Below are 72,089 nucleotides of genomic sequence, written 5' to 3' on the forward strand. Positions count from 1 at the left end.
ATTTACAACAAACAAGGCAATCTGGCCATACGGTTTTATAAACAAAGGTACGCAGAGAGTTATATCACTGTTTAACAGAAGAAATGTCTTCCAAAGAAAATAGTCCCGCTATCGGTTCCTTTCTTTGGGTTGTCATGCTAAGCATGATCATTAAACCTCAGCTCTAATGTAAGAGCAAAATATTGAGGATTTAGTTTGGGAGGCCAGTTAATAGCCCCCGGTAGTGTTTCGGCGACAGTCGGGGTCAAGCCGTAAACACTTCGGCCAATGTTATGAACGGCCCATCATTTAACATAGTCATCGGATCGCTGACCAGTTTACGCTTATTGTGAAAGTCAGTTTTCGGCTTTCTCCACTGAGGTGCTTAACCATGTGAGCTGGAAGCACAATCGCAGTGGTTCTCCCTTTGCACGCCTAGCCGAACAAAACGGAACGTAGGAAGCAAGTGCAGGAGCCGGGCAACCCAACTATTGACCGAAGACACAATTCGAAACCGATGCATATATAGCAATATCTGAGAATGTTTTTGCCGAATCCCTAAAGGTGTCCGGCGTTGCACTGCGAGACTAATGCTGGAGAAGCACAAATAGTTTAAAAGTGCCAAAAAGCTTGGAAAACCAAGAAACGTCAGTAAAAACATGACGTCCGAACAATATCAAGTGTTCGGTGCCAATCCGAAAGTTGGTCTTGAGAAAAAAGAAGTGCTTCTGTCGTGCTTTAACATGATACATCCTATCTCAAGACTTCGAGCGGGTCAGCCTACGGCTTCAACCTCCTATCCCGAGGGCGGAGTACTTCTCATCAGGCCAGTTTAGCAAACTAAACTCTAGCGGCTTTGAGAGAGAAATTAGGCTCCCCGGCTAGTGACCGCACACTCGTGTCGAAAAAAGGAGTGATAAATAATAATAAAACTTTGCAACGACTAAGAAGAAGAACACTTATTATAAAACGGCTCAAATAAACTTAAGAGCCCCCAAGTGACTTGGGTAGAAGAATGATTGCATGTACCGAAGTACTTATATCATATCTATGTTCAACCGAACTTTAAACGCGTCTTAACCGACCGTCAGCTTCTCCCTCTTCGGTCAAGGACCGAAAAGTGTTATGTACTCCATCGGTCGAGAATATCGACGGTGTTTCCAATAACCAGGCAATCAGGCCATAAGGCTGTAACAGACAAAGCGCGCTCAGGGAACTTATGCTATATTACCGTGAAGTGTAAGAAGCATCTTCGAAGAAAATAGTACCCCCACCGATACCTTTCTTCGGTGCTCATTGTTATTATGAGACTTGTGCAATAGATTTTTTGTACTCATGAGTTCCGTTGTGTGCCGACCATCATTGAAAACTATAAGAGCGCTAGCTTTCGGCTTCACCCAGTCTGAGGTCCGGCTCGGTTGACCCGATCGTGACAATCGCAGAGGTGCTCCCTTTACTCCCTAGCCGAACAATCGGGAACGTAGGGGTAAACACAGGAGCGAGGCAACCCAGCTTGCAAATCGCTTAAGTCAATATGGTGCATATTGTGGCATAATACACGAACAAGGAACGAAGCCGTACAAGTATAATCATATGCAAGAGGAAAAGCTTCATAAATGAAGCCCCCAAGTGAATTGGGTCCTTGAATTTGTGTGTCACAAACAAAGTTTGGACAAGGAAATTTTTTACAAGCAACTTTTTTCCAAAAAAGTATAATGCTTGGTCGAACCGAACGCAAGTTAGAAATTAAAGCTTTGAGCATGAAAGCGACTTAGCTGGTTAATGTGTTCGGTATTGATGACGCGGTCCGAGCTTGATGCGGGGCAAGGTTCCATCCCCCAAGCTGGTCCTGAGGTGGCGGAGCGGATAGCTCGACACGCCGAAGTGGTGACATAGCACGATCAATGCAGACCGGTAGAGTGACGCCGAAGTCCCCGGATCATTTTCCTGTGCACAAAAAATTGTGCAAACCGGAGATAATAGTAATAATGATAATTAAAAAATGTGTTGCATAATAAATAATTTATGCAAAGTGAGGAATAGAAGAAATATGGCCTGGCGCCAAAGTCAATGTCGATGTAGGGCATCGGCGTGATGTAGTAAAGGCGTGGCAAAGCCTGAATTCACAGGTCGGTCCGAGCTTCGGATGCGGCGTTTGCCGGACTATGTACGGAAACTGATCGAACCACCACGCGACCGTCAGTAATGCGGTCACCATTTGATAGACCTGTGTACATATTATGGACAAATAATTCCTTGGGAAAAATGAACCCAAACAAGCAAAAAATACTGGGATTAATAGCACCTGGTTTTTTTGTTGTAGCAATCCGAAGGAAGGTGATTCCCAAAATTGGGACTCGCTCCGCACACCCATTGCCTGATGGGCGATAAAACGACGGCATGGCAATGCTGGTAAAGGTTGACTCGCCGAGGCAAAGTCCTCAGCCCAGCTAACGTCACGGAGCTGGTCGGCTAGTGACGCCGAAGTGTCCGGAGTAGGTTGATGAAGAGATGGTGAAGCCCCCGGTCCAGCCAAGATGTAGAAGCCTCGACGTCAGCCGATGAGTCGAAGCAGGTCGGCGTGATGAACACCAGCTTGAAGAAGCAATAGTGCGGCCCTGTCGATGCAGGTCGTGACGTGGTCGATGCCGGCTTGATGAAGCGACCGTGCGGCGATGCCGGTATGCCCGCTCCGTGTAATCCGTGGGGCGGCGATGTTGATGATGATTTATCCTTCACGATGCCGGACTCTTGTTCGGCTTGCCGAGATGATGATCCGAAGAAGTTGAGCTCGGCTAAAGTGACGATGTGTCTAGGCAGGTCGGCAGCCGTGGAGTAATATTGCCGGACTGATTTGACACCAGCATGATGTTGAAGATCATGTTCAAAAGATCTTAAAGTTAGTGGGATGTGTTCGGAAACGAAATAGAATACCCCATACAAAACTTCCTTCAAAAGGGATGTCCGAAATCCTGTTCATAAAAAAGACGAACTCGGGTCGGATACATTTTTGCGCAGAAAACAGATCCAAAAAGTGATGCACTAATCAGAAGGTTCCCGGAGTTTGGACGGTCGGATCGAGCTGAAAGTTTGAGAGGTGGCAGATATAGGAATTCTGCAGCCGATCAACGGTTGGATCTTTCAAAGGACATCCGAGCTAGAAGCTGGACACCACGCCCTAAACTCATCCAGATTCCCGTCCAGATTTGACAGGGCTCCGGTATATCATAGATTGCCAGAGATTCCTCCATCGGAACTTGACGAAATTTTCCAGGGTTGTTGTAGACTCGATTCCGCACAATTCCACTGAAGCGATTGTTAAAGCGATGCTCGAGCAGGCGGTGGCGGCGGATACGCATTCGCTGTTTGGAAAAACAGCACGGTCGCTTGAGGGCAGTGTTGACGTTGAGCCCCTGACCTCCGTAGATGATTCCTTCGTGATCTTGATAGAGATCGGAGTTGATGTTTGATGAAGGCCCTTGTCCGAACATGGTGATCCGAACACGGGGCGCAATTCTTGGTCGAACCAAGGTGATCGGTCGAGCTGGTGACGAAGATGCCGAAGTCACAGTTGATCTGCAGGCGAGCCATCGATCCTTTTGTCAATCACACAGCGGAACTCTCAATGAAAGCACCAATGTCGGTGTCAAAACCGGCGGATCTCGGGTAGGGGGTCCCGAACTGTGCGTCTAAAGTGGATGGTAACAGGAGGCAGGGGACACGATGTTTACCCAGGTTCGGGCCCTCTTGATGGAGATAAAACCCTACGTCCTGCTTGATTAATATTGATGATATGGGTAGTACAAGAGTACATCTACCACGAGATCAAGGAGGCTAAACCCTAGAAGCTAGCCTATGGTATGATTGTTGTATATAATCTATCGACTAGCCTGACCTCGGTTTATATAATGCACCAGAGGCCTAGGATAACAAGAGTCCTAGCCGAATACGCCGGTGAGGAGGAGTCCTTGTCTTGATCGCCAAGTCTTGTGGAATATTCCTTGTATGCGGCAGCTGTCCTAACTGGCCCATGAGTATACGGCCATGGGGGTCCTCGGCCCAATCTAATAGATCGGGAGATGACGTGGTGAGTACCCCCTAGTCCAGGACACCGTCAGTCCTCCTGCCCGATCACCTTTGATCGAAGGGACCACCCCACTAGCATTCATCATGGCGGCTTCGCCGCATTGGTTCTAGACCCAACCATTGATGGATTTCATCTCACAAGAGTCCTAATGGACGGCAGCAGCAGCTTGAACCTGCTTAACGAGGATACAGTGCGAAAGATGGGCATAGATCCCTCGAGGATCAAGCCCACCAAAACGACCTTTAAAGGCGTCATACCTGGTGTAGAAGCCAACTGTACAGGCTCAGTTACACTGGAAGTGGTCTTCGGATCTCCGGATAACTTCCGAAGCGAGGAGTTAATCTTTGACATAGTCCCGTTCCGTAGTGGCTATCACGAACTGCTCGGGCGAACCGCATTCGCAAAATTCAACGCGGTACTGCACTATGCATACCTCAAGCTCAAGATGCCAGACCCTAGAGGAGTAATCACGGTCAATGGGAACACTGAGCGCTCCCTCCGAACGGAAGAGCACACAGCAGCGCTCGCAGCAGAAGTACAAAGCAGCCTCTCTAGGCAGCTCGCCAGTTCGGCCTTCAAAAAGCCGGACACTGTCAAGCGCGCCCGGAGTACCCTACAACAAGACCACCTGGCACGTTCCGAGCTAGCGTAGCAATGCGGCCCCAACCCTAGCCCTCGCGATATAGCGAAACCAGCGCTTCACGTACATAACTACGCTCTTGAAATACCATGGGCACAGGGGAAGGGGCACTATCACGGCACGCCCGAAATACGGCTTAAACCGCACCATGGGCTGCCGGATTCCTTCTTTTTTTCTCTTACTCTCAGGACTCCATACTTCGGGCGACCCGTTCGGCAATTCAACTGCCGCACAAACGATGCAAGATCCAGGGAAGCAGACAAGCCATGCCGCATCTTGGAACTCCCAGGTGGTCTCTATTGCGAGCAGTATACCTGTTTTTTAATACAATTCCGCGGCCTGCCCCTGGCCAGGACATGTTAAATAGTCCAATTTATTTTGCTTATCACACTATTGGTATCGGTCCGCTTTCATAGCAGCCTTTCTATAAATAATGCATAGCTTTTTGTCTATTTTTTGCATTACCCTCTTTTCATATATATGTTTATTAATAACATGCTGCATCTGTACACTGTGGTACGGCAAAATACTCCCTCAAAAAAAAGGTACGACAAAATACGCCAGGGGCTTCAGTACCCATCAATATGGCATGAGAAGTCCGTCCACTTTCACAAGTGCGGCACCCCAAACTTATAGCACTATATGCATCGGCTCCGAATCATGATTTGGGTCAATAGTTGGGTTTGCCCGGCTCCTATGTTTTGGTGCCTTACGTTCCGCTATATCGGCTAAGGTAGCACTAGGAGAACCACTGCGATTGTGCCCCAGTTGAGCTGGGCCGAGCACCTCAGTGGAGAAAGCTAAAACTGACTGTCATGATGAGGCGAGAGACCGGTCGCTGTTCGAGAGGTTTTTCGAGTCCTTAAAGGCTTATGCCTCTTCGAGCGAGGAATTGGCTTTGTCCGGCCAAGGCGTGGATAGCGCCGCGAACTCGGTCTTCCGAATACTAGGGGCTTCGCCGAAATTTAAAATTATAGAGTTCTATGGCTAAGTGAGAGTGTTCAAGCATTATAGTCCGATTGCCTTGTTCGTTGTGCTGACCGCCTCCCTCGACGGACCCAATCATGGGAAAAAGAGCGCTCAGATTTATCCCAAACACCCCAGCACTAGTGGCATGGGGGCAGAAGCCGACGACTGGCCATCTCTCAATTTTTTGATAAACGGCTGCACAGAAAGTAATATTTTAAATTCAAGCATTGCTTAGCGCATATGAACTAGTTTTCAGCGCACAGGATAACACGAGCGAGTTCATTCAAAAATTACATCCTTGGTACATTCATCCGCCACAAGGCGGGCACTAGCAAGAACATCCTTGTAATAGTTCTCGGGCTTGCGATGCTCCTTCCCCGGCGGCGGCCCGTCCTTCACAAGCTTCTCACCGTCCAGCTTACCCCAGTGCACCTTTGCACGGGCAAGGGCCCTACGTGCACCTTCGATGCAGATGGAGCGCTTGATGACCTCGAGCCTTGGACAAGCCTCCACCAGTCGCTGCACCAGTCCGAAGTAGCTCCCAGGCAGGGCCTCTCCAGGACACAACCGAACTATGAAGCCCTTCAGGGCCTGTTCGGCCGCCTTGTGGAGCTCGACCAGCTGCTTCAGCTGGTCGCTCAAGGGCACAGCGTGTCCGGCCTCAGCGTAGAGACCAGAACACCTTCTCCGTCGAGCTGCCTTCCTCGGCTCGGTAGAATGCGGCGGCATCGGATACACTGCAGGGAAGATCTGCGAATGCCCCTGGAGAGCTCCGGATTCGGGTAAGTAACAAGTAGTTTACTTTTATATGTCTGCTTTGCATATAGAATGCCTTACCCACCGCTATCTTCTTCACCGCATCCAATTCCTAGAGGGCCTTCTGGGCTTCGGCCTTGGCAGATTTGGCAGTTTTAAGGGCCGCAGCAAGCTCGGACGCTAGCGTCTTCGAGCCGAGCTCCAAACTCTCATGTTTTTGCATGAGAACCTGAAGCTCTTGCCGCACCTCGCCGACCTGCACCTCAAAATTCTCCCGCTCGGCGCGCTCCGTGGCCGCTTTCTTCTCGGCCTCGGACAGCGCCTGCTTGAGGGTCGCCACCTCAGTTGTGGCCCCTACAATAAGCAGTATACTCCTATCATTTTTTGCAATTGCGCCTTCCTATAGGCATTTTTTCTATAAGGTATCTCTTACCTTCTTTCTCTTCGATCTGCTGTTTGGCAAGGCCGAGCTCTTGCTCGGTCCGCTCGAGGCCCTGCTTCAGGGCACCCACCTCCGCAGTTAGTGCGGCGGTCGCCAGCAGCGAAGCCTGCATACGTATATTGACTCCTTTTTAGTTAGACTCCTGCAATATTTAATAGATCCTCTATTCGGCTTTTCTTTCCGAATGCCAAACAGAGCATCAGGGGCTACTGTCTATACGGTAATATTTTTACTTACCTCGAAGCCTGTTAGAAGGCTAGCACAAGCTTCAGTCAGTCCGCTTTTGGCGGACCGAACCTTCTGGACCACCGTACTCATGATGGCACGGTGCTCCTCGTCGATGGAGGCGCCCTTAAGCTCCTCCAGCAGATTGTCCGGCGCCTCCGGTTGGACAGAGGACGCTGGCTCAGTAGGCTTGCTCCTCTTGGCAGGAGTTCGGCTACCGCGGTCCGGAACCGTTGATGATTCCGGCATAGTGTCCGGCTTAAAGCCGGACTTGGAGCCCAGGGGGGTCTTGTCCCCTTCACTCCTGGAGTCCGGGAGGTCGCCTCGCGGCTCCTCCTGGACCACCTCCTCTCGCCCCGGAGCTTGTCGCGACGCCACTTTGGCGTCATCCGTAGCACAGGGGGAAGCAGCGGCCGGAATTGAATTCACGTCCGATGAATCGAGGGAGCCGCTCGACGACTCGTCGAGCCCGTCCTTGGGCGGACTGCATGATTATATCTGACATTAGGGAAAGCTGTGCAACAAAAGGAATATCACGAGTTACTCTGGTATCTGAACACTTACGGTCTTGCCGGACGCTTGGCCCTGTCCGGCCACCCCTCTTCGTCCTCGTTGGCGTCGGGGGCGTAGTCCGGCGGAGGGGTTTTCCTCTTCTTGGATCCCTCGGCCTCCCCTACTGGGGCGGCCTCCCTCTTCTTTCCTCCCCCCGCTGGAGGGGGAGAGGTTTCTTCTTCCTCCTCCTCACCTTCACGGGAGGAATGCGTCTTGGACTCGTTGGACGATGAGTCGGACACCACCATATGCCGGGAACTCTTTCGAGTCCCCGTGGCCTTCTTCTTCTTGGCCTTCTTCTCCGGCACCACATAAGGTGCCAGAACTAGCAGCTTCTCTAGGAGAGCAGGGGCTAGGTCTTTGGGCAAGGGAGCCGGACAGTTAATCTGTCCGGACTTCTCCCGCCAATCCTGTCAAAGGTGAGGGAGTTTAGATCCCGCATAGAGTCAAACTATGAAAAAACTTAACATCCTGTAAAAGGTGGAAATATCTTACCTCGCTAGCAGGACGCTACGAGCTGAATCCGCGGTATTCGGAGGCGGATGTGGGAGCCTCAGCGCCTTTGGTTAGCCCCCTCCAGACATCTTCGTACGTCGTGTCGAAGAGCCTGCTCAGAGTGCAGTGCTGCGCCGGGTTGAACTCCCACAAATTGAAGTCCCGTTCTTGACACGGAAGGATCCGGCGGACGAGCATGACCTGGATTACGTTGACAAGCTTGAGCTGCTTGTTCACCAGGGACTGGATGCATTTTTGCAGTCCGGTCAACTCTTCTTCGTCGCCCCACGACAAGATCGTCTCCTTCCAGGACGTGAGCCGCGTAGGGGGTCCAGATCGGAATTCAGGGGCTGCGATCCACTTCGGATCGCGTGGCTCGGTGATGTAAAACCACCCTGACTGCCACCCCTTCAAGGTCTCCACAAAGGAGCCCTCAAGCCATAGGATGTTGGCAATTTTTCCCGCCATGGCACCTCCGCACTCCGCCTGGTTGCCGCGCACCACCTTTGGCTTGACGTTGAAGGTCTTGAGCCAGAGGCCGAAATGGGGGCGAATGCAGAGGAAAGCCTCGCACACGATTATAAATGCCGAGATATTGAGGACGAAGTTCGGGGCCAGATCATGGAAATCTAGGCCATAGTAGAACATGAGCCCGCGGACAAATGGGTGGAGAGGAAAACCCAGTCCACGGAGGAAGTGGGGAAGAAATACTACCCTCTCATGGGGCCTTGGGGTGGGGAGAAGCTGCCCCTCCTCGGGAAGCCGGTGCGCGATGTCTTTGGACAAGTATCCGGCCTTCCTTAACCTTTTGACATGGCCCTCCGTGACAGAGGAGACCATCCACTTGCCTCCCGCTCCGGACATTGTTGGAGTGGATTCAGGTAGGAGGTGCGGGCTTGGGCGCTGGAGCTCGGGTGCGCAGAAGATGGATAGGCAAAGGAGGAAGAAGGCTTAGGTAAAAAGGTGGATCCTTATCCCCTTATATGGGCGGATGCGACTATGCGTCCCCACCAGCCTAGTAAAACTCGCTTTCCTCCCAAGCGCCATGATAAGTGGCGCGGTTGGGTTACCCACGTCCGTATTAACGAGAATCCCATAAACAAAGGGGACACGATCTCTGCTTTGACAAGACATGCCAAGGAAACCGCCTCGCAAAACACGCTGAGGTGGAGAAGTGAAAATGATTCGAATAAAGGCTTGGCCGTAGTGTGATGTCACGCTTCGGAATACGTCAGCAGATTAGATTGGTGTTAATATTATTCTCTCTATGGCAATACGAGGAAGCTTATTTTGCAGAGCCGGACACTACTCTTGGTGTTTACAAAACTTTAATGAAGAATTTGGAGGAGGAACCCGCCTTGCAATGTCGAAGACAATCTGCGCGCCGGACTCGTCGTCATTGAAGCCTGGTTCAGGGGCTACTGAGGGAGTCCTGGATTAGGGGGTGTTCGGGTAGCTGGACTATACCTTCAGCCGAACTCCAGGACTATGAAGATACAAGATTGAAGACTCCATCCCGTGTCCGGATGGGACTTTCCTTGGCGTGGAAGGCAAGCTTGGCGATGCGGATATTCAAGATCTCCTACCATTGTAACCAACTTTGTGTAACCCTAACCCTCTCCGGTGTCTATATAAACCGGAGGGTTTTAGTCCGTAGGACAACTTCATCATACGACAATCATACCTTAGGCTAGCTTTTAGGGTTTAGCCTCCTTGATCTCGTGGTAGATCTACTCTTGTACTACCCATATCATCAATATTAATCAAGCAGGACGTAGGGTTTTACCTCCATCAAGAGGGCACAAACCTGGGTAAAACATTGTGTCCCTTGTCTCCTGTTACCATCCGGCCTAGACGCACAGTTCGGGACACCCTACCTGAGATCCGCCGGTTTTGACACCGACACCTCCCTTCTTAGGGACACAATGAACAGGACTTACCCACTGACTATCAGCAACGGGATAAATTATACCTGCCTCCAGAAGCTTTAGTATTTCTTTTCTTACCACTTCTTTCATTTTAGGATTCAGACGCCGTTGAGGATCGCAAACTAGTTTGGCATCTGCTTCCAAATTTATTTTATGTTGACATAGAGTGGGACTAAGGCCCTTAAGATCATCAAGAGTATATCCAATAGCAGCATGGTACTTCTTCAGAGTTTTCAATAATCTTTCTTCCTCTTGCTCTGAAAGGTTAGCACTAATAATAACAGGACACTACTAGGGAAAACCCTAGCAGTAGCGCTGGTTTTGTGCTCACTAGTAGCGCGGGTAGACACGCTACTAATAAGGCGCTACAGCTATTGCTTAGCAGTAACGCGTGCCCGCACGTGCTACTGCTAGGACAAATAGCTGCAGTGTTTGTTCACTCCCACGCTACTTCTAATGTAACTACTGGCAGCGTGTTTTCTCTTCATCGCTACTAGTATTCTTTTTTATTTTTTAATTTTTAGTGTATTTATGCGCCATCATACAAATATTGGTACAATACCAGTTATGAGGTTTACATCATTATGTCCATAACAGTGTGTCAAATGAAGGTGGATTAGGTTCAAGTGGAGGCAATATGTGGTGCATGTCAAAAGTATACTACTAATCCAAACTTGATCTAGTTTGGACTAGTAGTACTTTCGATGTGCACCACATGTTGCCTCCACTTGAATCTAATCCGCCAGCACAAGCTATTTAATCATCATCATAGTCATTACCACCAACAGTATTTATTTAATCACCACTAACACTAGATAATAATAATCATCATAGTCATTATCACCAACACTAGCTATTTTATCATCATAGTAATAGTGTAGCACATCATCATCCTCAAACTCATTTCTAGCTAGCTAATCACTCCTGCTGCTCTCTCTTAGGTAAAATAACATAAAACATGTGTAGCTCTCCTCCTTGATCAAGTTGGAGCATGCAGATGAACCTGTCTCCTAATCGTGGGTAGCACATCTATTTGCTGCCCCCCTAGTACTTCTCTGCGCTTCTCCATCACACATTTGGTCCAGTCTTGCACTATTAAGCATCCATCGCTAATCTTGAATGCACAAGTAATATGTAGGATATCTTGGCCGTAAGCTAATAATAGTCTTGGTACCTTTAGTCTTGATCCCATAAGGCACAACATTCATCGGGAGTCCCTGTTGAAGAACATCGTATGGTAACATACTTAGCAATGAAGTTTAGCTTCAAAAATAATGTATGGAAAAGATGCACTGAGGACAAATAGTAAAAATCTTACCATCCTTCCTAAATAGATGTGACAGTAGTTCATTGCGAACACTATTGGTCGCACATTTTCATTACTAACATTTCTAAGTGCAGGAAGAAAATTTGTCCTGACAGTATCAAGATCCTCAAGCCATGAAACATAATGACTTAGCTCCTCACAGTTTAGTTCAGCCTCGGGACAGTAGTAGCTCCTGTCAACCAACCGCTAGACATGTTTGCTTGCACGAAATAAGCTGGCAATACAAATTAGTTGTCAACTATTTTTGAATAAACAATATCAAAGACATAAATATGGTTGAGAAACTTACATAATGGTATAACTGGAGGCGTCTGCACCTCGACCCAGATGTCGGTATTACCTTCAATATCATCTTCCGGACGAATATCAAAGGTGATAACCATATCAGGCTTAAATGCATAAGTTTTGCATAGTACTCGCCTTGCTTTCCATCCAAAATAGGTGTAGTCGTCTGAATTGTATAATTTTGCGTGAAATATAACCATGCTCGGTCTTCAAGTAAACTTTCTTTTCCTCCATAGTACGACTGAAACCTATCTTATCCAATAAAAAAAACTCTTGCATGGCAGGGGATACGCTAGTAGAATAGTAAAAAAAGACTTGTCATGCTTAATGTCATGCTTAAATTATAAGTTGAAGCAAATGTCATGCTTAATTACGAAAAAAGACTTGTTGTTGTGACTTACTATATCCACTTCGAAGTTCTCATACAGCTTGATGCTGAAGCGCTTATCATCATCTAGGAAGATTCCGTCGCACAGGCCGCGCTCATCTTCGCAGTATTTGCAAATACTAAAATCATTTTCGTCGTCAGACATTTCCTATGTTCATAGTTAAAAAATTAATTGAAAATCGATCGAAGACAACTACCAGGATACTCAACGCACAAATCCGGGGCACTCGATATTTCCTACATATTCTAGCACAAGTCATGCCAAAATTCACGGAAAAATATGGCATGACCTTTGCTAAAATAGGACATATCGAGCGCCTGAAATTTGCCGGAACGGAAATGAATCAACACTCCGGCAAAACATAGGCCACTCGGAGGTGTAACCTGCAAACATGAGTGGCCACTTGGGCAAGCACATATCCTATTTGAGCAACACAAGATATACATTTCAAAATATCATATAGGACTCAAATTAGCATGCATTCAATAAGCAAAAGTAAATCATCTCATGCGTCCGTACATCGTCGAATATTATCACTAATACATCCCGAATAGTGTCATACATATAACATCACTAATACAACTAAAACCCTAGCACACGATGGGTATCGGCGCGGGCGGTGGACACCCACAGAGAAGGAACCATCACGCGATCATAGCTCTAGTGAGATCCCTGGAGAACCTGTCAGGTATTGGAGAACCTGTGCTCCAATGCAAACAAGTAGCGAAAGGAAGTAGAAAAACATGAGTAACTTGTTACACATAAATATATTTTTTGACAGAGAGATACTCCCTCTGTAAAGAAATATACAAATCTTTTATATCACAGGCTCACCTTGCCGAGAAATATACTCCCTCTGCAACGCATGGACATTATGGGGGTTCAGCTGAGAATATAATACTCAGATTTTTTTGAGGGATAAAAGCTGCTTTATTGAAGATTAACAGTCATAGGTATACAAATAATTTCGGGGGTTCCTGTGAGCCAAAGATGGCGTCCATAGGGAAAAGAAGTAGCAGCTTGTGCGAGCACATGCGCTTCAACATTACACTCGTGTTTTTCATGTATGATCTCCATGGTTTGGAACAAATTATTCTTCATCTTGATCTCGTCCATAATAACTTTGTTGGGCCCCAAGTATGCCTCTCCGATATGCTTGACTGTTGCTGAACAATTGGTGCTAATCTGAACTTGTTGCAGGTTTAAGTCAAGAGCCAGAGATAGCCCCTCGGAACATGCCATTGCCTCTAGGATCTCTGGATCAGTAACACTTTCGCACACCAGTGCCGATGCTCCAAGGAAGAAGCCTGTATGATCCCGGCTCACAACTGCCAGGGCTTCCCTTTCACCATTGCGAGATAACGCAGCATCATCATTCATCTTCGCCCAACCCACAGCAGGAGGAGGATGCCACTTCTCCACTGAGCTAGTGCTTCTCGAAACCAGGTTCTGGACTTTGGGCCACAGGCCGACCCTGCATGTTTTGGGGCCCATGTGTTCTACCTCAGCGCTTTTCATATTGCAAGCGATCGGTACGGCGCTGGTTTTAGATGCTGTCGCAAGGTGAATACACAAAATTGAATAAAGCACGACAGCTGTTGGAATGAAATCGAACGACAGTTCCTAACCAGCAATCAGAGTTGCAATTCTATCAACGATATACCATGTGACAAATAATACTATCATACTACTTATACACACAGGACACTTGTTTCACCATGCCAGATTATTACATCAAAATCTCTCGGAGGATAGATCAGTTATGCAGTTGTGTGCTGCTACTGAAGAATTTCAAAGTTGGTGTGGATCAGCTCTCCTTGCCGAGAAAGTTCGATTTTGACATCATCCCCTACCGCAAGATATGATTTAGATTTGAACCTTAACCATCCTTTAGCATCAATCATCATGCGACCATCATTTGTACTTACGATATATTGAGCAGGTTCATTCACACCAAGGTTGCGCATGGTAAGAGAAACTTGGCCGCGGTCGCCCGGATTGTTGAACGACTCCCTCGTTGCTCTAGGAATTTTCTGTTTGCAAACAAGAAGACATACCCAAACAGTTAGATCAACACAGTGAATCATGTGAAACAACATGGAAAGAAAAAAGAACGAAGCACTTGGGCGGCAAATGCTTACCAAGAAGGTGGACATGTCGGTTTTTGTAAGGACTTTGGTATATGAAGTGCGAACTGCAGCCCAGTCTATTTCCGGTGCAACTGCATGGGCCGGAGCAGATGCAAGTGCAAGTGTTGGTGCAGGTGCCGAAGCCGCCGCTGCTGCCGGAGATGGTGCTCCTTGTAGAGCTGGTGCCGGTGTCAGAGCAAGTGCCGGTGTCGATGCCCGATCCTCCGGTAGATCAGACTGATCCGCTGACGCGGTCGGTGCCCAATCCTCAGCTGGATCAGACTGAGCTACTGCCGCTGTCAGTGCTAGAGCAACTGTGGGTGCTCGATCTGTGCGAGACAGCGGTGATCATGTCTGGTCTGCTATGATCAGCTTTCTCACTTGACTAGGATCCGTGATCGTGATCCAGTTTTTTTCTTCATTTCTTTTAAACGCGAGAAGGACTTATTGTGGCGTTTTTGTTAAACCAAACTGCAGTTCATCATAGGGATTCAGCTTGTACTCAGACAACAGACTGATCCAATTTTTTCCAGTAATATAAGTGATGGACAGTGCCTTCGTTACTGACACGACATAAGAGGTGAAACCTGCAAAAATAGCCATTGTAGAGCAAACCAAACGGTTTATTCTATGATGAATGTCAGATGGCAAAACCTGCATCGTAAAATTGCAGGAAAAGAAAGAAAACATGACATTAAATCAATAAGATTTAGACAGTAAATCAATAAGATTTACTTGATGTGACATGAGTGAATCCTTACCTGGAAATCACTATGTTGAAGTACTAAACAGAAGATTGATCGTCCAACTACGCATGCCATGCAGGGGCCCCGCCTACTCCCACAAGCAGGACAGTCCAAAGGTCGTGGCAAATCGTATGGACCGAACATCCATGGGGCTGGAAATCCTGTTGGGTGCGATAAACCCTGCAATGCATATAGATATTGGAGTGTAACCTTAATTGATAGACCATCCTCACAAAAAATATGATATGGATACTTCAAAATATACAGACTGAATTGAGTGGACAGACATTAACATAGACCATTCTCAGGGCTGACCACACACCAAAAGCGGCAGTACTAATAAACAATACAGGGTTCTCAAACACAAATCAAGTACTGAACAATAGTACTTACTACAGACAAGCAAAGTTGCACTAACCAAACTCTGCAGACTATTTTTTGCCACTGACCTACAGGATGAACCCCGCATAACTGACTTGGCCATGGACTTCGTGTGAGATGTCTACATGCACCATCACCATCTTGTCAACCTTGGAGAACCTAATAGAGTGGTCTTTCCACTCATAAAGATGATGATGAAGACAGGCCGCATCAGATTTGTTGGGAAGCTTTACAAGAACCACACCCTTCGTAATCGAAGGCACAGCCAGGAAATTGTTGTGGTCAAGTACAGCCTCGAGAACACGCATGACAACAATGCTACAGGAAAACACTAGTTCAGGACACGTGGCGACAAGGACACAGCAGCTGGATAGTTCAACAGTAGAACTCATCATCAGGTCTTCCAGTTCACACGACATGACTTTGAGAACTTCATCTCCACCGCGGACCTAGTTCTAATTCAAACAGAAACCATATTTTATTACTACCTCCGTTCATAAATATAAGATGATTTTCGATATTATACTCCATATATGACTACATATACGCACAGAAATGAGTGAACAAAGACACTAGAACATGTCTTCAAAGGCATGAGAGCAGAGGGGTTACATGCAATATCCATAACACAAGTTACTGAGGCAAATATACCCTCTTAAAAGGTAGCATTGATGTTCATAAAGTACTCCCTCCGTCCCAAAATTCTTGTCTTAGATTTGTCTAGATACGGATGTATCAAGTCACATTTGAGTATTAGATACATCCGTATCTAGACAAATCCAAGACAAGACAGAGGGAGTAGTTGAAAGTAATCTATAAGAAATCAGTGTCAACCTCTCGCATGTTTTGGTCAAAAGAGGAATTTAGAACCGTCATTTGGCACACAAAAATCACATGCAAGATCACCCAAAAAGTTGTACTACTAGTACTAGTACTATGTGTTAGATGAAAAAACACGATCAAGATCGAGAAAAAGATCGTCAAGAAGAGATATTACCTGGACTTGCGTAATGAGGGATCCCAGAGAGGGGGGCTTGGACAGGGCGATGGCTTTGAGCTTGTCTGCGGTAGTCTCGGCGGGGTGCTTGCGCTTCTTCATACCATGAGCCTCGACGGTTTTGGCCGGAGCCATAGACATCACTTCGGCCGGTGCTCCAGCGTCCATCAAGAAACTGTCAAATAGAAATAAAAGAAAAGAAAACATAATCACAAACCCAAAAGAAGAAAAGAGAGGGAGTTATAGGATCAGTCTCGGGGTTACAAGACCGGGCCTTGGCTAGAATCAACACCATTGATGCGCTCACCTTTCCTTCTTTGGGAGAGAAGAAAAATGGCAGAAGCAGGTCGGGGTTTTCTTGAAGAAATGAGGAACAAGATGAGGCAGAAGCGAGGGTTGGGTAGAAAGGAAGCTGAGAGAGAAGAGTGAAATGATGGTTGCTTCGTCCGTCCAACTTACCGCTGGAAAGGAGGGGGTTTTGTGATTTGACGGCTCATTGGGCATTACTGCGGCGCTTCGATCGAGGTAGTCTACTGTCACTCTACTACGGATTAATTTAGTGCATGGCTGGTGGACCCCGATGCTGGCTGTCCCACACGTCGGCGAAAGTTAGTAATTTAGTGCATGGCTGGAGGAGGATCCGCACAGTAGAGCTTGTCCACTGTTTTTCAAAAGAAAAAATGATTACAGCAATCGTTTCCACTCTTATGACGGAGGAGTGTGAAACACGGCAGCCACTTGAACATACACAGTGCTCCTACTACTAGGCATGTGCAGTGGTTCATACGTCAGTACTACACAATCTTGTTGCTAGTGTAGTAAGATATGATGATAACAAATGATGTTGTGCGCATGTCAACTACTCCTATATGTAACATAGTACCGCTTTTTCGACTGTCCGGTCGATAATGGACGGTGAGATCAATGTTAACGGAACTAGGTCCACAGCGCACGAAGAGTACGGTGCTACAGTACTCCACGAAACATGAACGATATGAAGCATGAATAGTGTTAGGCAGGGTGTATGAAGGGTGCACGGGATGGGAGCAAAAGTTCCCTTCTCGGCCCACTTTTGGGTGTTTGGCAGATTGCATGAAGGGTGTATGAGTCCACACTAGTAGGTTGACAAAAATACACGAAGAGGAAACAACTATATTGAGATGAGAATGCAACCAAACACACCCACACGCTTTGTGCTACAGTGACTGGTCTGCACCGTCTGAGTTTGATCCAACGGTCATGTTGCGCCGAGACATGGACATGCCCATGCAGAGGGCGCCTAAACACCACCGAAGTCCCTCTGCTTCTCGAGACGCACGATGTTGGTGATGCAGGGTGCAACCACCCACAGAGCCCGCTCCTGGTCGACGGGAGACAGCTCGTCAAAGACGGCGTCCAATGGCATGAATGGATTCCGGTGACGGAGCCCTGAAAGGATTCACCCGGCAACGGCGACGGCAGCCCGCAACCCCTCTTTGTCCAGCTCAGCCCCCACCATCGCGCGGAGACGGCTCAGCTCCTCGGAGATATAGGTGAAGAAGGAGACCAGGTCAGGAAGCCGCAGCTCATTGAAGTCGACCGGGTGGTCGAATGGGTTTAGCCCGACGGCCGGCATCATCGCGCTGGCACGATAGTAGGCATCGCGCAGCCGCAACACGTGCATGGCAACTTGGTTCACCAAGTGGCTAAGGCGATCCTGGACCTCGTCACGATCGGCCCGCTCGCGCTCCAGCCGGCTCCCCTGATGGCCTATCGTATCTCCCGCTTTCTGCAGCAACGCCGCCGACGCCTCGAGCATCTTTGTAGTGGACGCCTGCCACTTTTAAAGCTCCGTGAACTCCCGCACATAACGGAGGAACATGGCACTCCTCTCCTCCTTGAGCTCACGGAGCTCCACGTCCTTGGCCCTGAGCTCCGCATCCTTGGCATGGAGCTCCTGTGTCAGGAGCCTCACCTCGGACTCCGTGATCTGCTACGCCGCCCTGGCACCAGGTAGAAGCAATGGGGAGAGGAAGCAAAGGGGGCGAAACGGCTGAAAGGCAATGCAATCTACGGGAAGGCGGAGGGAGCGGGGAATCTTTTGGTTTTCACCACGGTAAAACACCAGTCGACAACTTCTCACATCAGGGAGCAGTGGGTACAGGCGGAGTCATCGTGACTAATTGCTGCCGCGCCTGCTCCCGTTAATCAAGAAATTAAAAATCCTGCCGCGCCTGCTCCCGTCAATCAAAAAATTAAAAATCCTGCTGCACCCAAACACCAGAGCAACGCCGCGGTGGACATTTAAATTTACCTGCCGGCAAGTAGATAAAAAAAGGGTGAAAAAAAAATGTGGCGGCGGCCTAGCTAATCGGTCGAACTAGCCCAACTAGCTAGCCACTGTGCTTCACTAATGTACTCGGTGGGAAAGGTGGTCTTTCGTGATTTGACGACTCATTTACTTGCTTCGGCGCTACGACCGAGGAGGACCCAAAAAACACGCGGTAGGGCGTCCCACGTCAGGAAGAATATATGTTTACACCACCCGGGAGGACCCCGAAACCGCGCGGTAGGGTGTGCCACGTCTCGGCATGGAGGAAAAATGTGCATGTAAAAATATACTGTATCAGACATAGTACCTATGGTTGGACCTCAGGACCCAGCCAATCGGTTGAAATCAGCCCACTAGCCACACAGCTTCATCATGCAAACGTGGCATGGAAGATAGATGTGGCTAGCTCCGTCTCAACCAGCCACAACGTCTCTTGTTCTAGGCGATTCTTCTATTTTCCAAGTTTTTTTAGTTGTAATAACACCATGGCAAGCTAGCGCCACTCTTCGTGTGTGCCCGTGCAAAGGTTAGACGATGGAGAGAAGAGAGATTGAGATCGCAGACCTGGGACCCACCAGTAAGTGAGATAACGGTCATGCACGTGTTGACGAGGCACTCCCTCTACTCTACTCAACGCAAGTACTGTATAAAATCAAGTTATGGGACAAAGCCAACAACCGTTCGTTTTTAGGCTATCGACTTATGCTTTGTAGTCCAGGTTGCCAGTTCGAATCTCGTCTTTCAGATTTGTTAGTTTTAGGTCCAAATTTGATTAATGACAAGTGGGACCCCCGTGTGTTGTTCCGATATTTTAGTGTAGGATGGTTTTTTTGAACAAACACTTTGCACGGTTAGACAAGTAACGGCACGAGTTACACATTTTTTTGCAAGTTTACGAACAAAAATGACAGCGGCATAGAATATCACATCCACCTCGCAACTTAGATACTATGGTGATACGAGTTTTTACACCGTTGGAAGTGAGATCCAATGGCTTGGGAGTAGTATTTGTAATTATGCGCAATTTCCAAACTCTCCAAAGGTTTTTTGCAAATAAAACATTCAGGCCTCGTGTGTGCCGCTACATCTTTGATCCAACGGCTCCCCGGTGCTCATATTAGGTGCTCCCTGTAGCTTAATTACCCGCTACGGTGGTTGGAGTAGTTGTGGGCCGAATGCTACAAAAATATAATCTAACCCGACCGGAATAAATGCCTACACAAATTAATCCAAGGTTGGAGTGCCCCTCGCAATGTAAATAGCTCCGGCTTTGCGAGGGATGGAGAGGTAGTAGCTTCAACACGTGGAAGATACGGTGTGAGAAAGCGAGGTCAATCGAGAGACATATAGATAGAGAGACAAAGTGAGTGTGGTCCGACATTCATTGAACAAATATATATGCTTTTGAGACATATTGTCCAATTGAGCTTTTTGGCAAGGGTGAGGGCTGTAAGATAGAGCTTGAGAGATGATCCAGTCACAGACATGTAGATATATTTTGTGCGTGGGAGGAAGCAAGGTCAACCGATCACATAGGTTCGCCGTGCGATCGAAAGAGTGAGACGGGTTGGAGAGAGTAACCTATATAGACGATGTGCGCGAGAGAGTATACAATGTGAGTAGGTCGAATTGGGCTCAAACATGGTGATATATCATTTTTGTCCGAGAAAGAGCGAGGTCAATCGAGACATACAGAGAGAGAGAGAGAGAGAGAGAGAGATTGAGTGAGCGTGGCCCACCATGAGGTCGAAAGAGTGGTGGCGGCTTGGATGGACTGACCTAGATAGACAATCTGCGTGAGAGAGTATAGAGTGTGTCGATCGAGGCCCGAACAGGGAGATATATCATTTGTGTGTGAAAGAAAACAAGGTTAAACGAGCCTCAGATAAAGAAAGCGAGATTGAGCGAGTGTGGCCCGCCGTGTGGAAGAAAGAGTGTGACAGTCTCGAGGGAGTGACCTAGATATACAATGTGCGTGTGTGCGCATGCATGAGAGGTTGGGGGCTAGATAGGCAATGCATGTATTTAGCGCGAAAGGGTGAGAGGGAGAGAGAGAGCTCGACATGGGGTGCAATGGCGGGTGTGTGAGGTAAATACATTTGGTAACAGAGTGGAAAAGGGGGTTGTGTAGTTGAGAGACTTAGAGATCGAAACATGGAGAGAAAGAATGAACATGTGTTGGAAACTGATAGCTTCCTAAGGTGGTTAGGAGAGGAAGATTGACCGATACAGGAAGTATGTAGCATTTGTGCGGGGGGGGGGGGGCTAAAAACAACATTTGAATGTACATAGTACGAGACTTAATATCGATATTTCAATTCGGTGCACATTGTAAGATTTGAACCGAGGACCAGGCATACGGGTAATTATTTTGAATTCATGCCATACTAAGTTTCGAAAAGTTGACATTGACTCAGTTTGTTGTGCTATTTTGTAGGTCATATGTTTGAATCCATCCAAAAGTTTTCTCGCTACCATGGTGTTCATCATATACATATGAATTTGTATTAAAAAGTATCATGGATACAGTGAAATGCGAAATCCACGTTAGAATTGGAGATCGCTACGTGACACACACTCTAATTCAAATAACTAACTACGTGACACACACTCTAATTCAAATAACTAATTATGTGACACACACTCTAATCCACGTTAGCGTGGGTACCGTTTCGATTTTTTTTTCAAATAACTCCTCATTAATTAATTTATAGTACTCCCTCTGTTCACTTTTATAAGACCTTGAAGACATTTCAGACAATGTGCAAAACAATTCATTTTAAGTTGTCTGAAACGACTTACAAAAGTGAACGGATGGAGTATCTCGTTTCGAATGACTAATTATTGCAAGGAAAACACGGGCGTGGTAATACATACAGATTTGTTTGCAAATGAAAGAAGATTTGTTTGCATTCTCAAATGTAGGCGCACCAGGCAAACCAGGGTCATGTCGGGGTGGGCGCTGCTTTGGTGCCTTAAAGAAAACTGCCTTTGGGTCACTGACATGTGGGCCAACCACCTGTTGGACCCATATGTCATGGACAAAAAGGCAGGTGCCTTAAGGCACCGAAGCATAGTCCTGTCGGGGTGGTCGCGTGTGTCGGACAGACGCGTAGCACCCAGCCACCCACCCCCCCCCCCAAAAGGATGACGACAATATAAGTTCGCGCTTCCACGTTTCGGATTGAAATATCTGGCGGCCCCAATTCCATCCCTGCAAAATCTCTCTTCTCCACCGTCCCCTTCCCCTTCCGGGCCCAGATTGCTCAAATCCCTAATTTGCCGCCAACCCTCGAATCGCCCCTCGTCTCGTCTCTTTCCCCACCGTTCCCCACCTCTGTGCCGGAAGACGGCGATGAAGACGACGGTCGCGCTTCACCACCGCACTGGAGCTACCTCATCTACGCCCTCGTCCACCGCACCATGTGGTCCACTGACAACGTCGGCCGCCGCAACCGACGTGCCTCATAGACACCGAGTTCCACCGCATCAGGTGCACTTCACCGACGCCGTCTCCCAGCTCACCGGGGCTACTTCACCGAGCACATCATCGCACCTCCGCCCCCCGAGGTCGTTGGGGCTTCACCAACGGTCTCGTCCACCGCATCGTACGCTACGCTGCCACTCAAGATCTGCATTCGTTCGCGGCCAGCCAAGCCAGTGCATCACCCTCAACGGCTCTGAAGTGACCCGCACTCTAGCTAGGCAAGCATGCCCAAACGCCGGCCCGAACTAGGTATCCACACATCACTCCCTTGTGCACTGTTCCGACGATGTTTGGATATCCTTTCACTGCTCTCTTAGCTTACACGCCTATGCAACTCTGACCTTAACTCTTATTTCTTCTAGAGATATCATCTGAAACAAGCAAATCCATATTTTAGCGAAGCATGACGGCGCTACGGGATCTGGTACACATCCTGCACACCCGTATAACCTTGTAAGTATCTGTCCTCCGGTACAACATCAAGGTCGATTCCTCTTATTTGATCAACCATTCGCCGTATCAAAAATGCAGAGGGGGATGCAAGGAGCACAAGGCCTGCACATCCAAGCAAGTGGTAACATGGACTTGTACATGGAACATCCCAAGCGCAAGCAGAGCTGCAGTGAGCCGGTACAACGAGCTAGCGTAAGTCCCTGCATTTCATTTAATTTGTACTGGCATTCGTGTATGATTTGTGTGTAGTGGTTGATCCACGAATTTAACTTAAAAAATACGAAGGCACTTGCACTCCGGAAATCAACATAACTTGAGAAATGTGAAGCTACATGCACTTTGAAAACCAGCTAATGATCCAAAGTAGTTCAGATTATAAACACTAAATGATGCAAGCACCAAAAATCACAAAATGCAACATGGTGTACAAGGACTACAAACATGGTCTGTACCTGCTTGAATTATTCGTTCTCTGGCTGAAAATATCAAAGTGTAATTGCACGTATAACCAGTGTGCAAACTGCATATCAATATATCTATCATGCACAAGTATGCCAATAGTTTCAAACAACAGATTAGAAAAGTATTTATGCTATGTTGTCATGATACGGGGACTTTCTGGTAGATGGCCTCGACGTTTCCTCAAGCTATGAAAATGCACTATAATTTGCTTGTCATCAATGCCTGCAAATCTCTGTCTCTCTCAACATAGTAGATCATCATTAGACACTAAATCCTTCAACGAGCTTGCAAAATGCTTGCATTAGATCCCTCATTAGACACTATATGTTCATCACCAGGAGCATGTAAAATGTTTGCATCAAATCCTTCATTAGCAGTCTGTTCATTAGACACTTCAGGCTCAAGAACAACATGAGCTTGTATGTTTGCACCGGAAACTTGATTAGATACATCAGATTCAGTCAGTTTAGTATTGATTGGGGGAGTTATAAAATAAGTTGAAATTGGTTTCATTTTCTCATACATTCCCTACATACAAGCAGTTTTACAACACCGTCGGGTTTAACTATTGGCCTGAAATTGAAGAGTTGAATTAAATATAATCAAGGATGTGATGTACCTGCTCGTTGCGCATGCTACTCTTGCAAGCTGCGACTGTCCGTTTGCGCAAGCTCGATGCCATGCCCATGTTGTCGCCGCTGCCTCCCATGCAGGCTACACCCAGGGTTGGATCTTCATCTTCTTGTCCTTCCGTTCGCTTGAAGCCCGGCGACCACCCTCGAACGAGGGCGCGAGGAAGTGCTGTGTCGGTCTGTCCAGCGGCGGCTAGGTTAGGAGCGAACCAGACTGGAGGCTGGAGTGAACAATTGGGATTTTTCCTGGTGTCGATCGATATGGGAGGCGCTCGCTTGGGCCGCGAGCCTGCTATAGGGCCTGCCTTGCACTTATGTTATTGGCCCATCCAAATTGAAACATTTTTCTTCATTTTTTACATTGCCTGCTCGTGCGTTGGGACGAACAAAACTAGCGTAGGCCAACCTAGACGACTCAAACTAGGTACACACTTTCCAGCCACCTGAGGCGGCCGCCCATACCAACCCCTATGGTGGCGTTGCCCCTTTTTGCGTGTATGATTGGATAGTGAAAAATATTCCAGTGGCGCTTTTGATTTACCCACAGAATGGTTGAATTGCTTGTTTCTATGAACTGAGTTCGCCAATAATGTGAAGGATGCCAGTCTTTTCATCCTATTGTAGATTGCTTAGATCTCGATATGCCAAAAGGAATCGCATGAAATATACAGTAAAAGTCAGTGTGGTGTGTTTGGCTACAACTAGTCTGACTACACGTCCTCATATAACATATCAAGGATGCACCATCTTACCAGATTAACCATTCGACTTACCCATGCAGTGTGGGAAGAAAGAAGTATCGGGACTGCGTATCCAAGCAATTGATGCCATGGACTCCTTCATACAACCTTGTAAGCGAAAAAGAAGTTGCAGTGTGCCTGTAGAAAGAACTAGCATAAGTTCAGTTACCTGCTTCTCGGAATTTTAGTTAGCCACTTATTGCAAAATTGTTCAATTATGTTGCTTGGCTTAATTTAGTTTGCTACTGATTACATAATGGCACAACCTGTTAATCATATTGTAGACTGCGCCTATCTATGTGTTTGATACTTACTATTAAGAATTACCTGTTTGCCTTAACTTAAATATCTACTTGTTTGTTTAACTACTTTGCTGCTGCAACAGCGGGTTAAATGATGTTAATAACTACTTTTCAGCATCCAATTGAAACTCTTTAATTCCTTGTTTGTTTAACTGGTTTGCTGTTATAACTCCCAGTTGAGATGTTTTGCTAACTTCAACATTTTTGAATCCAATCGGAACTTTAATGGCAAAATAGGTTAGCCCAATATCAAAGAGCGAAGTCCCCATGGACGTTGCATCATCCCACAGCAGTGGCACCGGCCCAATCCTACATTATGAATTGCCAACTGCTGATGCTCTAGAGGCTAAACTAGTGATAGAAAGAGATTCTGCTTCTGCACTTAGAGATGAAGTTGACATGTTGAGGAAGCAAATAGCACAATCACAAGCAGTACTCAAGACAACCATTAAATATTTGGTGGATTTCAAAACAAACCTAGCTGAGACTGACCAGATTGTTAAGGTCCTGAAGGAAAAAAGGAAATTAAATTCCTACTTGGTAAATCATAGGTGAAATGTTCTTTCCATAGTTGAATAACCTTTGTGTTGTCTGTTCATGTAATCAATCAAACCATTTGTTTTAGAGATCATGTAATAATTGTTTTTTTTGTTTTTTTGTTTGTAATTTTATTTGAGCACAAGTCTGCATTAATTGATAAGACTCGGAGACATTTCATTTGGATTGTTGTGCCAGACCTACAAATATGCCAATCGGGCTGAATGTGCATTCAGAAATAGTAGTATAGATGGACCATAAGTGGCACGCATCGGAAAGGGCCAAGATGCTGGCTAAAAAAAGGATGATGTTGTAGCCAAAAAAAAGTACAACGGCCTGGCTTATGTATGTTAGTTGATATTATTGATCCATATACTCTATAAGTGTTTATATGTCTGTTAGTTCCGTACATTCTTGGTTGATTGACTCGGTATTTGAATCTTGATATATCGCTTGTGTACATATCTAAATGGGAGTACACAATATGCTGTGTGTGACATTTGAGTTGGACATGAAGTGTTCCAAATATTCGAATTCACCATAAACTGGATTCTAGTTTCTGAATTTGAGTATCGGCATTTGTAAACCATATTCATATATGACAGTGGAATACATCTTTGTCATCCTTTTGAAGATATATAAAAACACATATAATGATTTATAAAGATTCATATAGGAATACAAAATGGATTCGAATTTAGTTGCCAGGGTAAACATGGATGATTATTGTCCCAAAATTCGAATGAAACAGCAAAATGTCCACTCCCACATCGGCTACCCGAAGCCAAGTGTTTGGGAGATGGAAATTACTGTCTACCCATTACACGGACAATCCATCGGCCGCCTCTGAGCCCATTCCGACATGGTGGGCGTCAAACATGGGCGGCAAAACTCATTTGATTCAAGCTCGTCCGAAAGACCTCTGTTTCTGCCTCCATTCCCCATTCATACACGGTGGGCGGCAAAACACCCTCTCCTCGTCCGAAATAGATGTAGGCTAATATTTTAAATAGGGGCAGATGTGTAACTTCCATCAGATGTGACACAACCGCCCTACCTGTCATCCCCGTTCATACACCGTGGGCGCCAACCGTGGGCGGCAAAACACCCTCTCCTCGCCCGAAATAGTTACCGGAAAATATTTGGGAGATGCGAGATTATCGTCCTATCCCCAACTGACGAGACGTCCAAATTTGAAACGGGGGATAAGTTCGTAACTTTCCCATATTTCAGACAAGTGCGTCCCAAAAACATGGTTCCCCGTACCTCTCCCTCCATTTTCCCATTCATACACCGTCCGTGCTAGAACACCCCATTCCCACACCAGCCTCCGTCCGCCACCCCATCCATCGCTGCCATCCTCCACCACATCCATCGCCACCATCCTCCACCATGCCGGAGCGCCTACCAAGACCGCGTCGTCCACTGCTAGATATGGACGTTTGTCATCCACGGTGACGGACCAATAGCATTGCATCGCGTCCTCTCGCTTCATCGGCGCCGTCGTCCTCTTTGCCGAGGCCGCTCACACGACCTTCTCTTCCACTGCAACGGGACTTATCCCCCGATGCACCCGTCTACCATCGCAGATCTGCTTGAACGCCACCGACAGCCATCGCACCCCCGATGCCTACACGGCGCCGCAAGAGAGGTGGTACTTCATATCTCCTCAACTTTTTGATCTCAACCAGAAAATAGATCTTAACTTGGTTACTCCACTTTCTGTTCAGCTCTTAGAATTTAGTTCTTAGTTCGAAGCAAACAATGGATGCTAAATATCATTTCTCCGGTTTGCAGCTTGAAATCTTCCATGGCACAGCCATAATACGGTTTAATTGATCATGCTTAGGGTTTAATTGATCATGTTGGTTCCGTGGTGGTTTCTTTAATAGAAATCAGAGGGGAAACCCTCTTTTGCTAAAAAAAATATATGCTTAGAGTTTCCCCCTTTTATGATCACTATACGATCAGAATACATGCTTCGTGTCATAATAACACTGCTCCACCCATCAAGCTAAACAAGCTTAGTTGTTCAAATACGAATCTGATATTATTAAAACAGAGTTGTTTAATTGGTCAGCTAAATGTTCCTAAATTAGTTTCGAAAATGCATGTTCGACGCTCGGGTGTGTATCTGTGTGTGTGGTATGGTCAGCACGGTTGGGGAGGTGAACTTTGCATATGCAGGGGTTTATAGGGAGACACTCTCCAAGTTGAAACCGTAATGCATTCCATAGATAATCTGACTACTTTTTATGTTTTCATGAATCTCAGATTCTGAACAGCATCATAATGATTATGAGCTTGCACACATGAAAAGAGTAAAGCAGAACAATGCCATGGTTGTCAAACTTGGCATTAAGGGACTGAAATCAAGTCTGGATGCAATGCAATGCAAACACTCTCCACTTACAGATTCATGCTCAAAATATGATCCTAACAGTGATTCTGAGCTAGAGGGAGACCTAAGTCAATGTAGCTCCCTAGTGGAGGAGTCAGAGGAAGATGCCCTATCTTATTCACCCATCAAGGTACTTGCTCTAACTTTCCAAGGTTACATTGCTCGCACATATCTTGCAACTGATGCTTTGCATTGCTTCTACTTTGCTGAACTGCCATTAGCTTAGTTTACACATCGTGTATGTGAATACGCCCTGCCTATCCATTTTCAGTACATATTCTATCTGTCATCATACCATATTTATCCATTCAAATGCTATTCTTGTGTATCAGATGTTCAAAAGGAAGAGGGCGATTGCTGATCGTGGAGGAGCACAAGCAAAGTATTTGGAAAAGGTAGTGGCACCTGATAAATCAAATAGCCCATTAGGTGTAGTTGCAATATCAGCTGACCCACAAAATACCCCAACTCTAGCAGACTCTAGCCCTACTACACTGGTCATTTCTGATGCCCCAACTCAGCAGACCCCAACTGCAGCAAACAGTATGATTATGCCAGTTGACATAGCACCAGCTGTACGACGCAAAACACCCATTCCAGCAAAGAGTACACCAAATCCAGTTGACAAATCCCTTTTCGAACCAGAGAGAGCCCCAATTGCAGCAAATGGGACCCATGTTCCATTTCTTCCCAGTTTAGAAGACGAAGCTAATGTTGTTGTCAGGAACTTTGTGCGCATCTTTCCTTCATGGAAAGATTATACCGCAGACACAGAACAATTTCCAGTCTTCCTCCGCAACTTACGCGCAAGTAATGTACTAATGTTATTCATGGTCATTACTGCATATGTTTCTGCTAACAGAAGACACAAGATTTCATTCTTTTAAATAGGCAAGGCGCAAACTGGATTGTGATCACGAGCAAGGGTTGGTTGCGCTTTTCAAGCACTCGTTGATGAAGTATTGTTCCTACATGAGGCAAGCGCACTTCGATGGCAAGCCTCTGAACGAATTTTCTGTAAAGTCTCTGGTGCTACATTTATCCGACGGTGACTGGAATCATCTTGTTACACATTGTTCTCGGCTGCAGTGTAAGGTACTATCTATGATATCACATCACAATTTGAACTACATTTCTGCATTTGCCTTAATGTCTCACTTGTACGAAAACTATTAGCAGAAGAACATTCATTCTCAAGGGATCACAGAATCTCGCAACTATACTGCACACTGCATTGCTCTTGTCCGTACCTCTTGCCCTGTATGACCATACTTACTTCATAGTTGTTTGATTATGTAGCATCACTGCACATGTTAGCCTCGTAATCGTCCATTTAGTGGACATTATAAGATACGTATGGACTCTTACATAAATTTAGAATCAACCCAATGCTTTTGAAGAGGTTTAGCTCTGCAGTCCTCTTGTAAGGACTGAACGTGGTCTATCACTATACTTACATTAACAGCTACTCTCTCCGTCCCATAATATAAGAATGTTTTGTACACTACACCAGTGTTCAAAACACTCTTGTATTATGGGAAGAGGGATTGGTTCATTTTGTAGCATTCTGCATCTTATCTCCCTCGCCCACCATTTATAAAAAAGATCAGATCTATATTTAATCTTACCAACAAGTAGAATACACAGACAATGCCAGTGCAGAAGTGTAGCCCATTGCTCTTGTCAGTACATTTTGTCCTGTAATGCTTGTACTTCCAGGGATTGGTAGTTGATTATGTAGCATCAATCAGCATCTTATCTTCATTATCCTTTATCCCTTCCAGTATTATCATATCTATAATTACTCTCTACAAAATGTAGAGTACAGGCAATGCTTATGAAGAAGATTCTGTGCTGAAATTCTTGAGTTATCCTTCCCTTGCCATGGAGAAGGGCATTATAAATCCGGTGTTAACTGTTAATGTAAGTCAGTCCTTCTAAAGCCTTTATCCTCAACTGTTGTTTAATTTGCTCATACTCCCTATCCTTTACTGCTATTTAGTTTGTTGTTTCTACCAAAATGCATGTTCGTAAGAACCGTAAGTTCTAAGTTTTACTTGCAAAACCAAATTCCTTATTTATACCATGCACATTACTTAATACTCCCTATATGTATGCTTGTTTTTCTGGATCTATAATCCAGTGTGTGGTGAAGCATCCCATGTTTGCACCTTGTTTTCTCCTGTTTTATCTTACTGATGTGGCTGATGATATGAACAACATGCCATGCACATTATCCAAAATAGATACAATGATTTTCTTTTCCCTTCATCTATGCTTGTTATGTTGACATGGTAATCCAGTAGTGTGGTGAAGCTCCCCGCATTATGAACAATGCCAAATTATGCTATTGATATTTTGAACATACTCTTTATTTTCTAATTTGAAATTGGATAGAATTGACAGAACAATTATCATCTTTGTTTATACATGTGCAAAACCTGTCATCTCTCTGCTTTGTTTCAGGGTGATATGCCTGATGGCATGCACAAGTCTACTGAAGGCTGTGAGACAAACCCAACTTATATTGCAGCAAAGAAGGCAAAACATCTTGAAGATAGTGAGGCAACCCCAAAGTCTTGTCTTGATGCAGTGTTCAAGTTACTTGAGACTAACAGTCAGACAAGCTCACAGAATTCGTTGTTTGAATCAGTTCGACTTCTTCAGTCCCAAGTTCTAGCAGAAAGGCAATCTGCAACTCAACTTCGACTTGAAGTCCTATCTCTAAGAAAGATTGCGGAGAACACCAATGAGAACCTCATCGCTAAACAGCTACACCTGGAAGCTATGACCGACATGCTAGGCCGGTCTCACAGCCTTGCTCAGCAGCTTGCGCAGCAGTTCCCCCGCAAGGCTAACCTTTCTTGAACTGTCTTGGAAGTGGTCTCGGTTCAGTATTATTGTGTTATGCTGCAACGGTGCCCAATTTTTGTAATCTGCTTCTTCGTTGCGCTTTATGATCACTGGTGGCGAACTTTGATGCCCAGTGGATGTAATATACCTTAAATCCTTTATTGTGTAGTGTGGGTTTATTCTTAGTTACTATGCTGTAATTTCTTTATTGTATAGAGTAGGTTTGTTCTTAATTCCTACTAGTTACGCAGCAGCCCGAAATGAACCCCGGCCCATGATTGTGTGAATCAAATCACAGGCTTTTAACATGCCAAAATTGTCTGGGTCCTTGTTTGGCCCAATCAGATATCGGCTGCGAGCAGGCCGGATGCAAACCGGGCCGTAGTTAGGCCCAACTATATGACGGGCTTTTAACAGGCCGAAATTAATATAGGGCCGAAATGTTAAACAAGCCCTTAACAGGCCAAAACTAATATCACGCCGAATTACTAAGTGGGCCTTTAGCAAGTGGGCCCAAAAGCATAGTGTCCAGTTGACGGGCCGAATCTGATATGGGCCATAATTGAGCCCAAAGCCTCTTAAAGGGTCGGACCTGATCTGGGCCGTAATTTGGCCCAAAATGTGGTAGGCTTTTAACGGGCCGGATCTCATATGGGCCACTATTAGGCCCTGAGCGTGGCAGGCCATTAATGGACCGGATCAAATATCGGCCGGCATTTGGCCCAAAACATGGCAGCCAGTTAATGGGCCGGCCTACTAGGGTCCTCAAAATCTTTTGGGCCTACAGCTGGGCCGGCCCATTAATGTCGGCGAAATCTCATGGGCCTTTAGCTGGGCCGGCCCATTATGACCTGCAAGAATCTTGTGGGGCTTTACCTAGGCCGGCCCATTATGGCCCACAAAATCTTGTGGGCCTTTAGCTGGGCCAGCCCATTATGGTCCGCAAAATCTCGTGGGCCTTTAGTTGGGCCGGCCCATTATGGTCCGCAAAATCTTGTGGGCCTTTAGTTGGGCCGGCCCATTTAAACTTGTTGGGCTGTGCCACGTGTTGACGTATCATAGGCGCCTTATGTCCAGTGAGTGGATGACATCTGTCCCAACGATGAGCCGACACATGTTTCCTCTAGCCAATAATGATTTTTCACGTGGAAAATCCCCATTGGTCGGGGCTGTTAACGGGTTATCGGATCCAAAACCCGACCCGATAGCTTAAAGGTATTCCGTTACGGTGGATGCCATGTGTCGGTCACCCTTGACGAAAGCACTTCTGTGACGCGCGATTTATCATTATGGAAGTGGACACTTCTGTGATGATAATTTTGGTAATGTCATGGAACACTTCTACGACAACACAGGTATGACTATCTTGATTCTGTCATAAATTTGTCATGGATGTACATGCATGACAAAAAAAGTGACCTACTGTGACAAACACGTATCATCGCGGAAGTGTATTTTTTCGTAGTGTCCCCTGAAAAAAACTATGCAAACTCCCTAGGTAAAATAAAACCAAAGGCATAGACAGAAACAATTTCTTCCTTATCAACTGAAGCTCGATGGAAAAGCAACTTCTGATTTAATTAATCAGAGTGCTCATTCTCATCTAGCTGGAGAATCTCTTCCCCTAAAAAAACTATGCGAACTCCCTAAGTAAAATAAAACCAAAGGCATAGACAGAAACAATTTCTTCCCTGTCAACTAAAGCTCGATGGAAAAAGCAACTTCTGATCTAATTAATCGGAGTGCTCTTTCTTATCTAGCCAAAGAATCTATTGCCCTGAAAAAAGAACTGTATGAACTCCCTAAGCGAAAGAAAACCAAAGGCAAATATAGAAACAATTTCCTCCTTGACAATTGAAGCTCCACAGAAAATGGTACCTTCGACCAATCAATTATTGCCCAGTGCCTTCGAAGAACTATTGCTGCCTTAGGCCCTCAACTTTGTCCACCTGCTGGTTTCTTCTATGGCTTGGGAGCATGCATTCTTCTACAAATTGGTCCCATAGGAACAAAAAAATGGATCCCAAGACTTAGTAGGCACAAGTGATCTTTGAGAAAATAAATGGGTTCCACAAGCTCAAAAGAGGCATAAATGTACGAAAACAATCAGAAACCATATATGGTCAACAAAGGGCATTCAAGTATCCATGATCTCATGAAAACAGAATCCATGATCTCGGGCAAAAGCAAATACAGTCAGCTGCTAGATCCATGAATAGCTCATTATCAGTAAAGAATTAAGGAGTCAGCGTGAACTACCTAAAGCCAGATTAGAAGGATCAGTTTCCCCTAAACAATACATTGGGCGATAAGAAATGTATCATGCGCATGGAGTGAAAATATACTTAATGCAAACCTTTGAACTGAAAATCTACACGGATACACTTTTTAGGCAAATGTAGCGAAATACATGGGAGCTTTATATAAAGGTACCAAACCATAAGAAGCAACCAGTTGAATACCAACATAAACTAACTCATCACCCCTCGCGTGTAACTCTGGACATAACTATAGCATTCTGTTTCTTAACAAAAATAGTGATTGCATGTAGGCCTGCAAATGCTACACCCAGAAAAGAAAAGGTGAACTTCACAAATCTCGGCACGAAAATGTGAATTTAAATTCAATATAATAAAGAATGAGTCACCCAAAAGTGGATTTAAAAAGATTTGCATAGAAATGTCACGAGGATTACTTCCCAATCTTTAGAAACTGAAGCATGTATCATCATCAATTCACTTGCACAATTCAATTTTATATTTCATTGTCATTTGGACACATCTATGGAACACCAATTACTTATCTAAGGTTCATGCTTGCATAGATAAACCACAACTCCTAGAAGTGCAAGGCAGTAGAAATTCATCTACAGAACACTGAAACCCAAAAGTAAAGAGTTGTGACCCAGTTGTTGTTTATCAGCTGGTTTGTGATGATCTTCGCTTCTACAGGGAGGCCTTTCGGGAGTGATCGCTTTAGTGTTTTGACAGGATCTGGAGATGTACATAGTTTGGGGTCTCCCTCCTATCACTTTTGTGAGTGTATTTTAACTCTGTAAGCTGATTTCCTCATCCCATTGTATAGTCGTTCCCCCTTCTTAACTGAAAAAGCAGAGCTCCTACTGTTCACGGTCAAGAAAAAAGCTATATATATATATGGTAGAGCTAACGTATAATATATGTATGGTTTGGTTTAGTTTCTAATTAAGTAAGGGCACTGTTCATGAATTAGTCCAAATCAGTTTTCAGCATACACAGATGGATCATTACTTAATAGCCAGGAATTAGGATTTTGCAAGTGCCCATCGACGGTGTGTGTGCTTATTTGGAAACAAACTTTGGGAAAGTGCAGCAAGCAGAAGAAGATATGGTTCTAGAATTCCTTCATGTTGGTACAGAATTGTCTAACTTTCTACACTGAATTCCCTTAAAATTCTAACAACTGCATCCAGCAGCAGCAGCAGCCGCAACCATCCAAAATTCTCTTGAATACAACCTTGTGCAATCGCTAGTGTGTGGCTTAGATCAACACTAAAATACACGAGGCTCCAATTTCAACCAGAGAAATCTAATCAAAGGTAGAATATTAATGGGGAGGCAGAGGGGATGTAGCTTACGTGTGAGGAAGAGAGGAATTAGGAGATGGCGAAGATGCAGACAGCCGAGAGGATAAGGCACGCGAGGGGAACGGACGAAGGCCAACGAAGGCGACGACGGAACTTCGCTCACTTGCTCGACCCCGAGTGCCTGCAAACGTGAGGGAGGAGAGCTCGTCGATCGTCGATGCCTCCCCGCACCCGAGTCCCACCTCTGCCGATGGTCGGCGAACCATCGGCAAGAAGCAGCAGGACCGCCTCCGTGCCTCACCACTCTCTTCTGTCTCCCCCCAGCCTCCCATCTGCTTCCTCTCGTCCCCCCTTTTCTTTTTGCTCTCCTCTCTTCTCTCGCAGTTACCCGATGCCATGGCGCCCTGGACAGCCGTCGTGCTCCAAGATCCGGCCACCTTCGTTTCAAATTTGCCACCTGTGCGCCATTCCCCACCGGATCCATCGAGATACGACAGTTCCTCTTTGGCGGCGATGGAAGGCCGAGGGTCGCCGGCAGAGGAAGGCTGCGGGTGTGGGGGCACGTGGGTTAGGGTAGGCGCGCCGACGGGGTGGGCGACAGCCAGCGGTGCGCTGTGGCGGCGGCCGGCGGCGCGCGGTGAGGCGAGATGGGGCGTGGAAGAAGGCGGCGGCACGCTGTAGGTGTCGGGGGAGGCAGGATCGTGCGGATGTTTTTTTCTTTATCTCACACGCACCGGTTTGGGTTTACTAACATGAGGATTGCGGGTTGATTTCCTATAAATATAGGGTCTTTTCGCAAAACAACCACAACGGACGACTAGAAGAAATAACTGGTTTATTAGTTGGTAAAGATTCATATACCCGAAAACATCCAGGAGCACCACGAAACCCTAATTCCACCGCCGCAACCTTCTATACCCAAGAGATCCCATCTTGGGGCCTTTTCCGGAGCTCCGCCGGAGGGGGCATTGATCATGGAGGGCCTCTACGTCAACTCCATGGCCCCTCCAATGATGTGTGAGTAGTTTACCTCAGACATTCGGGTTCATATTATTAGCTAAATGGCTTATTCTCTCTCTTTGGATCTTGATGACCCACAAGTATAGGGGATCTATCGTAGTCCTTTCGATAAGTAAGAGTGTCGAACCCAACGAGGAGCAGAAGGAAATGATAGACGGTTTTCAGCAAGGTATTCTCTGCAAGTACTGAAATAAGTGGTAACAGATAGTTTTGTGATGAGATAATTTGTAACGAGCAACAAGTAAAAAAAGTAAATAAAGTGCAGCAAGGTGGCCCAATCCTTTTTGTAGCAAAGGACAAGCCTGGACAAACTCTTATATAAGGAAAAGCACTCCCGAGGACACATGGGAATATCGTCAAGCTAGTTTTCATCACGTTCATATGATTCACGTTCGGTACTTTGATAATTTGACAGGTGGGTGGACCGGTGCTTGGGTGATGTTCTTACTTGAACAAGCATGCCACTTATGATTAACCTCTATTGCAAGCATCCGCAACTACAACAAAAGTATTAAGGTAAACCTAACCATAGCATGAAACATATGGATCCAAATCAGCCCCTTACGAAGCAACGCATAAACTAGGGTTTAAGCTTCTGTCACTCTAGCAACCCATCATCTACTTATTACTTCCCAATGCCTTCCTATAGGCCCAAATAATGGTGAAGTGTTATGTAGTCGACATTCACATAACACCACTAGAGGCTAGACAACATACATCTTATCAAAATATCGAACGAATACCAAATTCACATGACTACTAATAGCAAGACTTCTCCCTTGTCCTCAGGAACAAACGTAACTACTCACAAAGCATATTCATGTTCATAATCAGAGGTGTAATAATATGCATAAAGGATCTGAACATATGATATTCCACCAATTAAACCAACTAGCATCAACTACAAGGAGTAATTAACACTACTAGCAACCTACTAACACCAATCCTGGACTTGGAGACAAGAATTGGATACAAGAGATGAACTAGGGTTTTGAGATGAGATGTGCTGGTGAAGATGTTGATGGAGATTGCCCTATCCCGATGAGAGGGGCGTTGGTGATGACGATGGCGATGATTTCCCCCTCTGGGAGGGAAGTTTCCCCAGCAGAACAGCTCTGCCGGAGCTCTAGATTGGATCCGCCAAGGTTCCGCCTCGTGGCGGTGGAGTTTCGTCCCGAAAGGTTGCTTGCTATTTTTTTCTCGACAAAAGACTTCATATAGGAGAAGATGGTCATCGGAGAGCCACCAGGGGGCCCACGAGGTCGGGGGCGCGCCCTAAGGGGGGGCGCCCCCACCCTCGTGAGAAGGGTGTGGGCCCCCTGGTCTTCATCTTTGGTGACGATTTTTCATTATTCATTATAAGGTATTCCATGGAGTTTCAGGACTTGGAGTTGTGCAGAATAGGTCTCTAATATTTGCTCCTTTTCCAGCCCAGAATTCCAGCTGCCGGCATTCTCCCTCCTTATGTATACCTTGTAAAATAAGAGAGAATAGCCATAAGTATTGTGACATAATGTGAAATAACAGCCCATAATGCAATAAATATCGATATAAAAGCATGATGCAAAATGGACGTATCAACTCCCCCAAGCTTAGACCTCGCTTGTCCTCAAGCGAAAGGCGATAACAATAAATATGTCCCCATATTTAGAGGTAGAGGCGTCGATAAAAATAAAATACGGACATGAGGGCATCATGATTATTCTCATAACAGCAACATACGTAGATATTGTCATATGATTACTTATGTTCAAGTGATGATTTATTCACAATGCAAAAGTATGAATCAGAAACCTTATTGAGAACCAACAAACTATAACCTCAGTCATTGAAGCAATTGCAATTTATGATAACATCAGAAAGAGTCTATGTCAGAGCTAAAAAGCAAGTCCACATACTCAACTATCATCTAGTCCTTCATAATTACTAACACTCGCGCAATACTTGTGGTTACGGAGTTTTAATCGGACACAGAGAAAGATAGGGGCTTATAGTTTCGCCCCACAACCTTTTACCTCGAGGGTAATGTCAATAATAATAACTCATGCCCCCCTACATCCAGTTAGATATATATATCAGGTTCTTTCCAACATGTTGGGCTTGCCAAAGGAAAAAAGGAAAAAGGGAGTGGTGAAGATCACCATGACAGTTGCATAAGGTAGAAGATAATAATAAGAGATAGGCCCTTCGCAGAGGGAAGCAGAGGTTGCCATGCGATTTTATGGTTGGATGCACAAAATCTTAATGCGAAAGAACGTCACTTTATATTGTCCCTTTTGATATGAACCTTTATTATGCAGTCCGTCGCTTTTATTACTTCCACATCACAAGATCGTATAAAGCTTATTTCTCCCACACTAATCATACATATTTAGAGCAATTTTTATTGCTTTGCACTGATGACAACTTACTTGAAGGATTTTACTCAATCCATAGGTAGATATGGTGGACTCTCATGGCAAAACTGGTTTAAGGATATTTGGAAGCACAAGTAGTATCTCTACTTGGTGCAAAGAATTTGGCTAGCATGAGGGGGAAAGGCAAGATCAACATGTTGGATGATCCATGACAAACTTCTTTATCTCAGATATAAGAAAACATAACCCATTACGTTGTCTTCCTTGTCCAACATCAACTCTTTAGCATGTCATATTTTGATGAGTGCTCCCAATCATAAAAGATGTCAATAATAGTATATTTATATGTGAAGCCTCTCTTTCCTTATTACTTCCTATTAATTGCAACGATGACCAAAGCTATGTCTGCCAACTCCCAACAACTTTTAATCATCACACTCTTTCTATGTGAAGTCATTACTATCAATAAGATCAATATGAACTTTTGTTTCTTTTTATTCTTTTTCTCTTTTCTTTTATTCACCCAAGATCATAGCAAAAAAATCAAGCCCTTGACTCAACACTAATATTTATTATATAGCTCACGAACTCGATTACATAGAAGGATAATAAAGCAAAACTCACAACTAGATCATGCCATAAACTTTATTCTACTAGATCAAAATACTACTAATAGGATCGAACTAAGGAAAATGGTAAAGATAGGAGTTATGATTGTGATACAATACCGGGGCACTCCCCCAAGCTTGGCAGTTGCCAAGTGGAGTGCCCATAGCAGATACACAATTCTTCTTTGTTGGAGGATACGGTGGTGATGGATAGTCGCACATCGAGCCTAAGAGGTCCTCTAGCTTGCGAATAATGCCCTTGAGTGCTAAGATATGCTCCTTCAACAAAATATTTTCACTTGTGAGATACTTGTTTTGAATACGAGTTAACTCAATCATCTAGAAAGCTTCGATCTCAGTTGGGGTAAGAAGGTTGTGATCAAGTTGAAGGATGTCTTCTGTTGCCGGAGCTTTGTTCTCCGTGGCCTTCTTGATCCCTTCATCCTTGTTAATCTCCATCGTTTCTTCCCTCTTCAGCTCTATCTACATTAGCCAGGCATCTTTGTCACCGTTGTTGGAGGAGGGGGACGACATGATGCCTGGCCTTGACAGCCCTGACAGAGAATAGTCCAAAACAAGAACAGAGGATATTTGCGTGATACGGGAGTCAAAACCTTCGGGAGAATATATAATGATTTTTTACCGACCAAAATACGTATCATGCAAGAAAACGGAGTCCGGAAGGCACACGAGGTGCTCACGAGGTAGGGGCGCGCCCTCCACCCTCGTGGGGCCCTCGTGTTCTTCCCGGACAGCTACTTAATTTTCTATTTTTCTAAATATTCCAAAACGGAGAAATATTGCCTTAAAAATTGTTTTGGAGTCGGTTTACTTACCGTACCACATACCTATTCCTTTTCGGAGTCTGAAACATTCTGGAAAGTGTCCCTTATGTATTCCTCCGGTGTTACGGTTTCAATAATATTGGTTTCAATATTTATGGGATTACCTGAGATATAGTGTTTAATTATTTGACCATTTACCACCTTCGGATTTGTGCCTTCGAAGTTGTTGATTTTTATGGCACCGGAACGATAGACCTCCTCGATAACATAGGGGCCTTCCCATTTAGAGAGAAGTTTCCCTGCAAAAAACTTAAACGAGAGTTGTATAGAAATACATAATCACCTACATTAAACTCACACTTTTGTATCCTTTTGTCATGCCATCTTTTAACCTTTTCTTTAAACAACTTAGCATTTTCATAAGCTTGGGTTCTCCATTCATCAAGAGAGCTAATATAAAATAACCTCTATTCACCGGCAAGTTTGAAATCATAGTTGAGCTCTTTAATAGCCCAATAGGCCTTATGTTCTAGTTCGAGAGGTAAGTGACATGCTTTTCCATATACCATTTTATATGGAGACATACCCATAGGATTTTTATATGCAGTTCTATAGGCCCATAATGCATCATCAAGTTTCTTGGACCAATTCTTCTAGATCTATTGACAGTCTTTTGCAAAATTAATTTGAGTTCTCTATTACTCAATTCTACTTGACCACTAGACCGTGGGTGATACGGAGATGCAATTCTATGATTGACGTCATATTTAGCAAGCATTTTACGGAAAGCACCATGAATAAAATGTGAACCACCATCAGTCATTAAATATCTAGGGACTCCAAACCTCGGAAAAATAACTTCTTTAAGCATTTTAATAGAAGTGTTATGATCAGCACTACTAGTTGGAATAGCTTCTACCCACTTAGTAACGTAATCAACAGCAACTAAAATATGTGTATATCCATCAGAGGCAGGAAAAGGTCCCATATAATCAAAGCCCCAAACATCAAACGATTCAATAACAAGTGAATAATTCATAGGCATTTCTTGATGTCTACTAATACTACCAATTCTTTGACACTCATCGCAAGATAGGACAAACTTACGGGCATCCTTGAAGAGAGTAGGCCAATAAAAATTGGATTGCAATACCTTATGTGCAGTTCTATCTCCCGCGTGGTGTCATCCATACGTTTCAGAGTGGCACTTGCATAGGATCTGTTCCTGTTCATGCTCAGGTACACAACATCTAAAACACCATCTACTCCTTCTTTATAAAGATGTGGGTCATCCCAAAAGTAATATCTCAAATCATAGAAGAACTTTTTCTTTTGTTGGTATGTGAAGCTAGGTGGTATGAATTTAGCAACAATGTAATTAGCATAATCAGCATACCAAGGGGTACTTCAAGAAGTACTTATGACATTTAATTGTTCATCAGGAAAGCTATCATCAATAGGTAGTGGGTCATCAAGAACATTCTCTAACCTAGATAAGTTGTCTGCAACAGGGTTCTCGGCTCCTTTTCTATCAACAATATGCAAATCAAATTCTTGTAGCAAGAGAACCCATCTAATAAGTCTAGGTTTAGCCTCTTTCTTCTCCATAAGATATTTAATAGCAGCATGATCAGTGTGGATAGTTACTTTAGAATCAACAATGTAAGGTCTGAACTTATCACAAGCAAATACAACTGCTAAAAGTTCTTTTTCAGTAGTAGCATAATTTCTTTGAGCATTGTCTAGGGTCTTACTAGCATAATGGATAACATTTAATTTCTTATCAAATCTTTGCCCTAAAACAGCACCTATAGCATAATCGCTAGCATCACACATAATTTCAAAGGGTAAATTCCTATCAGGTAGCTGAACAATAGGTGCAGAGACTAATGTTTTCTTAAATATTTCAAATGCTTCTACACAATCATCATCAAAGACAAATGGTATATCTTTTTGTAATAAATTAGTCAGAGGCCGAGAAATTTTTGAGAAGTCCTTAATGAACCTCCTATAAAATCCGGTGTGACCAAGGAAACTTCTTATACCTTTGATGTCCTTGGGACATGGCATCTTTTCAATAGCATCAACCTTGGCTTTATCAACTTCAATACCTCTTTTAGAAACTTTATGCCCCAAGACAATACCTTCATTAACCATAAAGTGGCACTTTTCCCAATTTAAGACAAGATTAGTTTCTTCACATCTCTGCATAACTCGATCAAGATTGCTCAAGTAGTCATCAAAAGAAGATCCATAGACGGAAAAGTCATCCATGAAAACCTCACAAATCTTTTCACAAAAGTTAGAGAATATAGCCATCATTCATCTTTGAAAGGTAGCAGGTGCATTACATAAACCAAAAGGCATACGTCTATAAGCAAAAGTACCAAAAGGGCATGTAAAAGTAGTCTTTGATTGATATTTAGCCGACACAGGTATTTGAGAGAAACCAGGATAACCATCTAGAAAGCAGTAATGTGTATGTTTGCATAATCTTTCTATCATTTGATCGATAAAAGGTAAGGGGTAACGATCTTTCTTAGTAGCCTTATTTAATTTGCGGAAATCAATTACCATCCTATAACCTGTAATAATTCTTTGTGGAATCAATTCATCTTTATCATTAGGAACAACAGTAATACCTCCCTTCTTAGGGACACAATGAACAGGACTTACCCACTGACTATCAGCAACGGGATAAATTATACCTGCCTCCAGAAGCTTTAGTATTTCTTTTCTTACCACTTCTTTCATTTTAGGATTCAGACGCCGTTGAGGATCGCAAACTGGTTTGGCATCTGCTTCCAAATTTATTTTATGTTGACATAGAGTGGGACTAATGCCCTTAAGATCATCAAGAGTATATCCAATAGCAGCATGGTGCTTCTTCAGAGTTTTCAATAATCTTTCTTCCTCATGCTCTGAAAGGTTAGCACTAATAATAATAGGACACTACTAGGGAAAACCCTAGCAGTAGCGCTGGTTTTGTGCTCACTAGTAGCGCGGGTAGGCACGCTATTAATAAGGCGCTACAGCTATTGCTTAGCAGTAACGCGTGCCCGCACGCGCTACTGCTAGGACAAATAGCTGCAGCATTTGTTCACTCCCACGCTACTGCTAATGTAACTACTGGCAGCGTGTTTTCTCTCCATCGCTACTAGTATTCTTTTTTATTTTTTTATTTTTAGTGTATTTATGTGCAATCGTACAAATATTGGTACAATACCAGTTATGAGGTTTACATCATTATGTCCATAACAGTGTGTCAAATGAAGGTGGATTAGGTTCAAGTGGAGGCAATATGTGGTGCATGTCAAAAGTATACTACTAATCCAAACTTGATCTAGTTTGGACTAGTAGCACTTTCGATGTGCACCACATGTTGCCTCCACTTGAATCTAATCCGCCAGCACAAGCTATTTAATCATCATCATAGTCATTACCACCAACAGTATTTATTTAATCACCACTAACACTAGCTAATAATAATCATCATAGTCATTACCACCAACACTAGCTAATTTATCATCATAGTAATAGTGTAGCACATCATCATCCTCAAACTCATTTCTAGCTAGCTAATCACTCCTGCTGCCTTCTCTTAGGTAAAATAACATAAAACATGTGTAGCTCTCCTCCTTGATCAAGTTGGAGCATGCAGATGAACCTATCTCCTAATCATGGGTAGCACATCTGTTTGCTGCTCCCTAGTACTTCTCTGCGCTTCTCCATCACACATTTGGTCCAGTCTTGCACTATTAAGCATCCATCACTAATCTTGAATGCACTAAAGTAATCTGTAGGATATCTTGGCCGTAAGCTAATAATACTCATGGTACCTTTAGTCTCGATCCCATAAGGCACAACATTCATCGGGAGTCCCTGTTGAAGAACATCGTATGGTAACATACTTAGTAATGAATTTTAGCTTCAAAAATAATGTATGGAAAAGATGCACTAAGGACAAATAGTAAAAATCTTACCATCCTTCCTAAATAGATGTGACCGTAGCTCATTACGAAAACTATTGGTCGCACGTTTTCAGTACTAACATTTCTAAGTGCAGGAAGAAAATTTGTCTTGACAGTATCAAGATCCTCAAGCCATGAAACATAATGACTTAGCTCCTCGCAATTTAGTTCAGCCCCGGGACAGTAGTAGGTCCTGTCTACCAAGCGCTGGACATGTTTGCTTGCACCGATATAAGCTGACAATACAAATTAGTTGTCAACTATTTTTGAATAAACAATATCAAAGACATAAATATGGTTGAGAAACTTACATAATGGTATAACTGGAGGCGTCTGCACATCGACCCAGATGTCGGTATTACCTTCAATATCATCTTCCGGACGAATATCAAAGGTGATAACCATATCAGGCTCAAATGCATAAGTTTTGCATAGTACTCGCCATGCTTTCCATCCAAAATAGGTGTAGTCGTCTGAATTGTATAATTTTGCGTGGAAAATATAACCATGCTCGGTCTTCAAGTAAACTTTCTTTTCCTCCATAGTATGACTGAAACCTATCTTATCCAATACAAAAACTCTTGCATGGCAGGGGATACGCTAGTAGAATAGTAAAAAAAGACTTGTCATGCTTAATGTCATGCTTAAATTATAAGTCGAAGCACATGAAGCAAATGTCATGCTTAATTACAAAAAAAGACTTGTCGTTGTGACTTACTGTATCCACTTCGAAGTTCTCGTCTAGCTTGATGCTGAAGCGCCTATCATCATCTAGGAAGATTCCATCGCATAGGCCGTGCTCGTCTTCGCAGTATTTGCAAATACCAAAATCCTTTTCATCGTCAGACATTTCCTATGTTCATAGTTAAAACATTAATTGAAAATCGATCGAAGACAACTACCAGGATACTCAACACACAAATCTGGGGCACTCGATATTTCCTACATATTCTGGCACAAGTCATGCCAAAATTCACGGAAAAATATGGCATGACCTTTCCTAAAATAGGACATATCGAGCGCTTGAAATTTGCCGGAACGGAAATGAATCAACACTCCGGCAAAACATAGGCCACTCGGAGGTGTAACTTGCAAACATGACCGGCCACTTGAGCAAGCACATATCCTATTTGAGCAACACAAGATATACATTTCAAAATATCATATAGGACTCAAATTAGCATGCATTCAATAAGCAAAAGTAAATCATCTCATGCGTCCGTACATCATCGAATATTATCACTAATACATCCCGAATAGTGTCATACATATAACATCACTAATACAACTAAAACCCTAGCACACGACGGGTATCGGCGCGGGCGGTGGACACCCACAGAGAAGGAACCATCACGGGATCATAGCTCCAGTGAGATCCCTGGAGAACCTGGCAGGTATTGGAGAACCTGTGCTCCAATGCAAACAAGTAGCGACGGACGTGCGTGTCCTCCTCACTGACACGGTGACGCACCACCTCCGCGAGGTCCTCGAGCCTCTGGACCGTCACTGGCCCACGCGACCGCCACCAAAGAAGGTTCGGGTCAACGACAGGCTGGCTCCTCACCAACCTGCGCCCCCCGGTAGGTCGCGCCTCCCAGTACCACCCCGGCGGAGCCCAGTCCCAGACATGGCCCATCTGGTCAAGCAGGTGTCGTCCTCCGCTGACTCGACGACGAGGATGCGGGATAGGCATCGTCCACGTCGATGCGGGAAAAATTGCTTTAACTAAAAAAATAGCAACAAGTTCTTACTAACTAGTTCTATTAATTCAACTAGTTCTTATTAAAAGTAAACTTACTATAAATAAAAATAAACTAGTACCTAATTAGTACCTAGTTCTTACTAACTAATTAGTACCTAGGAACTACTGCCCTAATTACCATCTAATTTGATGAAGCTAAGGGTGGAAAGTGGTAGAGGATATTCCAATTTTCCAACTATAAGGTGAAATAAGTGGTCAAATTTTACTCGTTTTATGATTCATCTTACAAATTTGATTCGTTTCCACCCTTACATGAACCCTAACTCATTTGAGCCGCATCCGCATCCGATTCATTTCCACCCTTACATGAACCCTAACTAATTTGATGCAACTAAAATATAAAGAAACCCTAGGCAGAGGTACGGGAGAGGGAGGAGCAGGCGTGCTCACCTCGGGTGCCTGTGACGAGGGAGGGGCAGGCGGCGTCGAGGTCGGGGCTCGGGCGTGCGGCGGCCGATGGGCGACAGCGGCGGCGAGAGTGGAGAGCTGGAGTTGGGGGAAGTGGTCGTGGGGAAGGACGAACCCTGTGGTTAAGTCAGAAGTAGCAGTAGCGCGTTCCATAAAGCGCGCTACTGCTACGTTAGCTACAGCGCATTCTGGGATACACGCTACTGCTACTCCTTTCTCTTTTTCCCCCTTTTCATTTAGTTTTCTTCACATTTTATTTTTTTCCTTTCACCTTATTCTATTTCTTTCATTTTCAATTACCTTTCTATTTGCTTTCCATTTAATTTTATATCCTTTAGCAGTAGCGAGTTTAGATTAAAATGCACTGCTACAAAGAAAGTAGCGGTAGCGCGATTCAATATAGGTCGCTACTACTATGTGTAGCCTATCAGCTAAGCCGTGGGAATTTTAGTAGTAACGTGTTTAGAACGAGATGCGCTACTGCTAAAACTTTATCTGCAGTTCGGTTTGCACAGGCGTGCTACTGCTACTTAGCACCAGCGTTCTTTTTTGACCCACGCTACTGCTAAAGTTATGTGTATAAGGTTTTCCCTAGTAGTGGGATATATCTTATTTTCATCAAGATAAGCATATTTAGATTATCAGGCAACGGTTTAAGCTCAAACACGGGATCACCCTTAGGTGGAGGGGGATCCCCTAGGATTTCAACAAGCAAATCATGTTTCAGCATAGGTTCATGTTTAAAGAATACTTCATCTATTTCCCTTCTTTCATTCATAAACATATCATTCTCATGGTCTAGCAAATATTGTTCTAAAGGATCACTAGGAGGTACGGCAATAGAAGCAAGACCAATCATTTTGTGACGCCCGGGTAATTAAGCTACAGTGACCCTCTGCTAATGATGCCACGTCACCTCGTTTATAGTTGCTAATCTCGAGTTAGTTCGAAACCAATTCAAATTCAAATTCAAAAAGATAGGCAAACAATAAAAGCTTTCAAATATTAAAACTAAAATGTTCGGAGTGAACCAAATATTGCATAGATAATTATGGGGGAAAAACCACACATGCATAAAATGTTTAAATAATATGAGATGGGTAAAACAGCAGCAAAACAATTATTTTAAATGCTTTTAAATACTAAACAAAGGTTAATCTAGTTTATATAATCACCAAACTTTTTGGAGTAGGTGGCCTATGTTGTTATGCAAATTTAGGAGTAGGAGTTATATTTTTGTAAAGCTATTTCGCTAACTAAAATGAATAAAATAGAAAAGGGAAAATAATAAAAACAGAAGAAAACAAATGAAATTAAAAGCCCCCCCCCTCACTGGGCCTCGGCCCAGCTGGCCATCCAACTGGGCCAACCCACCTAGCCCAGCCGGCCCACCCCCGGCTATAACCCCCCCCCCCCACTACCAGAAACCCTAACCCCATTCCCCCACTCTCCCCACGATTCCTCCCCCCCACGAAAATATCCCCCTCTCCCCCCGACTAGATCGGGATCGAGGGAGGAGGACCTCGCCGCCGCCCGGAGCCACCCCTCCATCGCTGCCGTCCTCCTCATCTCCGCCTCGCCATTCGCCGCCCTCCGCCTCAACCTCCCCCGCGCGTCTCCCTCGCCCCTCCCCGATCTAGATCGAGGGAGACGGCGCCTCGGCCCCGCCGCCTCACCCCTGCGCCCGATGCAAGACGGCGTCGGCGCCGCCCCTCCCGGCCTCCTCCCCGCAGCCCCGTCTCCTCTCCCTCGTGGCCCGAAGCCTACTCAACACCGTCGACGTCGCCGCCACCACACCGACGCCACCCGGAGCTCCTCCGCCTCGACTCCGTCGACGTCGTCCCCGTCTTCCGCCCTGAGCCCACTGCCCCGTCCCCTACTTCCCCCCCCCCCGTGAGCTCCCTCCTCTCCCTTCTCCGTCACCGGCGCCGTATTCCCCCCCATTACGCCGTTGCCGCCCCGCCGTGGGCCGCACACGCCGGCCGTGCCCTGGCCGTGCGCGCGCACGCGCCCCGCGCTCACCGTGGCCCTCGCGCCCGTGGCCGCGCCCTCTCCCCCCCCCCACCCGCGCTCCCGCGTCGTCGGCAACTCCGGACGCCGTTGGTTGCGGCTGCCCCAGCGCGCGCCCTCGAAGCCTCCGCCCGCACGCTACCTGCGGTGGCCGCCGCCGTCCGCCGTTCCGCTTCCTCCCCCCATGCGGCACCGCCCGAGTCGATCCCGCCGTCTGTCCCACGCTGGCCAAGCGTCGCCGCTCCCCGGTGGCCTCGCCTTGCCTCGCCTTCCCGGTCGGGCTCGGCCCCGCGCGGGTGCGCCCGAACCGCACCGGGGCGCCCGCACGCCGCACGCCCGCATAGGCCTTTGGCCCACTGACATGGGGGCCCCAGCCCCAGAACATTTTGTAAAAAAAAAGGGAATTAAAAATAATATATAAAATAAATAAAATAAATAAATAGATAATAATAATTTAATTAATTAATTAATTAAGGAATTAATTAAGTTAATTAATCATAATTACATTAACCTAACTAACTAATTAGTTTAATTAAACAGTAGTTAGATTAGTTAAGCACTAATTAGACTAAACAGTCAATGACTAGTGGGACCCACACGTCAGTTGACCAGTCAACATCTCTGTTGACTGCTGACGTCATGCTGACGTCATGATGACGTCAGCAAACACTGTTTTGGATAATGTTGAATTTAAATAAATAATTAAAATCAGAAAATGATTAATCTTTAGAAAATCATATCTTTTAATCCGTAACTCGGATGAAAATACTTTCTACATGAAAGTTGATCAGAACGACGAGACGAATCCGGATACGCAACCCGTTCGTCCGCCACACACCCCTAACCTATCGAACTCGCAACTTTCCCCCTCCGGCTCCTCTGCCCGAAAACACGAAACACCGGGAATACTTTCCCGGATGTTTTCCCCCCCTTCACCGGTATCACCTACTACCGCGTTAGGGCACACCGAACACCGCGTATTGCCTTGTTATATTTTGTGATGCTTTGTTTGCTCTGTATTCATTATTTCTTCCCCCTCTTCTCTCCGGTAGACTACGAGACCGACGCTGCTGCTGACCAGTTCGACTACGGAGTTGACGACCCCTCTCTCTTGCCAGAGCAACCAGGCAAGCCCCCCCCCTTGATCACCAGATATCGCCTATTCTTCTCTATACTGCTTGCATTAGAGTAGTGTAGCATGTTACTGCTTTCGTTAATCCTATTCTGATGCATAGCCTGACATTGTCGCTACATCTGTTGATACCTTACCTGCAATCCTAAATGCTTAGTATAGGATGCTAGTTTATCATCATTGGCCCTACATTCTTGTCAGTCTGCCTTGCTATACTATCGGGCCGTGATCACTTGGGAGGTGATCACGGGTATATACTATACATACATACATACTATACAGATGGTGACTAAAGTCGGGTCAGCTCATTGAGTACCCGCAAGTGATTCTGACGATGGGGGCTGAAGGGGCAGGTGGCTCCATCCAGGTAGTGGTGGGCCTGAGTTCCCGACGGCCCCCGACTGTTACTTTGTGGCGGAGCGGCAGGGCAGGTTGAGACCACCTAGGAGACAGGTGGGCCTGGCCCTGTTCGGCGTTCGCGGATACTTAACACGCTTAACGAGATCTTGGTATTTGATCTGAGTCGGCTACGAGCCTATACGCACTAACCATCTACGCGGGAGTAGTTATGGGTATCCCGACGTCGTGGTATCAGCCGAAGCACTTCAGACGTCAGCGACGGAGCGGCGCGCGCCGGATTGGAACGTAAGCCTGCTCTTGTATTAAGGGGCTAGTTCTGCTTTCGGCCGCGTACGCAACGTGCAGGTGTGCTATGGGCGATGGGCCCAGACCCCTGTGCGCTTAGGTTTAGACCGGCGTGCTGGCCTCTCTGTTTGGCCTAGGTGGGGCTGCGACGTGTTGATCTTCCGCGGCCGGGCATGACCCAGGAAAGTGTGTCCGGCCAAATGGGATCAAGCGTGTTGGGTTATGTGGTGCACCCCTGCAGGGAAGTTAATCTATTCGAATAGCCGTGATCTTCGGTAACAGGACGACTTGGAGTTGTACCTTGACCTTATGACAACTAGAACCGGATACTTAATAAAACACACCCTTCCAAGTGCCAGATACAACCGGTGGTCGCTCTACCTCAGGGATATGAGGAGGGGATCGCCGGGTAGGATTATGCTATGGAGATGCTATTTGGAGATGCTACTGGATGCTACTTGGAGGACTTCAATCTACTCTCTTCTACATGCTGCAAGACGGAGGCTGCCAGAAGCGTAGTCTTCGACAGGATTAGCTATCCCCCTCTTATTCTGGCATTCTGCAGTTCAGTCCACTGATATGGCCTCCTTACACATATACCCATGCATATGTAGTGTAGCTCCTTGCTTGCGAGTACTTTGGATGAGTACTCACGGTTGCTTTCTCCCTCTTTTCCCCTTTCCCTTCTACCTGGTTGTCGCAACCAGATGCTGGAGCCCTGGAGCCAGACGCCACCGCCGACGACGACCCCTACTACACCGGAGGTGCCTACTACTACGTGCTGCCCGCTGATGACGACCAGGAGTAGTTTGGAGGATCCCAGGTAGGAGGCCTGCGCCTCTTTCGATCTGTATCCCAGTTTGTGCTAGCCTTCTTAAGGCAAACTTGTTTAACTTATGTCTGTACTCAGATATTGTTGCTTCCGCTGACTCGTCTATGATCGAGCACTTGTATTCGAGCCCTCGAGGCCCCTGGCTTGTATTATGATGCTTGTATGACTTATTTTATTTGTAGAGTTGTGTTGTGATATCTTCCCACGAGTCCCTGATCTTGATCGTACACATTTGCGTGCATGATTAGTGTACGATTGAATCGGGGGCGTCACAAGTTGGTATCAGAGCTGACTGCCTGTAGGAATCCCCCTTCACACTCCTTGGCCGAAGTTGAGTCTAGACTTTACAAAACTTTTACTGACATGGCTGTGCGGCCCATGGGCCCACGTCGCCATCGGGTGGTATTAGGATCTTTTATTCCTCGTCTATACTCTGGGACTCTGAACTCTCTTCTACTCGGGTTAAACGATTTTTACTAAAATCTGACTTTAGGTTCTCGAAAATACTTTCTCCCGGAGAGCTCCTTTAGTCCGGATGATCACCGGCTACACCAGAAGATTCCGAAGATACTCTCTGATGTTCTCTCGAGACTTGTGCCCATCACTTTGGCTATTCCTGACCACCGATAAATCCGTATGGATAACTACTTACAATTGCCATTCTTACGATCATCCCTCATTGATCTTGTTATTACAAGATGCCCCGAAATTCTCTCTAATGTTCCGAGAATCCTTTTGTGCCTACTGCCTTGCAGTTCTTTGCCACATGAATACCCCTTCGAATAAATCCTCGCACTTGTCGAGTATCCGCTCATCCCCAGTTGTTCATGTGTTTCACAAAAGTCTTCGAAATAATATTCGATCTTCCGAAAATCCTTTGGGGCCTTTGGCTCTTGAAATTCTTGCTTGCTTGCATTATGGATAATCCCATAAGTCTCGTAGTCCTATTGACCTTCCTTGTCATTACCATTTTGAGTCTGTTGACTCAATATGTTTGCGAATACACGCAATCATCATTGATCCTTATAAATTACTTTTCCGGCTGAGCTGCCATTCTTTTTACTGGAATTGGTTATCGGCCAACCCAATTGTCTTTGATTGTACCCTACGGCTATTCAACTTATCCACCCCTAATCAGAGCATTGCTTCTGATCCCTTGATTTGGAAATCATAATTCCTTTGCATTTGACAATTGAGTTAGTCAGTTGTTTCTATAATCTGCTTCCTCTAGTTGAGTACCGATGCTCATGTCAGATCCCTTGTGGACCACCAGATCCTTTGTTGGATTTTATCTGACAACGCCCTTCATATTCAATAAACTTGTGAGCCTTTTCTCGGATACATAATGCCTTGGTAAATTGTATCGTCTGCTTTCTCAACCATGCTCTGCCTTCGAGCTTGAGTTAATTACTTCTAAAAGATTCTGGTATAGGATTCTAAGATGCCCCGATGGGTTGAACCTATGCCTTCCTTAATTTGTGTGACCTCGAAATTTATGCGGGTTATACCCTACTGACGCTTCGTCAGATAACTTTTCAACACTACAACTTCGAAAAGGGGAGGTAAATGTAAGGTTATGCATTGAAGAAGTGGGAGTCGACCTTGAACTTTGTGTTCATGCCCATGGACACGATGTAGATCTTATCGTTAAAGCTTCTCTTAAATTAATTACTCCCTTGGTATAAGTTCATATTATATCTGGAATCTGGCCTTTTTCAATCATGGTTTCGACCATGTTCTCTTTTAGGTACCATTTCTCGTGCAAGTTTAAGCACTTGTCTTCTATAGAGCAATACCCCAGTCCAACCTCTACTTTGATCTGTCGTCGAGTATTACCCCCTGGTATCTCGAGGATACCACGGGATACATAACTTCTTATGAGTTCTTCATCAACTAATATTCTTGCCGATTCCATTTTTCCAACGGGTTCTCAGTTGTTAGAACCCCTCAAGGACACCGACAACTGAATTGAGTCCGCACTACGATTCAACAACTCTTCAGTAAGCTTCTATAAGTACGAGTTTGTACCCGATCACGCCATTCCTAGCCTGTTTGGCTATATCATTGTCGTGACGATTCTAACTGTGCTACCTGGTCCTTATTCTCGGAGCACCAATTTTCGACGATGAACTAACCTTACGTCGATCCTCATCGCCATATCATTTCGCCTTGAACAACAAGCTTGGTTTCGAGTTTGTGTCGTACCCTTGGTTCCAATAACCTTTCACTTCATCATTACTTGACTTGATGTCGTCACCGATCGATTACATCTTCATGAACTCTCGCGACAAAGGTGTCGTGATCATCAACATTCTGAGCTCATCCAGGATATCAATTGAATTCATGATGAGAAATACCATCCTTGCCCTAGATGAATTGTATTATCATCGACCACTTTATTGCCTTCCCACCAACACAAGCTTGTTCATGCTTGGTGTAATACCTTGAGTTCCTTGCTACCCAGCATTTGATCTTCCTTACCTCGGGAGTATTACCATCTTTTATGTCAAGAAGGTCGTGAGGATTACTCCACCTCTTAAGAATTCTTGGTATGGTGATACTTCTCACCCTCACCATTCTTTCTTGGTACCCGTGTTATTTCTAACCGGAATACCGACAATTGAACTATGAGGTGTGAATTCAAAACTTCTAGCAACCCTATTGCTTTGAAGTAATGGTCGAGTTTCATTCTAATTCTTTTGTTCGTCAAGTCACCACTCTAACATTGATCGTGCGACCCAACCCATATTCGGGTGCACCTTTCAACCAATGTTTAATTGAGTATGTTTCCTCGAGCATACATCATTATACCATTTGATCTGACAAATGTTATCTCCTTGTTCACATAATTGTGGAAATCCATCTTGTCGGAAATCTCGATGGATTATCGCCGAGCCCATCAGCCACCTCCTCATCCTCAACTTGCTTTAATGATGAACTATTGTTTCAGGAACCCGCTCCCATAGTTCATTTCCCGAGAATCTTGCAATGCCATTTCAATGATTTGTGTTGCGCCTTTTCTTCTCGGACATCCTGAGTCTGAGGCATCATGACACCAATTGGATCTGGATCTCGGTCAGATATAATGGTTGGGACAACTTTCCAGGAGTTATGTTGTTTGTCCTTTGATGACCCGGTAACATGATGTCATGCCTAGCACCTCCCCCCTGGCTGGAGGACCTATCATAATGATTTCTTTTGCAAGGATAACCATTCCTCCTGGAGGAAGTAGTAGGACTTATTTTATAAGTTACTCCTGATGGATCATTGGTGTATCCGAAGTCGGGCCCTTGATTGAAACACCATATCATTGCTACCTGAAGCATGTCTGTGGTACTCCGTTCATCACCAAGAACATTTGAAGCACAATGCTAAATTTCTCTTTATCAATTATCCAAACACCGTTGTATGGGTAATGTCATGAAATTTTTCTCCCCTTACCTAAAATGGTTTTCTACCTACTATCCTGTCATGGATATCATCTGCTTGTCCTTGGGAAGGATATACCCTCGAAATATGTGTTTAAACATATTTTCCATTCCATTGTTCTATTTGATCTGATGATCACCTTTTCCTTTCCATTGTTTTGTTTAACCTTTCTTGTGGTCTATATGATCTAAGCAGTAATGTTCTCCTGCTTATGTAAACACCTCGGTGTACAACTCTGTCAGCAAGACCCTGTTACTATTGTTGAAAACATTCCGGTAACCACCGATGGATGAGAACTTTGCCTATTGGCCCGCCTCGTTCAACGAGTAGGAAAATGGTTCTCTTCGTCCCTCGCCCTTGGTATCGATGTTGTTGCCGACATATCTGACAGGCTACCCTTTGACACACCTTACTATCATGACCGTGCAAAATGTCGGCCCCCTTCCTACTTTCAACCACATGGTGGGCCCATAACCCACAGTTCCACAGGATCGAAACCTGACTCTCCTATACACCCCGTTACCAAAGTTATTCCTAGAGCTTAACGTCGTATGTAATTTGCGAGCCACCTTCCTAGTGATCAATTCTGGTATCGGACACAATACTTATTCCCGTTGCTCTGAACCCCATTCACACTCTGTTTCAGGCAATGAACGATTGCCTATCCGCTTGAAACTTCTTATTGCACCGTCTTACTTTGCTCTCGATGTGTTTCATTTGTTCAACTCGAGAGATACTCGTATGTTCATACTTGGGTAACCCCTAAAAGATTTTCCCTTGTAACATCCTATCGTTGTAGAGCTGCCCCTTACCTATTCGTAAGTACGATGGAGATCCCGAAGAAAGGATGACAAATTGATCATGGTGACTTGAAGCAGTGAAATGAAGACTTCAACGAAAGGGATCAACCTCTTCGAAAGGGCAGCCAAGACCGAGGAGACTCGTTAGGTTTTCGCTACCAACACCTTCGCCCCTTACTCCACCGCTTAAATCTCGGGACGAGATTTCTTGTAGTGGAGGAGAATTGTGACGCCCGGGTAATTAAGCTACAGTGACCCTCTGCTAATGATGCCACGTCACCTCGTTTATAGTTGCTAATCTCGAGTTAGTTCGAAACCAATTCAAATTCAAATTCAAAAAAATAGGCAAACAATAAAAGCTTTCAAATATTAAAACTAAAATGTTCGGAGTGAACCAAATATTGCATAGATAATTATGGGGGAAAAACCACACATGCATAAAATGTTTAAATAATATGAGATGGGTAAAACAGCAGCAAAACAATTATTTTAAATGCTTTTAAATACTAAACAAATGTTAATCTAGTTTATATAATCACCAAACTTTTTGGAGTAGGTGGCCTATGTTGTTATGCTAATTTAGGAGTAGGAGTTATATTTTTGTAAAGCTGTTTCGCTAACTAAAATGAATAAAATAGAAAAGGGAAAATAATAAAAACAGAAGAAAACAAAAGAAATTAAAAGCCCCCCCCCTCACTGGGCCTCGGCCCAGCTGGCCATCCAACTGGGCCAACCCACCTAGCCCAGCCGGCCCACCCCCGGCTATAACCCCCCCCCCCACTACCAGAAACCCTAACCCCATTCCCCCACTCTCCCCACGATTCCTCCCCCCCCACGAAAATATCCCCCTCTCCCCCGACTAGATCGGGATCGAGGGAGGAGGACCTCGCCGCCGCCCGGAGCCACCCCTCCATCGCTGCCGTCCTCCTCATCTCCGCCTCGCCATTCGCCGCCCTCCGCCTCAACCTCCCCCGCGCGTCTCCCTCGCCCCTCCCCGATCTAGATCGAGGGAGACAGCGCCTCGGCCCCGCCGCCTCACCCCTCCGCCCGATGCAAGACGGCGTCGGCGCCGCCCCTCCCGGCCTCCTCCCCGCAGCCCCGTCTCCTCTCCCTCGTGGCCTGAAGCCTACTCAACACCGTCGACGTCGCCGCCTCCACACCGACGCCACCCGGAGCTCCTCCGCCTCGACTCCGTCGACGTCGTCCCCGTCTTCCGCCCCGAGCCCACTGCCCCGTCCCCTACTTCCCCCCCCCCCCGTGAGCTCCCTCCTCTCCCTTCTCCGTCACCGGCGCCGTATTCCCCCCCATTACGTCGTTGCCGCCCCGCCGTGGGCCGCACACGCCGGCCGTGCCCTGGCCGTGCGCGCGCACGCGCCCCGCGCTCACCGTGGCCCTCGCGCCCGTGGCCGCGCCCTCTCCCCCCCCCACCCGCGCTCCCGCGTCGTCGGCAACTCCGGACGCCGTTGGTTGCAGCTGCCCCAGCGCGCGCCCTCGAAGCCTCCGCCCGCACGCTACCTGCGGTGGCCGCCGCCGTCCGCCGTTCCGCTTCCTCCCCCCATGCGGCACCGCCCGAGTCGATCCCGCCGTCTGTCCCACGCTGGCCAAGCGTCGCCGCTCCCCGGTGGCCTCGCCTTGCCTCGCCTTCCCGGTCGGGCTCGGCCCCGCGCGGGTGCGCCCGAACCGCACCGGGGCGCCCGCACGCCGCACGCCCGCATAGGCCTTTGGCCCACTGACATGGGGGCCCCAGCCCCAGAACGTTTTGTAAAAAAAAGGGAATTAAAAATAATATATAAAATAAATAAAATAAATAAATAGATAATAATAATTTAATTAATTAATTAATTAAGGAATTAATTAAGTTAATTAATCATAATTACATTAACCTAACTAACTAATTAGTTTAATTAAACAGTAGTTAGATTAGTTAAGCACTAATTAGACTAAACAGTCAATGACTAGTGGGACCCACACGTCAGTTGACCAGTCAACATCTCTGTTGACTGCTGACGTCATGCTGACGTCATGATGACGTCAGCAAACACTGTTTTGGATAATGTTGAATTTAAATAAATAATTAAAATCAGAAAATGATTTAATCTTTAGAAAATCATATCTTTTAATCCGTAACTCGGATGAAAATACTTTCTACATGAAAGTTGATCAGAACGACGAGACGAATCCGGATACGCAACCCGTTCGTCCGCCACACACCCCTAACCTATCGAACTCGCAACTTTCCCCCTCCGGCTCCTCTGCCCGAAAACACGAAACACCGGGAATACTTTCCCGGATGTTTTCCCCCCCTTCACCGGTATCACCTACTACCGCGTTAGGGCACACCGAACACCGCGTATTGCCTTGTTATATTTTGTGATGCTTTGTTTGCTCTGTATTCATTATTTCTTCCCCCTCTTCTCTCCGGTAGACTACGAGACCGACGCTGCTGCTGACCAGTTCGACTACGGAGTTGACGACCCCTCTCTCTTGCCAGAGCAACCAGGCAAGCCCCCCCCTTGATCACCAGATATCGCCTATTCTTCTCTATACTGCTTGCATTAGAGTAGTGTAGCATGTTACTGCTTTCGTTAATCCTATTCTGATGCATAGCCTGACATTGTCGCTACATCTGTTGATACCTTACCTGCAATCCTAAATGCTTAGTATAGGATGCTAGTTTATCATCATTGGCCCTACATTCTTGTCAGTCTGCCTTGCTATACTATCGGGCCGTGATCACTTGGGAGGTGATCACGGGTATATACTATACATACATACATACTATACAGATGGTGACTAAAGTCGGGTCAGCTCATTGAGTACCCGCAAGTGATTCTGACGATGGGGGCTGAAGGGGCAGGTGGCTCCATCCAGGTAGTGGTGGGCCTGAGTTCCCGACGGCCCCCGACTGTTACTTTGTGGCGGAGCGGCAGGGCAGGTTGAGACCACCTAGGAGACAGGTGGGCCTGGCCCTGTTCGGCGTTCGCGGATACTTAACACGCTTAACGAGATCTTGGTATTTGATCTGAGTCGGCTACGAGCCTATACGCACTAACCATCTACGCGGGAGTAGTTATGGGTATCCCGACGTCGTGGTATCAGCCGAAGCACTTCAGACGTCAGCGACGGAGCGGCGCGCGCCGGATTGGACGTAAGCCTGCTCTTATTAAGGGGCTAGTTCTGCTTTCGGCCGCGTACGCAACGTGCAGGTGTGCTATGGGCGATGGGCCCAGACCCCTGTGCGCTTAGGTTTAGACCGGCGTGCTGGCCTCTCTGTTTTGCCTAGGTGGGGCTGCGACGTGTTGATCTTCCGCGGCCGGGCATGACCCAGGAAAGTGTGTCCGGCCAAATGGGATCAAGCGTGTTGGGTTATGTGGTGCACCCCTGCAGGGAAGTTAATCTATTCGAATAGCCGTGATCTTCGGTAACAGGACGACTTGGAGTTGTACCTTGACCTTATGACAACTAGAACCGGATACTTAATAAAACACACCCTTCCAAGTGCCAGATACAACCGGTGGTCGCTCTACCTCAGGGATATGAGGAGGGGATCGCCGGGTAGGATTATGCTACTGGAGATGCTATTTGGAGATGCTACTTGGGATGCTACTTGGAGGACTTCAATCTACTCTCTTCTACATGCTGCAAGACGGAGGCTGCCAGAAGCGTAGTCTTCGACAGGATTAGCTATCCCCCTCTTATTCTGGCATTCTGCAGTTCAGTCCACTGATATGGCCTCCTTACACATATACCCATGCATATGTAGTGTAGCTCCTTGCTTGCGAGTACTTTGGATGAGTACTCACAGTTGCTTTCTCCCTCTTTTCCCCTTTCCCTTCTACCTGGTTGTCGCAACCAGATGCTGGAGCCCTGGAGCCAGACGCCACCGCCGACGACGACCCCTACTACACCAGAGGTGCCTACTACTACGTGCTGCCCGCTGATGACGACCAGGAGTAGTTTGGAGGATCCCAGGCAGGAGGCATGCGCCTCTTTCGATCTATATCCCAGTTTGTGCTAGCCTTCTTAAGGCAAACTTGTTTAACTTATGTCTGTACTCAGATATTGTTGCTTCCGCTGACTCGTCTATGATCGAGCACTTGTATTCGAGCCCTCGAGGCCCCTGGCTTGTATTATGATGCTTGTATGACTTATTTTATTTGTAGAGTTGTGTTGTGATATCTTCCCGTGAGTCCCTGATCTTGATCGTACACATTTGCGTGCATGATTAGTGTACGATTGAATCGGGGGCGTCACAAATTTCATCCTTACTAGGCAATTCTTCTTCGCGGTGTTGTTTACTAAATTTAGAGAAATTAAATTCATGAGTCATATCATCTAAGCCGACAGTAACAACATCCCTTGTGCAATCTATGGTAGCATTAACAATATTTAAGAAGGGTCTACCAAATATAATGGGACAAAAGCTATCTTGTGGGGAACCAAGAACAAGAAAATCAGCAGGATATTTAGTTTTCCCACACAAGACTTCAACATCTCTAACAATTCCCATTGGTGAAATAGTATCTCAATTAGCAAGTTTAATAGTAACATCAATTTCTTCTAACTCAACAGGTGCAATGTCATGCATAATTTCTTTGTATAAGTCAATAGGTATTGCACTAGCACTAGCACCCATATCACATAAGCCATGATAACAATGATCTCCTATTTTAACAGAAATAACAGGCATGCCTACCACAGGTCTATGTTTATCTTTAGCACAAGGTTTAGCAATTCTAGGGGTTTCATCGCAGAACTGAATAATGTGCCCATCAATATTATCAGACAAGAGATCTTTAACAATAGCAATATTAGGTTCTACTTTAACTTGCTCAGGAGGTGTATATATTTTAATATTTCTTTTACGAACCACAGTTGAAGCTTTAGCATGATCCTTTATCCTAACAGGGAAAGGTGGTTTCTCAACATAAGAAGTAGGAACAATAGGATCATTATAAGTAATAGTCTTTTCTTCAACTTTAATAGGTGCAACTACTTTTACTTCTATGGGAGGATGATATTTAAACCACTTCTCCTTAGGGAGATCAACATAAGTAGCAAAAGATTCACAGAAAGAAGCTACTATCTCAGAATCAAGTCCATATTTAGTGCTAAACTTACGGAAAATATCGGTATCCATAAAAGATTTAACATAATCAAACTTAGGTGTCATACCTGACTCCTTACCTTTGTCGAGATCCCAATCTTCAGAGCTGTGTTTAATTCTATCCAATAAATCCCATCTAAATCCAATAGTCTTCATCATAAAAGAGCCAGCACAAGAAGTATCGAGCATGGTGTGATTATTTTCAGAAAGCCGAGCATAAAATTTTGAAGAATTGTTTCTCTTGGGAGCTCATGATTATGGCATGAATATAACATTGATTTAAGCCTCCCCCAAGCTTGAGTGATGCTTTCTCCTTCGCGAGGCCAAAAATTATATATATAATTGCGATCATGATGAACAAGATGCATAGGGTAATACTTTTGATGAAATTCCAATTTCAATCTTCTATAGTTCCATGATCTCGTATCATCACATAGCCTATACCATACCAATGCGTCTCCCTTCAAAGATAAAGGGAAGACCTTGTTCTTAGCAACATCATCGGGTATACCTGCAAGCTTAAATAAACCACATATATTAGGTGTTCATCAGGATGCTTTGTTCCATCTCCTATAAAAGGATTAGCTAGCAGTTTCTCTATCATACCTGAAGGGTACTCATAAGGAATTTCATTTTCAATAGGTTCAGTAGGTTGAGGAGCAACTCTTTGCTCTACTGGTCAGGGTGAAGATACCCCGAATAAGCCCCTCAGAGGACTACTTTCCATAGTAACAAGTGACAGTAAATTTCAGCACACTATATAAATTTTTCCTTACCAAATTCCACCTACCAAAGGCGCTTCACTCCCCGGCAATGGCGCTAGAAAAGAGTCTTGATGACCCACAAGTATAGGGGATCTATCGTAGTCCTTTCGATAAGTAAGAGTGTCGAACCCAACAAGGAGCAGAAGGAAATGATAAATGGTTTTCAGCAAGGTATTCTCTGCAAGTACTGAAATAAGTGGTAACAGATAGTTTTGTGATGAGATAATTTGTAACGAGCAACAAGTAACAAAAGTAAATAAAGTGCAGCAAGGTGGCCCAATCCTTTTTGTAGCAAAGGACAAGCCTGGACAAACTCTTATATAAGGAAAAGCACTCCCGAGGCACATGGGAATATCGTCAAGCTAGTTTTCATCATGTTCATATGATTCGCGTTCGGTACTTTGATAATTTGACGTGTGGGTGGACCGGTGCTTGGGTGCTGTTCCTACTTGAACAAGCATCCCACTTATGATTAACCTCTATTGCAAGCATCTGCAACTACAACAAAAGTATTAAGGTAAACCTAACCATAGCATGAAACATATGGATCCAAATCAGCCCCTTACGAAGCAACGCATAAACTAGGGTTTAAGCTCCTGTCACTCTAGCAACCCATCATCTACTTATTACTTACCAATGACTTCCTCTAGGGCCAAATAATGGTGAAGTGTTATGTAGTCGACGTTCACATAACACCACTACAGGCTAGACAACATACATCTTATCAAAATATCGAACGAATACCAAATTCACATGACAACTAATAGCAAGACTTCTCCCTTGTCCTCAGGAACAAATGTAACTACTCACAAAGCATATTCACGTTCATAATTAGAGGGGTAATAATATGCATAAAGGATCTGAACATATGACCTTCCACCAATTAAACCAACTAGCATCAACTACAAGGAGTAATTAACACTACTAGCAACCTACTAGCACCAATCCCGGACATGGAGACAAGAATTGGATACAAGAGATGAACTAGGGTTTTGAGATGAGATGGTGCTGATGAAGATGTTGATGGAGATTGCCCTCTCCCAATGAGAGGAGCGTTGGTGATGATGATGGCGATGATTTCCGCCTCCAGGAGGAAAGTTTCCCAAGCAGAACAGCTCTGCCGGAGCTCTAGATTGGATCCGCCAAGGTTCTGCCTTGTGGCGGCGGAGTTTTGTCCCGAAAAGTTGCTTGATTTTTTTTCTCGATGAAAGACTTCATATAGGAGAAGATGGTCATCGGAGAGCCACTAGGGGGCCCACGAGGTAGGGGGCGCGCCCTAAGGGGGGCGCCCCCCACCCTCATAAGAAGGGTGTGGGCCCCCTAGTCTTCATCTTTGGCGAGGATTTTTCATTATTTATTATAAGGTATTCCGTGGAGTTTCAGGACTTTTGGAGTTGTGCAGAATAGGTCTCTACTATTTGCTCCTTTTCCAGCCCAGAATTCCTGCTGTCGGCATTCTCCCTCCTTATGTAAACCTTGTAAAATAAGAGAGAATAGCCATAAGTATTGTGACATAATGTGAAATAACAGCCGATAATGCAATAAATATCGATATAAAAGCATGATGCAAAATGGACGTATCAGATCTGAATACAAAGTTCTCCTCGATTCTCTTGGAGATCTATCCGATGTAATCTTCTTTTGCAGTGTGTTTGTCGAGATCCGATGAATTGCGGGTTTGTGATCAAGACTATCTATGAACTATATTTGAATCTTCTCTGAATTCTTTTATGTATGATTGGTTATCTTTGCAAGTCTCTTCGAATTATCAGTTTGGTTTGGCCTACTAGATTGATCTTTCTTGAAATGCGAGAAGTGCTTAGCTTTGGGTTCAATCTTGCGGTGCTCGATACCAGTGACAGAAAGGGAAACAAAATGTATTGTATTGTTTCCATCGAGGATAAAAGGATGGGGTTTATATCCTATTGCATGAGTTTATCCCTCTACATCATGTCATCTTGCTTAAAGCGTTACTCTGTTCTTATGAACTTAATGCTCTAGATGCATGCTGGATAGCGGTCGATGTGTCGAGTAATAGTACTAGATGCAGGCAGGAGTCGGTCTACTTGTCACAGACATGATGCCTATATACATGATCATACCTTATTCTCATAATTATTTGCTTTTCTATCAATTTCTCAGCAGTAATTTGTTCACCCACCGTAATACTTATGCTATCTTGAGAGAAGCCACTAGTGAAACCAATGGCCCCCGGGTCTATTCTCCATCATATAAGTTTCCAATCTATTTTATTTTGTAATCTTTACTTTCAATCTATATCATAAAAATACCAAAAATATTTATCTTATTATCATTATCTATATCAGATCTCACTCTTGCAAGTGGCCATGAAGGGATTGACAACCCTTTTATCGCGTTGGTTGCGAGGTTCTTATTTGTTATTGTAGGTACGAGGTGACTCGCGTGCAGTCTCATACTGGATTGATACCTTCGTTCTCAAAAACTGAGGTAAATACTTACGCTGCTTTGTTGCATGACCCTTTCCTCTTCAAGGGAAAACCAACGCATGCTCAAGAGGTAGCAAGAAGGATTTCTGACACTGCTGCCGGGGAGGTCTACGCCAAATCAAGTCATACCAAGTACCCATCACAATTCTTATCCTTCGCAATACATTATTTGCCATTTGCCTCTCGTTTTCCTCTCCCCCACTTCACCCTTGCCGTTTTATTCGCCCTCTTTTCCTTTCGCCCTCTCATTCTGTTCGCTTTTTCTTCGCTTGTTTGCTTGTGTGTTGGATTGCTTGCTTGTCACGATGGCTCGAGATAATACTAAATTGTGTGACTTTGCCAATACCAACAATAATGATTTTATCAGCACTCCGATTGCTCCTCTTACCGATGCTGAATCTTGTGAAATTAATACTGATTTGTTGAATCTTGTCATGAAAGATCCGTTTTCTAGCCTTCCTAGTGAAGATGCCGCTACCCATCGAAACAACTTTGTTGATTTGTGTGATATGCAAAAGAAGAAAGATGTGGATAATGATATTGTCAAACTTAAGCTATTTCCATTTTTGCTTAGAGATCGTGCTAAAGCTTGGTTTTCGTCTTTGCCAAGAAACAATATTGATTCATGGAATAAGTGCAAAGATGCTTTTATCTCTAAGTATTTTCCTCCCGCTAAGATCATCTCTCTTAGAAACGATATTATGAATTTTAAGCGACTTGATCATGAGCATGTTGCACAATCTTGGGAGAGGATGAAATTGATGATACGTAATTGCCCTACACATGGATTGAATTTATGGATGATTATACAAAAAATTTATGCCGGATTGAATTTTGCTTCTAGAAATCTTTTAGATTCGGCCGCGGGAGGCACTTTTATGGAAATCACTTTAGGAAAAGCTCCTAAACTCCTAGATAATATTATGGTTAATTATTCTCAATGGCACACTGAAAGGTCTACTAGTAAAAAGGTGCATGCAATTGAAGAGATAAATAGTTTGAGTGGAAAGATGGATGAACTTATGAAATTGATTGCTAATAAGAGTGCTCCTACTGATCCCAATGATATGCCTTTGTCTACTTTGATTGAGAATAATAATGAATCTATGGATGTGAATTTTGTTGGTAGGAACAATTTTGGTAACAACGCGTATAGAGGTAATTTTAATCCTAGGCCGTTTCCTAGTAATTCCTCTAATAATTATGGTAAATCCTACAATAATTCTTATGGAAATTATAATAAGATGCCCTCTGATTTTTAATCTAGTATTAGAGAATTTATTACTTCGCAAAAGAGTTTCAATGCTTTGATTGAAGAAAAATTGCTTAAGATTGATGAGTTGGATAGGAACGTGGATAGAATTTCTCTTGATGTTGATTATTTGAAACTTGGATCTATTCCTCCTAAGCATGATATCAATTGGTCTCTCAAAGCTATGAGAATTTCCATTGATGAGTGCAAACAAAGAACCACTAGGATGCGTGCTAAAAAAGATTGCTTCATAAAAGCTTGTTCTTCTAGTTTCCATGATAATAATGATGAAGATCTAAAAGTTATTGATGTTTACCATATTAAATCTTTGTTTTGCAATATGAATCTTGATAATGATGGGACTGGAGATGATTCAACTTTAGTTAGAAGGCATCCCAAAAATTTGGAGTTTTTAGATCTTGATGCAAAAATTGTTAAAAGTGGGATTGAAGAGGTTAAAACTTTAAATAGCAACGAACCCACTATCTTGGATTTCAAGGGATTTAATTATGATAATTGTTTTTGATAGATTGTATTTCCTTGTTGCAATCCGTGCTAAATTCTCCTCATGCTTATAGTCAAACTAAAGCTTTTACTAAACATATCGTTGATACTTTGATGCAATCTTATGAAGAAAAACTTGAGTTGGAAGTTTCTTTCCCTAGAAAACTTTATGATGAGTGAGAACCAACTATTAAAATAAAAATTAAAGATCATGAATGCTATGCTTTGTGTGATTTGGGTGCTAGTGTTTCCATGATCCCAAAAACTTTGTGTGATTTGCTAGGTTTCCGTGAATTTGATGATTGTTCTTTAAACTTGCACCTTGCGGATTCCACTATTAAGAAACCTATGGTAAAGATTAATGATGTTCTTATTGTTGAAAATAGGAATTATGTGCTCGTAGATTTCATTGTTCTTGATATAGATTGCAATCCTTCATGTCCTATTATTCTTGGTAGACCTTTCCTTAGAACGATTGGTGCAACTATTGACATGAAGGAAGGGAATATTAGATTCCAATTTCCGTTAAGGAAAGGCATGGAACACTTCCCTAGAAAGAAAATTAAATTACCATATGAATCTATTATGAGAACCATCTATGGATTGCCTACCAAACATGGCAATACCTAGATCTATCCTCGCTTTTATGCCTATCTAGGGGCGTAAAACGATAGCGCTTGTTGGAAGGCAACCCAATTTTATTTTTATTCCTTGCTTTTCGCTCCTGTTTAGTAATAAATAATTTATCTAGCCTCTGTTTTGGTTGTGTTTTTTGTGTTTAATTAGTGTTTGTGCCAAGTAGAACCGTTGGGAAGACTTGGGGAACGTCTTTTTAATCTTGCTGTAAAAACAGAAACTTTAGCGCTCACGAGAATTGCTGCCATTTTTATTTGGAAAGTGCTATTTAGTTAATTATTTTTTAAGATGATTAATAGATATATTCCTCACGTCAAGAAATTTATTTTAGAATTTTTGGGGTTCCAGAACTTGTGTTAGCTACAGATTACTACAGACTGTTCTGTTTTTGACAGATTCTATTTTTCGTGTGTTGTTTGCTTATTTTGATGAATCTATGGCTAGTAAAATAGTTTATAAACCATAGAGAAGTTGGAATGCAGTAGTTTTAACACCAATATAAAGAAGAATGAGTTCATTACAGTACCTTGAAGTGGTGTTTTGTTTTGTTTCGCTAACGGAGCTCGCGAGATTTTCTACTTTAAGTTTTGTGTTGTGAAGTTTTCAAGTTTTGGGTGAAAGATTTGATGGATTACGGAACAAGCAGTGGCAAGAGCCTAAGCTTGGGGATGCCCATGGCACCCCAAGATAATATAAGGACACCAAAAAGCCTAAGCTTGGGGATGCCCCGGAAGGCATCCCCTCTTTTGTCTTCGTTCATCGGTAACTTTACTTGGAGCTATATTTTAATTCACCACATGATATGTGTTTTCCTTGGAGCGTCTTGTATGATTTTAGTATTTGCTTTTTAGTTTACCACAATCATCCTTGCTGTACACACCTTTTGAGAGAGAGACACATGGAATCGGAATTTATTAGAATACTCTATCTGCTTCACATATATCTTTTGAGCTATATAGTTTTTGCTCTAGTACTTCACTTATATCTTTTAGAGCACGGTGGTGGTTTTATTTTATAGAAATTATTGATCTCTCATGCTTCACTTATATTATTTTGAGAGTCCTTTAGAACAGCGTGGTAATTTTCTTTTAGGAATAATAAAAACTTTCATATAAGTGCATTGAATACTATGAGAAGTTTGATACTTGATAATTGTTTTGAGATATGGAGATGGTGATATTAGAGTCATGCTAGTTTAGTAATTGTGAATTTAAGAAATACTTGTGTTGAAGTTTGTCATTCCTGTAGCATGCACGTATGGTGAACCGTTATGTGATGAAGTCGGAGCATGATTTATTTATGATTGCCTTCCTTATGAGTGGCGCTCGGGGACGAGCGATGGTATTTTCCTACCAATCTATCCCCCTAGGAGCATGCGCGTAGTACTTTGTTTTGATAACTAATAGATTTTTGCAATAAGTATGTGAGTTCTTTATAACAAATGTTGAGTCAATGGGTTATACGCACTCTCAACCTTCCACATTTGCTAGCCTCTCTATTACCGCACACTTTTCGCCGGTATCATACACCCACCATATACCTTCCTCAAAACAGCCACCATACCTACCTATTATGGCATTTCCATAGCCATTCCGAGATATATTACCATGCAACTTTCCACCATTCCATTTGTTATGACACGCTTCATCATTGTCTTTTTGCCATGCATGATCATGTAGTTGACATCGTATTTGTGGCAAAGCCACCTTTCATAATATTTTCATACATGTCACTCTTGATTCATTGCATATCCCGGTACACCGCTGGAGGTATTCACATAGAGTCATATTTTGTTCTAAGTATTGAGTTGTAAGTAAAAACAAGTGTGATGATCATCATTATTAAAGCATTGTCCCAGTGAGGAAAGGATGATGGAGACTATGATTCCCCCACAAGTCGGGATGAGACCCCGGACGAAAAAAAAGAGGCCAAAAGAAAAAAAGGCCCAAATAAAAAAATGAGAGAAAAAGAGAGAAGGGACAATGTTACTATCTTTTTTCCACACTTGTGCTTCAAAGTAGCACCATGATCTTCATGATAGAGAGTCTCCTATGTTGTCACTTTCATAAACTAGTGGGAATTTTACATTATAGAACTTGGCTTGTATATTCCCATGATGGGCTTCCTCAAATTGCCCTAGGTCTTCATGAGCAAGCAAGTTGGATGCACACCCACTTAGTTAATTTTTTTGAGCTTTCATACACTTATAGCTCTAGTGTATCCGTTGCATGGCAATCCCTACTCATTCACATTGATATCTATTGATGGGCATCTCTATAGCCCGTTGATACGCCTAGTTGATGTGAGACCATCTTCTCCTTTTTGTCTTCTCCACAACCACCATTCTATTCCACCCATAGTGCTATGTCCATGGCTCACGCACATGTCTTGCGTGAAAGTTGAAAAAGTTTGAGAACATCAAAAGTATGAAACGATTGCTTGGCTTGTCATCGGGGTTGTGCATGATTTAATATTTTGTGTGATGAAGATAGAGCATAGCCAGACTATATGGTTTTGTAGGGATAACTTTCTTTGGCCATGTTATTTTGAGAAGACGTGATTGCTTAGTTAGTATGCTTGAAGTAGTATTATTTTTATGTCAATATTAAAATTTTATCTTGAATCTTTTGGATCTGAACATTCATACCACAATAAAGAAAAATTGCATTGAGAAATATGTTAGGAAGCATTCCACATCAAAAATTCTGTTTTTATCATTTACCTACTCGAGGACGAGCAGGAATTAAGCTTGGGGATGCTTGATACGTCTTCAATGTATCTATAATTTTTTATTGTTCCATGCTATTATATATTCTGTTTTGGATGTTAATAGGCTTTATTTTACACTTTTATATTATTTTTGGGACTAACCTATTAACCCAAGGCCCAGTGCAAATTGCTGTTTTTTGCCAATTTCAGTGTTTCGCAGAAAAGGAATATCAAACGGAATGAAAACTTCGGGAGAGTTATTTTGGAACAAACGTGATCCAGGGGACTTGGAGTAGACGTCAAGAAACAATCGAGGAGGCCATGAGGCAGGGGGCGCGCCTACCCCCTGGGCGCGCCCTCCATCCTCGTGGGCCCCTCGTTGCTCCACTGACCTACTTCTTCCTCCTATATATATTCATATACCCCGAAAACATCCAGGAGCACCACGAAACCCTAATTCCACCGCCGCAACCTTCTGTACCCAAGAGATCCCATCTTGGGGCCTTTTCCGGAGCTCCACTGGAGGGGGCATTGATCACGGAGGGCCTCTACATCAACTCCATGGCCCCTATGTATGAGTAGTTTACCTCAGACCTTCGAGTCCATAGTTATTAGCTAAATGGCTTCTTCTCTCTCTTTGGATCTCAATACAAAGTTCTCCTCGATTCTCTTGGAGATCTATTCAATGTAATCTTCTTTTGCGGTGTGTTTGTCGAGATCCGATGAATTGCTGGTTTATGATCAAGACTATCTATGAAAAATATTTGAATCTTCTCCGAATTCTTTTATGTATGATTGGTTATCTTTGCAAGTCTCTTCGAATTATCAGTTTGGTTTGGCCTACTAGATTGCCTTTCTTGCAATGGGAGAAGTGCTTAGCTTTGGGTTCAATCTTGCGGTGCTCGATCCCAGTGACAGAAAGGGAAATGACACGTATTGTATTGTTGCCATCAAGGATAAAAAGATGGGGTTTTTATCATATTGCATGAGTTTATCCCTCTACATCACGTCATCTTGCTTAAAGCGTTACTCTTTTCTTATTAAATTAATACTCTAGATGCATGCTGGATAGCGGTCGATGTGTGGAGTAATAGTAGTAGATGCAGGCAGGAGTCGGTCTACTTGTCACGGACATGATGCCTATATACATGATCATACCTAGGTATTCTCATAATTATTTGCTTTTCTATCAATTGCTCGATAGTAATTTGTTCACCCATCGTAATACTTATGCTATCTTGAGAGAAACCACTAGTGAAACCAATGGCCCCCGGGTCTATTCTCCATCATATAAGTTTCCAATCTATTTTACTTTGCAATCTTTACTTTCAATCTATATCATAAAAATACCAAAAATATTTATCTTGTTATCATTATCTCTATCAGATCTCACTCTTGCAAGTGGCCATGAAGGGATTGACAACCCCTTTATCGCGTTGGTTGCGAGGTTCTTATTTGTTTGTGTAGGTACGAGGTGACTCGCGCGTGGTCTCCTACTGGATTGATACCTTGGTTCTCAAAAACCGAGGGAAATACTTACGCTGCTTTGCTGCATCACCCTTTCCTCTTCAAGGGAAAACCAACGCATGCTCAAGAGGTAGCAGAACACCACAGCGTAATGGTGTGTCCGAACGTCGTAGTCGTACTTTACTAGATATGGTGCAATCTGTGATGTCTCTTACCGATTTACCGCTATCGTTTTTGGGTTATGCTTTAGAGACAGCTGCATTCACGTTAAATAGGGCACCATCTAAATCCGTTGAGATGACACCTTGTGAACTATGGTTTGGCAAGAAACCAAAGTTATCGTTTCTTAAAGTTTGGGGCTGCGATGCTTATGTGAAAAAGCTTCAACTTGATAAGCTCGAACCTAAATCAGACAAATGTGTCTTCATAGGATACCCAAGGGAGACTCGTGGGTACACCTTCTATTACAGATCCGAAGGCAAGACATTTGTTTCTAAGAATGGATCCTTTCTAGAGAGGGAGTTTCTCTCGAAAGAAGTGAGTGGGAGGAAAGTAGAACTTGATGAGGTAACTGTACCTGCTCCCTTATTGGAAAGTAATCCATCACAGGAATCGGTTCCTGTGACACCTACACCAATTAGTGAGGAAGCCAATGATGATGATCATGAAACTTCCAATCAAGTTACTACCGAACCTCGTATGTCAACCAGAGTAAGATCCGCACCACAGTGGTACGGTAATCCTATTCTGGAGGTCATGTTGCTTGACCATGACGAACCTACAAACTATGAGGAAGCGATGATGAGGCCAGATTCCACAAAATGGCTTGAGGCCATGAAATCTGAGATGGGATCCATGTATGAGAATAAAGTATGGACTTTGGTTGACTTGCCCGATAATCGGCAAGCCATCGAGAATAAATGGATCGTCAAGAAGAAGACTGACGCTGACGGTAATGTTACTGTCTACAAAGCTCGACTTGTTGTGAAAGGTTTTCGACAAGTTCAAGGAGTTGACTACGATGAGACCTTCTCACCCATAGCGATGCTTAAGTCTGTCTGAATCATGTTAGCAATTGCCGCATTTCATGATTATGAAATTTGGCAAATGGATGTGAAGACTGCATTCCTGAATGGATTTCTGGAAGAAGAGTTGTATATGATGCAACCTGAAGGTTTTATCGACCCAAAGGGTGCTAACAAAGTGCGCAAGCTCGAGTGATCCATTTATGGACTGGTGCAAGCCTCGCGGAGTTGGAATAAATGTTTTGATAGTGTGAGCAAAGCATATGGTTTTATACAGACTTTTGGAGAAGCCTGTATTTACAAGAAAGTGAGTGGGAGCTATGTAGCATTTCTAATATTATATGTTGATGGCATATTGTTGATTGGAAATGATATAGAATTTCTAGATAGCATAAAAGGATACTTGAATAAGAGTTTTTCAATGAAAGACCTCGGTGAAGCTGCTTATATATTGGGCATCAAGATCTATAGAGATAGATCAAGACGCTTAATTGGACTTTCACAAAGCACATACCTTGATAAAGTTTTGAAGAAGTTCAAAATGGATCAAGCTAAGAAAGGGTTCTTGCCTGTGTTACAAGGTGTGAAGTTGACTAAGACTCAATACCCCACCACTGCAGAAGATAGAGAGAAAATGAAAAGTGTTCCCTATGCTTCAACCATAGGCTCTATCATGTATGCAATGATGTGTACCAGACCTGATGTGTGCCTTGCTATTAGTTTAGCAGGGAGGTACCAAAGTAATCTAGGAGTGGATCACTGGACAGCGGTCAAGAACATCCTGAAATACCTGAAAAGGACTAAGGATATGTTTCTTGCTTATGGAGATGACAAAGAGCTCATCGTAAATGGTTACGTCGATGCAAGCTTTGACACTGATCTGGACGATTCTAAATACATGTGAAGTAGAGTACATAGCTGCTTTGGAAGCAGCAAATGAAGGACTCTATATGAAGGAGTTCGTATCCGATCTAGGTGTCATACCTAGTGCATCGGGTCCAATGAAAATCTTTTGTGACAATACTGGTCCAATTGCCTTGGCAAAGGAATCCAGATTTCATAAGAGAACAGAACACATCAAGAGGCGCTTCAATTCCATCCGCGATCAAGTCCAGGTGGGAGACATAGAGATTTGCAAGATACATACGGATCTAAATGTTGCAGACCCGTTGACTAAGCCTCTCTCGTGAGCAAAACATGATCAGCACCCAGGCTCCATGGGTGTTAGAATCATTACTGTGTAATCTAGATTATTGACTCTAGTGCAAGTGGGAGACTGAAGGAAATATGCCCTAGAGGCAATAATAAAGTTACTATTTATTTCCTTATTTCATGATAAATGTTTATGATTCATGCTAGAATTGTATTAACCGGAAACATAATACATGTGTGAATACATAGACAACCAGAGTGTCACTAGTATGCCTCTACTTGAGTAGCTTGTTGGTCAAAGATGGTTATGTTTCCTAACCATAGACATGAGTTGTCATTTGATAAACGGGATCACATTATTAGGAGAATGATGTGATTGACATGACCCATCCCGTTAGCTTAGCACTTGATCATTTTAGTTTACTGCTATTGCTTTCTTCATGACTTATACATGTTCCTATGACTATCAGATTATGCAACTCCTGATTACCGGAGGAACACTTTGTGTGCTACCAAACGTCACAATGTAACTGGGTGATTATAAAGATGCTCTACAGGTGTCTCCGATGATACTTGTTTAGTTGGCATAGATCGAGATTAGGATTTGTCACTCCGATTGTCGGAGAGGTATCTCTGGGCCCTCTCGGTAATGCACATCACTATAAGCTTTGCAAGCAATGCAACTAATGAGTTAGTTGTGGGATGATGCATTACAGAACTAGTAAAGAGACTTGCCGGTAACGAGATTGAGCTAGGTATTGAGATATCGACGATCGAATCTCGGGCAAGTAACATACCGATGACAAAGGGAACAACGTATGTTATTATGCGGTTGGCCAATAAAGATCTTCGTAGAATATGTAGGAGCCAATATGAGCATCCAGGTTCTGCTATTGGTTATTGACCGGAGACGTGTCTCGGTCATGCCTACATAGTTCTCGAACCCGTAGGGTCCGCACGCTTAACATTCAGTGACAATCAGTATTATGAGGTTATGTGATTTGATGTACCGAAGGTAGTTCGGAGTCCCGGATGAGATCGGGGACATGACGAGGAGTCTCAAAATGGTCGATACGTAAAGATCGATATATTGGACGATTATATTCGGACATCGGAAAGGTTCCGAGTAATTCGGGTATTTTTCGGAGTACTGGGGAGTTCCGGGAATACGTGGGA

The sequence above is a fragment of the Triticum aestivum genome, chromosome 1A (assembly GCF_018294505.1).
Source record: "Triticum aestivum cultivar Chinese Spring chromosome 1A, IWGSC CS RefSeq v2.1, whole genome shotgun sequence".
Classification (NCBI taxonomy): domain Eukaryota; kingdom Viridiplantae; phylum Streptophyta; class Magnoliopsida; order Poales; family Poaceae; genus Triticum; species Triticum aestivum.